Source organism: Arachis hypogaea, chromosome 15, assembly GCF_003086295.3.
Source record: "Arachis hypogaea cultivar Tifrunner chromosome 15, arahy.Tifrunner.gnm2.J5K5, whole genome shotgun sequence".
NCBI lineage: Eukaryota > Viridiplantae > Streptophyta > Magnoliopsida > Fabales > Fabaceae > Arachis > Arachis hypogaea.
In genome coordinates this window covers 48,144,743-48,216,831 of record NC_092050.1, presented here as the reverse complement: position 1 = coordinate 48,216,831, position 72,089 = coordinate 48,144,743, and the positions used below count along the sequence as shown (strand labels likewise).

Here is a 72,089-nt window from a genome sequence, read left to right as displayed (position 1 = left end):
GGCTATTCAGGTTACAACCAAATTGCAGTAGATCCTCAGGACCAAGAGAAAACAGTATTCACATGTCCTTCTGGAGTGTTTGCCTACAGAAGGATGCCTTTTGGTCTGTGTAATGCACCTGCAACCTTTCAGAGGTGCATGCTCTTTATTTTCTCTGATATGGTAGAGAAGTTTCTGGAAGTCTTCATGGATGACTTTTCAGTATTTGGAGACTCATTCAGTTCCTGCCTTAACCATTTAGCACTTGTTCTGAAAAGATACCAAGAGACCAACCTAGTTTTAAACTGGAAAAAATGTCACTTTATGGTGACTAAAGGGATTGTCCTTGGGCATAAAATTTCAAACAAGGGAATAGAGGTGGATCAAGCTAAAGTTGAAGTAATTGAAAAATTACCACCACCTGCCAATGTTAAGGCAATCAGAAGCTTTCTTGGGCATGCAGGATTCTATAGGAGGTTTATAAAGGATTTTTCAAAAATTGCAAAACCTCTGAGCAATCTGCTAGCTGCTGACACGCCATTTGTGTTTGACACAAAGTGTCTGTAGGCGTTTGAGACCCTGAAAGCTAAGCTGGTCACAGCACCAGTTATTTCTGCACCAGACTGGACATTACCATTCGAACTAATGTGTGATGCTAGTGACCATACCATTGGTGCAGTATTGGGACAGAGGCATAACAAGCTTCTGCATGTCACTTATTATGCTAGCAGTGTTTTAAATGATGCCCAGAAAAATTACACAACCACAGAAAAAGAATTACTTGCAGTGGTTTATGATATTGACAAGTTTAGATCCTACTTAGTAGGATCAAAAGTGATTGTGTACACTGACCATGCTGCTCTTAAATATCTACTCACAAAGCAGGATTCAAAGCCCAGGCTCATAAGATGGGTGTTGCTTCTGCAAGAGTTTGATATAGAAATAAGAGACAGAAAGGGGACAGAGAATCAAGTAGCTGATCACCTGTCCCGGATAGAACCAGTAGCAGGAGCATCCCTCCCTCCTACTGAGATCTCTGAAACCTTTCCGGATGAGCAATTGTTTGCTATTCAGGAAGCTCTGTGGTTTGCAGACACTGCAAACTATAAGACACAAGGTTCTCCTTCTATAACCATGGAGAGGAAGCATGAAAAGCTTCTCTCACTGCAGAGTCAACCAAAGCCCCCACAATCAAACTCTAAGTTTGGTGTTGAACCCCCACATTCAACTTCTAAGTTTGGTGTTGGGAGGTCCCAACCTTGCTTTGATTATCTGTGAGGCTCCATGAGAGCTCACTGTCAAGCTATTGACATTAAAGAAGCGCTTGTTGGGAGGCAACCCAATGTTATTTAATTATATCTATTTATTTTCCATGGCTATTTTATGTTTTCTTTAGGTTGATGATCATGTGAAGTCACAAAAACAAATGGAAAATCAAAAACAGAATGAAAAACAGCATGAAAAATAGCACACCCTGGAGAAAGATCATTCTGGCGTTTAAACGCTAGAAACAAGCATCTGTCTGGCGTTTAACGCCAGAAACAAGCACCAAGCTGGTGTTTAACGCCAGAAACAAGCTTCAGTCTGGCATTAAATACCAGAAACAGGCTACATTTGGGCGTTTAACGCCAGAAACAGGCAGCAGTCTGGCGTTAAACGCCAGGATTGCATAGTAAGGGCATTTTATACGCCTAATTGGAGCAGGGATGCTAAATCCTTGACCCCACTGGATCTGTGGACCCCACAGGATCCCCACCTACCTCACCATTCAAATTCAAACCATTCCCCTCCCAAACCCACCCATTCACACACTTCCATCTCCTCCATCTTCTCCACTTCTTTCTTCTTTTGCTCGAGGACGAGCAAACCTTTTAAGTTTGGTGTGGTAAAAGCATTGCTTTTGGTTTTCCATCATTCAGAGGTAGAGCAATTGACTGCAGATCAAAGAGCTATGAGGAAAGAGCAACAAAGGCAAGGAAGAAACATAGAGGAGCTCAAGAGCACCATTGGTCCTTCAAGAAGAGGAAGACGCCACCCTCATTAAGGTGGACCCATTCCTTAATCTCCTTGTTCTTATTTTCCTGTTTCTCATTTACTATGCTTCATGTTTAATTATGTTTGTGTCTTTACTATATGATCACTAGTATCTAAGTGTCTATGTCTTAAAGATATGAATGTCCTATGAATCCATCACCTTTCTTAAATGAAAATTGTTTTCTGAAAAAGAAAAAGAAGTACATGAATTTCGAATTTTAAAATAGTTTAATTATTTTGATGTGGTGGCAATACTTTTTGTTTTCTGAATGAATGCTTGAACAGTGCATATGTCTTTTGAATTTGTTGTTTATGAATGTTAAAATTGTTGGCTCTTGAAAGATTGATGAAAAAGGAGAAATGTTATTTGATAATCTGAAAAATCATAAAAATGATTCTTGAAGCAAGAAAAAGCAGTGAAGAACAAAGCTTGCAGAAAAAAATAGTGAAAAAAAAAGAGAGAAAAAGCAAGCAGAAAAAGCCAAAAGCTCTTAAAACCAAAAGGCAAGAGCAAAAAGCCAGTAGCCCTTAAAACCAAAAGGCAAGGGTAAATAAATAAGGATCCCAAGGCTTTGAGCATCAGTGGATAGGAGGGCCTAAAGGAATAAAATCCTGGCCTAAGCGGCTAAACCAAGCTGTCCCTAACCATGTGCTTGTGGCGTGAAGGTGTCAAGTGAAAACTTGAGACTGAGCGGTTAAAGTCAAGGTCCAAAGCAAAAGAAGAGTCTGCTTAAGAACCCTGGACACCTCTAATTGGGGACTCTAGCAAAGCTGAGTCACAATCTGAAAAGGTTCACCCAGTTATGTGTCTGTGGCATGTATGTATCCGGTGGTAATACTGGAAAACAGAGTGCTTAGGGCCACGGCCAAGACTCATAAAGTAGCTGTGTTCAAGAATCAACATACTGAACTAGGAGAATTAATAACACTATCTAAATTCTGAGTTCCTATAGATGCCAATCATTCTGAACTTCAAAGGATAAAGTGAGATGCCAAAACTGTTCAGAAGCAAAAAGCTAATAGCCCCGCTCATCTAATTAACACTGATCTTCATAGATGTCTTTGGAATTCATTGTATATTCTCTTATTTTTATACTACTTTGTTTTTAGTTGCTTGGGGACAAGCAACAATTTAAGCTTGGTGTTGTGATGAGCGGATAATATATACGCTTTTTGGCATTGTTTTTACTTAGTCTTTAGTATGATTTAGTTGGTTTTTAGTATATTTTTATTAGTTTTTAACTAAAAATCACATTTCTGGACTTTACTATGAGTTTGTGTATTTTTCTGTGATTTCAGGTATTTTCTGGCTGAAATTGAGGGAGCTGAGCAAAAATCTGATTCAGGCTGAAAAAGGACTGCTGATGCTGTTGGATTCTGACCTCCCTGCACTCAAAGTGGATTTTCTGGAGCTACAAAACTCCAAATGACGCGCTCTAAATTGCGTAGGAAATTAGACATCCAGGGATTTCCAGCAATATATAATAGTCCATACTTTACTCAAGGATAGATGACGTAAACTGGCGTTCAACGCCAGTTCCATGTTGCATTCTGGCGTCCAGCGCCGGAAACAAGTTACAAGTTGGAGTTCAACGCCAGAAATAGGTTACAATGTGGCGTTGAACGCCCAAAACAGCCCAAGCACGTGAGAAGCTTTAGTCTCAGCCCCAGCACACACCAAGTGGACCCCATAAGTGGATTTCTGCACTATCTATCATAGTTTACTCATTTTCTGTAAACCTAGGTTACTAGTTTAGTATTTAAACAACTTTTAGAGATTTATTTTATATCTCATGACATTTTTTAGATCTGAACTTTGCACTCTTTGACGGCATGAGTCTCTAAACTCCATTGTTGGGGGTGAGGAGCTCTGCAGCATCTTGATGAATTAATGCAATTATCTCTGTTTTCCATTCAAACATGCTTGTTCCTACCTAAGATGTTCATTCGCGCTTCACTATGAAGAAGGTGATGATCCGTGACACTCATCACCTTCCTCAATCCATGAACGTGTGCCTGACAACCACCTCCGTTCTACATCAGATTGAATAAGTATATCTTAGATTTCTTAATAAGAATCTTCGTGGTATAAGCTAGAATTGATGGCGGCATTCATGAGAATCCGGAAAGTCTAAACCTTGTCTGTGGTATTCCGAGTAGGATTCAAGGATTGAATGGCTGTGACGAGCTTCAAACTCGCGATTGTTGGGTGTAGTGACAGACGCAAAAGAATCAAGGGATTCTATTCCGACATGATCGAGAACCAACAGATGATTAGCCGTGCTGTGACAGAGCATTTGGACCATTTTCACTGAGAGGACGGGAAGAAGCCATTGACAACGGTGACACCTTACATACAGCTTGCCATGGAAGAAGCCTTGCGTGTGTGAAGAAGAAGACAGGGAGAAAGCAGAGATTCAGAAGACAAAGCATCTCCAAAACTCCAACATATTCTCCATTACTGCATACCAAGTATTTATTTTATGTTCCCTTGTTCATTTGCAAGTCAACTGATAATTATAATTGGCCTCCTAACTGAGATTTACAAGATAACCAGAGATTGCTTCAAACCAACAATCTCCGTGGGATTCGACCCTTACTCACGTAAGGTATTACTTGGACGACCCAGTGCACTTGCTGGTTAGTGGTACGAATTGTGAAAAGTGTGATTCACAATTCGTGCACCAAATCCCAACTGCCAAATCCTTTTATGATTCAAGCCATTTACATTTCTTACACTTTAAGTTTCAGCTCTTTACATTTCTTGCAATCTAAGTTTCTATAATTTATATTACTTGCACTTTAAGATTCAGCCCTTTTAATTCTTCTGCACTTTAAATTCTTGTCAATTATCCCTCTCTCTTTAAATTTCATGCAATTTAACTTCTGTTGGATACAAATCACTCAAATCAACTCTTGTTCGCTTGACTAAATTAATCACCTAACTAAAATTGCTCAATCCTTCAATCCTTGTGGGATCGACCTCACTCATGTGAGTTATTACTACTTGATGCGACCCGGTCCACTTACCGGTGAGTTTAGGTGTTGGAATTCCATTTCCAACCAATCAAGTTTTTGGCGCCGTTGCCGGGGATTGATTAGATTGACAATGATTAAGGAAGGTGGAAGTCTCGATCAAGCACTTTTTCTTTTTTGTTTCTTTACTTGTTGACTAACACACTAACTGTTTGAATTTTTGTTTAAGCTAACTAAAACCTCACTTTAGCAATAGAGTGCGGTTTTCCTGGTTTTTCTGGTTTTGTGTGATTTTTATGTTTGGTTTGTATGTCAGGGACAAGGGGAGCTATACCCACCTTTTGTGAACAAGACGAAAGAATCCTCAAGAGATTAAGAAGAGAAGCAAGAGGGAAAAGTGTTGTTGGAGAGGAAGAATCAGAGGAAGAGTTCTAGGAAATGGAGGAACACTCAACAAAGCCAACAAATCCACCAGCAGGAGCAGCCAACAACAACAACAATCCACCACAGAGAAGAGTTTTGGCTTCCTATACATTTGCAAATCCTAGACATTGTGGGAATAGCCTTCTTACCCCAAATGTTAATGCAAACAATTTTGAACTGAAGCCACAGCTCATCACCTTGGTTCAAATAACTGCTCCTATGGAGGAGGACCACTTGAAAATCCAAACCAACACTTATCCACTTTTCTGAGGATTTGTGACACTGTCAAAACCAATGGTGTGCATCCAGATATATACAAGCTGCTGTTATTTCAATTTTCCTTCAGAGACAAAGCCACTCAATGGTTAGAGTCATTCCCGAGAGATAGCATCAACAATTGGGAGGATATAGTGAGCAAGTTCCTTTCTAAATTTTACCCACCTCAGAGGATTATTAGATTGAAGATTGAAGTACAAACATTCAAACAGATGGATGTTGAACCTCTTTTTGAGGCATGGGAGAGATACAAGGCTCTACTTAGGAAGTGTCCTCCTGAAATGTTCAATGAATGGGACATATTGCAGAATTTTTATGAAGGCTTGACATTAAAAGCCCAAAAGGCACTAGATCACTCAGTAGGGGGCTCTTTACAATTGATGAAAACCGCAGAGGAGGCCCAAAATCTCATTGATATGGTGGCTAACAACCAATATTTCTTTGCTCACCAAAGGCAACGCCAACCATCACTAAGGAAAGGAGTGATGGAGTTGGAAGGAGTGGACTCAATCCTAGCTCAAAACAAAATGATGCAGTAGCAAATTCAGCAACAATTTGAGCAAATGGCCAAAAGGATTGATAGCCTCCAAGTTGTTGCAGTAAACACAAGCTAACCATCACTCACATGGGGGACAAATGAAGAGAATCAAGAGGATCAACAGCAGGTACAAGTCCAGTATATGCACAACCAAAGTTCTGGCGCAAGTGAAGTCTATGGTGACACCAACAATCCATCATGGAAGAACCACCCTAATCTCAGATGGGAAGACAATCACACTCAGAATCAGCAGCCATGGCAAAGAAATTCAAACCAAAATAGTTGGAAAAACACAAACCACAACAACTAGTAGAATAACAACCAAAACCCATATAGAAAACCCCAAACCACTTACCCCAACTCCAACCATTATCCATCCAATAACCAAACCACCAACCTAAACAACCATCATTCACCCTCACCAGCTCACAACCAACCACAAATTCCATAAGACTCTCAGAGAATCTCCCAATTGGAGATGATGATGGAGAAAATGATGAAGCAGCAAGAACTTATAACCAAGAACAATGAAGCTTCCACAAGAAACATAGAAAGGCAGATTGGACAGCTTTCTAAGCAAGTGGTAACTGAAAGACTATCAAGCTCACTCCCAAGTGATACAATTCCAAATCCAAAGGAAGAATGCAAAGCTATACAGCTAAGGAGTGGAAAGATCTTGGTGAAAGATGAAGGAGCAACCAAGAAGCCAAAGGAAAATGACAAGAAGCAAGCTGAAAAAGAGGAAGCTAGCAACAAAGAAGTAACAACAAGTAAGCAAACTTCAAAGAAGCTCAAAAAAAAGGAAGATCAACCACAATTCTCAAGAAAAGGGAAGGAAGCAATTTAAAGAACTAACCAAGGAACAAAGGCAAGGAGTGAACTTCACACCTCCATTACCATATCCACAAAGGTTCAACAAGGAGACTAAAGATCAACACTTCCCTAAATTCCTTGAAGTCTTCAAGAAATTGGAGATCAACATCCCCCTGGCTGAGGTATTAGAGCAAATGCCCCTATATGCCAAGTTTTTAAAGGAGCTTATTAACAAAAAGAGAAGCTGGCATGGGAATGAAACTATATTGCTCACTGAAGAATGCAGTGCATTAATCCAGAAGCGGCTTCCCCCAAAACTTGAGGACCCTGGAATCTTTTTCCTACCATGCACCATTGGCAGCCTAAATATCAATAAAGCAATGTGTGATTTAGGGGCGAGTATCAATTTAATGCGCTCTTCTTTGGTGAAAAAGATGTGCATAGAGGAAGTGAAGGCAATACAAATGTCTCTAGAATTGGTGGACAAGTCAGTGATATGTCCCAGTGGTGTGATTGAAAACCTTCTAGTTAAGGTGGAAAAATTCATATTCCCTGCAGATTTTGTGGTCTTAGACTCAGATGAAGAGGGAGGTGACTCCATTATACTAGGAAGGCCATTCTTGGCCACTGCAAGGGCCATTATAGATGTGGAGCAAGGAGAGCTGACCCTCAGAATGCACAATGAAAGCATCACCTTAAATGTCTTTTCAGAAACACAACACTTTGATGAAAAGAGGAATTGCATGGAGACTGATAAAGGAGACTTGCAATGGAAGAAGAAAACAAACAAGACAATCGTTGGTTACCTTCCAGAGCAAGAAACAAATGACACAACAGGGCAAAAAGAGAATGGAACTATGCAGAAAGATGAAGGAAAACAAGAAGAAATTGAAGTGTTAGCTACTGGGAAGGAAAGCCCAAAGATGCAGTCCATTACCAAAAAGGGGGAAGGATCCACACACAGAAAGAAGAAAAGCAAGAAAAGGGTTAAAAAGGGGTGAAGAACAAAAAGATCCCAACTGAGGGATTCCAAAAAAGGGATAAAGTGCTGTTAATCTACCAACAACTGGGGGCAAGCCAACAAGCTGATGACTGCTACACTGTCAGCAAAATACTCTCACTAGAGCATGCTGAAATTGAGCATCAAGGCACTAAAAGGATGATCACAGTAAGGGGAGACAAGCTGAGACACTACAGTCAGCAACCACCCTAATGAGGGCCAATGTCAAGCTAGTGACAATAAAAGAGTGCTCCATGGGAGGCAACCCATGATCTAAGATTTCTGCCTTGTCTTTGAATTCAATAATCTATGATCATTCTAGCATGAATTTGAGCTCTCATGAACTTACCTGATAGCTGCATGCACTGTTTTGGAGCATATGTTAGACTTCTAAGTTTGGTGTGCCTAAAGGCACTCCAGATTGGCTTTTCAAGCTTTCTTAGACTATATGCTCAATCATTGTGATAAAGAATATGGCCAAACATTAAGTTTGGTTTCTACACATGCATTAATTTTTAAAAGAATTAATTTCTGTTCATGAAATCAAAGTCATGCATGAATGGATCATACATGGTTTTCATTTTAGGAATTCATGGTAGGAAATAAAATGTGCTTTATGAATAATATACCAATTGTGATGGAATATGTGCATTTTATATTGACTCCTTAGCAATGGACAAGTTTGGTGTTTACCAAATCTTGATTCATTATCTAAGGAACACAATTGGTTGTTTATGAATAAAGAACATGATTAATTGTTTAAATACCCATCACCACATCACCGTGCTATTTTTTTTCTAAGACTCACCCTTTTGTTAATTTGGTTGAATAGGAAAAAGAAGATTGAGAAAAGGGCAAGAAAAGGGAGTCACGACTATGACAAGTCAAGTGAGAAGTGATCACATGTGCTTAGAGAAGCGTGCCCCTTGGAAAACAAAATCTGCATGCATGCACCCTTGGACACCGAAATGCATGCAACCAATGAGGAGAGAATCCTTGTCAATCTTCAACAAAGCATGCAGACCGTCCATCTCATAAGCCTTCCACCATACTTAGCTCAATCTTCACCCTTCATACTTTCAACCGAAATCCCTCTTCAAGTGTGTTTTTGTCCAAAGCTTTAATGCCTTGCCTATAAATAGATTGGGACATTTCTTGCATCACATATTCCTACAAGCCCTCCTCACAATTATAAGCCTTTGCCTACCTTGTGCATACCCAAAACACGTCCCGTCCCCCGCTCAACAGCAACATTCCTTTCTACATCCTCTTTGCACCAAAAAACCGTGCCTCAACCAACCACAAATTCACCCTTGCTTCTTTCCTCTATTTGACTTTATGGCCTCATCAAGTTCCAGGAGAAGACAGGGCAAGGAACCAATGGTAACTGAACCCCCATCCTATGATACAAGGAAATTTAAATCTCAGTTTTATGAAAGAAAATATCATAGGCTCATGAAAACAAAGCATATCATTTATGAGATGGGTTTTGAGCTGAGGGACAGGGAGTACCCCATCATGAGACAAATCACTAAGGAAAGAAGGTGGGAGCTTCTATGCCATCCTTTCACTAACATTAGTGCAGTCATGATCAGGGATTTTTTTGCAAATGCTGTGAAAGAGAGCGAAGACAACATCCCTTACAAGAGTTATGTTAGAGGAGTTGAAGTGGATTTCAGTCCAGCATCCATTACAAGGGCCCTGAAGTTAAGAACCATAACTTATGAAGAGCCTAGCTATGAGGCCAGAATGCACAGAGAGAACGACCCCGATGAGATCTTACAGTGGATATGTTTGGAAGGCACAGATTGGGAAAGAGATTCAAAAGGAGTTCCAAGCTACTTGAAAAGAATAAATCTCACCCTTGAGGCCAAGGGGTGGTCTGAGATAGTAAAAAGATCTATACTTCCTACAGGAAACACCTCAGCTGTCATAGTCAAGCGTGCACTCTTGGTATACTGTATCCTACATAGAGGAGAAATCAACCTAGCACAACTCATAGCCGACAGTATTCAAGAGATGGCTGAAAGCACAAACAAATCAAGTAGGCTTGGTCATTCAAGCACCATTCTAAGGCTATGTAACAAAGCTAGAGTGATCTTTGAAGATGAGGACACAGAGAAAGTAAAAAAGGGAAAGGGAATCACAAAGAGAAGCATGGATGGCATTGTTGAAGATGATGATCAAGAAGAAGAACCCCAAAGGAGAAGAAGATCACAAGTGGAGGAAGATCAAGCTCACGGTGCCATAGACATGAGTCAATTGCAAAGAGCTCTTGAGGAAATATCACAACAAAATGTGAGAGCACAAGAGCATTATTCAAGGCAACAAGAGCTATATTTGCAACAACAAGAGCAATATCTAGAGCACCGGGAGCAATATTTGAAGGATAGAGAGCAAAATGAAGCTTGGCAGAGCAGAATCAAGGAGAGGCAAGAGAGCTGGCAGCAACAAATGATGGCTCAACAACAAGAATTCCAAACAAAGGTTCTTGAGGGGTAGAGAGAACAAACAACAAATCTTAAAGAGTCATATGACAAAAATGTTCCTGACCCAAGCCAAATAAGGGAAATATACTCACAACCTCTATCAATAGAAGAATATACATCATACCATTGGAAAGTGTAGGCACGTGGATAGAATAGAATATGATGAAGACACCCAAGCAAAGCTGGATTATTTGACTCACAACATGCCAGCAATAAATCCACATATTAAACCATTTGGGATGTGCCATGAATTAGTGAACCAGCAGAGAGCAAGAACAGATAGATACTCAGTACGTATGCAACACAGATTGGAGGATGTTGGACTCTCGGGCCTGCTAGACTCTGTCTGGGACAGAAGATGCCCTGGTGAAGAAGCTCAGGATTACACAAAGACGAGGAAAAAGAAGAAGGGAGAATCAAGCAAAAAACCAGGAACATAACAACTAGAAGGTAGTGAAGTTCTTTCATAATTTCAAATTAAATAAGGAAGATGTATGTTTGAAATATGATATACCTCCAATTGCTCTTTGTTCTGCATTTTTGTTTTGAGTAACTAGCTTGAAAGTGATCTACATAATAATTGTCATCTTTCATTTTCTTAGATTTTGTTTGTCTCGTCGCTATTTGAATAAAAGAGAGATATTTGAATTAGAAAAGTGAATGTTCAATGTTGCAAAAGTTAGGATGAAAGTTAGTGGTGGTATTTGTTTGATCCAATTGTTAGCTCACAAAATAAATGCTGCATAATGACATGTTACTTGAAGCCTAAGCTAGTTTGCTGCTATAATCTTTCAATTAATGAAAGTCCCTTGAGAATGAATCAAAAGAAAAAAGAAAAAGAAAAAGAAAAAGAAAAAGCCAAGAATTGGCAAAGAAACAAACAATAAGGCTAGACACCAATAGCTTGGACCCTAGGACACATGCCTGTGGTGTTTTTGTACTAGGATATGCTTGGAAAAGTAGGTTCTAAGGAGTATTTCAAAACTTGGCCACTTAGATCAACTGATTTGGGATTGCCAACTGAAAGTTCACAATAAAGAGCAACCTAGCTACAAAACACTTAGTTATCCAAAGAGATGCTGGGCATCAATGATCCTAGGAAGAAAAAGGTGAGCCATGTGTCTGTGGTGAAGAAATGTTGAGCAAAATTAAGTCAAAAGGCTGCTACAACATTTGCCACCAAGCCTTCAATAAGTAATAAGCTCTCTAAGCAAAATAAAGAAGGAAAATCTAGCAAGGGATTAAGCAAAAAGTAAAGCATTGTAGCAGCAACCTTAGTGAACTTTTGAGGAAACATTGTTTATATAGCAGCAAGTAATAAATGAGCTACCATTGTCTGCATAAAACCCCATGAACCAAGTTCAACTATCTGCTAAATAAGGACATGCACACTTCTCTGTTTCATTTCATTTTCTCTTATGATTAGTGCTTGCTTGGGGACAAGTAAGTTTTAAGTTTGGTGTTGTGATGACAAGTCATCTTATGCTAGCTTTTCATGCATTTTTCACTTGTTTCATTAAATTTTATGGACTTTCTTGCATTGTAAGTAAGTAATTTGGAGTGGAATTGCATGGTTTTGTTGAATCAATCAACCATCCTTTAATTGATACAAAATCATGAGGTTTAAGCTATAATTAATTGATTTTTAAATGAATTTTAAACCTTGTGAATTTTGTGATACTTTGATTGGTTGTTATGATTATTTGTAGGTGAAGAAAAGAAAAAAATAAGAAAAGCGTGACCTAAGGAGCGTGCCCAATGGAAACAAAAAGTGTAGCCAAAGGAAGAGAAAAGCGTGGCATAACACAAGGAGCAAGAGCCCAAAGCTCTTGCCAAGAGCCTAAAGCTCTTGCCAAGAGCCTAGATCTCTTACAAGGAGCGCTACTCCAAGGCCAAAGGCAAAGCAAAGGAAAGCTCAGCTCTTGCCAAGAACCAAATGCTACAAGCAAAGGAGAGAACAAGGCAAACTTTCAAAACTTAGCTCTTGCCAAGAGCTTTATCGGGCATCCTCCAGGAAAAATTCAAAGAAAAGAGTTTGCTAATGCATGCCACAAGTTTCGAACCCATGACCCAAGGGAAGGGTGTAGCGCTACTTTGCAAGAAAAACAAGCCAAAATTGGCTTGTTTGAACTCGCCAGGTTTCGAACCAAGGAGCTCCCACTCAAGGCATGCGCTAGTCTTGTTTTCCTTCACAAAAGTTGGGCACTCAATTGCCTCACCATGGTTTCGAACTTGAGACCTCACCAAAGACAAGGAGCAAGCTCAGCTCTTGCCAAGAGCTGAGCGCTACTTCCCTTGCCACATGAAGCATGCCATGCGCGAGTGTGACACGGTCAGGGAGTGTAATGCGAGCAATTTGCCATGGCAAAGAAGGCTTGGTGCACAACACACAAGCAACACCAAAGCTCAGCTCTCCCCATGAACCGAGCTTGACCTTGGGAGCAACACATGGGCTGAAATGCAATTGAAGTGGAATAATCACATTGAAACTCAGCTCTCCCCATGAACCGAGCTTGATCATGGGAGCAACACATGGGCTGAAAATTTAATTAAAAAATCCAATTCAATCCAATTCTTCACCAAATTGAAAAGCCCACTCCAAATTCTAAAATCCAAAAATAGGAAGTGTATAAATAGAAACTAGTTTGATTTAGATGGAACTTTTACCTTCATATTTTAGAATTTTGATTTTTAAAATTTGTGTGAATTGTTACTTTGGATCTCTGAGAATTGGGAAGGAGAATCAATCTCTCTTCTTCCTTGTTCTTGCTTCTGCACTCTCTACTTCTTTTCTTGGATCTTGGGTGGAGAATTGAAGAAATTCTGTTTCAATCTCACCTTGAGATCTCTTTGTTTATTTTTCTGCATAATTCTAGAAACTGTGATTTGAATCCAAATTCTATTTACTACTTTCATCCTTTACTTCTTCTGTAATTTACTCTTCCACTTCTTTTGCAATTGTTCTTGATTGGATCAAGGAAGGATTTGAGATCTAGACTTGTTCTCTAGTCTCCTCCAACCCTGAGATCTTCAACTTCCCTTGAGCTATTGCAATTGAGCTACATTTTGCTTTCTGTTTGGTTTTTCAAGCAATTGTTCTTTTCTGTTAAGATCTATTGCATTGTAATTCATACTTTACTTCTCTGATCTATGCCATTTTACTTTCTCTTGTTTAAGTTCTGCAATCCCAACTCCCAAATCCTTTTATGATTTAAGCCATTTACATTTATTGTACTTTAAGTTTCAGCTCTTTACGTTTCTTACAATCTAAGTTTCTGCAATTTACATTACTTGCACTTTAAGATTCAGCCCTTTTAATTCTTTTGCACTTTAAATTCTTGTCAATTATCCCTCTCCCTTTAAATTTCATGCAATTTAGCTTCTGTTGGATACAAATCACTCAAAGCAACTCTTTTTTGCTTGACTAAATCAATTACCTAACTAAAATTGCTAAATCCTTCAATCCCTGTGGGATCGACCTCACTCATGTGAGTTATTACTACTTGATGCGATCCGGTCAACTTGCCGGTGAGTTTAGGTGTTGGAATTCCGTTTGCAACCCAATACCACATACCTCGGCTGAACTGATGTCTCGAGAAGTCCCCAACGAAGTCGTGGATTAGCCGTCTAAGAAATATATAATCAAGCTAGTGGTTCATTGATATCCGATAAAAGATGCTCGCTGAACCCATGTAGAATAGAAATAACTTGTGAAGGTTTAACTCATTCATAAGGTTGAAGAATGAAAATACATTTTAGGAGAGGATCAAACACGAATTGAAATAGAACAGTAGTACTTTTATTAATCTATAAAATCAACAGAGCTCCTATCCTTAACCTAGGAGGTTTAGTGGCTCAGAGTGTACATAATGGTGTTTGAAAATATGATATGCTGGAGAGATCTTGTAGAAGGTCCTAAACAAGGTTGATCTTCTCCTATATATACTAATCTAATAACTAAGGATTACAGAAATATGATAGGCTTAGGCTTGTAGTGCAAAAATTCACTTCCGGTGCCCACTTGGTGAGTGTTTGGGCTGAGCTAAGGGTGTCTCCACGTGTTATTAGGCTCCATGGGCGTTGAACGCTGGCTAGGGAGACCTTTTTGGGCGTTGGATGCTGGCCATCTCTCTGTGGGCGTTGGACGCTAGGATTGGGGTAGATGGCTAGCGTTGAATGCCAGTTTTAGCTCTTCATCTCCAAAGACAAGTATAAACTATTATATATTGCTTGAAATCCCTGAGTGTTAGCTCTCCATCACCGTTAAGAATGCTCAATTTAGATATCTGTAGCTCCAGCAATACTTGCTTGAATGAACAGAGATCAGATCCTGACAGAATCTGCTATGCTTTCCTTGCCTCTAAATTAGACTTTGTCAAAACTCTCAGATTTCAGCCAGAAAATACCTAAAATCACCGTAAAACACAACAACTCATATTAGAATCCGAAAATGTGATTTTTACACTAAAACCTATGAAAACATAATAAAACTTAAATAAAACATGCTAAAAACTATATGAAAATGATGCCAATAAGCGTATAAAATATCCGCTCATCAGTGAACCATGCTTGTTATTGACTTCAACTTCTATCTCTCTTTCACTAAGTTGCATAGCACACATGTTCCTCACCCTATGTCAATTAGGTATTGCGAACAAACTTCAAAGTATGTCATTGATTGATGTGTGAGTTTTTTATGTTTCTTGGTCCATTAAGTTTTCTTACACGTCAACCAATATCCATTCATTATTGGTGCTCGGAATTTAGCTTCGCACAACTGAACCAGCAAGTGTACTAGGTCGTCCAAGTAATACCTGAGGTGAGTCAGGATCAATCCCATGAGGATTTTTGCCTTGGATCAAATAGTGGTTATCTTGTAAATCTTAGTCAGGTGGATAGAAAAGTTGTATAGTTGTTTAAACGCATAAAGTAAAGTAAAATAAAAATAACGTTACTCAGTGGTTGTGAATTCAATGATAAGAATATGGTTAAGGCTTCGGAGATGCTTTGTTCTTCTAGATCAATACTTTCTTACTGTCTAATCCAACTGTGAATGATTTCTTCTATAGCAGGGTATATGTGATCAACGTCGGTTTGAGCGGCTGCCAATCTTCCTCTAGGATGAACACAAGGTTTAGTGCGCATCCGGTGTGAATGAGGGTGAAGCTCCTGCAGTTCATCCCCTTGGTGATCCTACTCAAAACGCCACAGACAAGGTCGAATCTTCTGGATCAGAGAATGCTGCGCCTTGATTTTAGCGTTTACCACAAGGACTCTAATCTCCCCATACCTCGGCTGAATGGATGTCTCAAGAAGTCCCCAACGAAGTCGTGGATTAACCGTGTAAGAGATGTATAATCAAGCTAGTGGTTCATTGATATCCGATAAAAGACACTCGCTGAACCCATGTAGAATAGAGATAACTTTTGATGGTTCAACTCATTCATAAGGAGAGAATCAAACACGAATTGAAATAGAACAGTAGTACTTTCATTAATCCATAAAACTTAGCAGAGCTCCTAACCTTAACCTAGGAGGTTTAGTGGCTCCTAACCTTAACCTAGGAGGTTTAGTGGCTCACACTGTACATAGAACAATGTAAAAATTAGTAAACTGGTGGAAAAAGATCCTAAACAACGGTGATACTCTCATATATATATTAACCTAATGACTAAGGATTACAGAAAAATATAAACTAGTCTATTAGTGCAAAAATCCACTTCTAGGGCCCACTTGGTGAGTGTTTGAGCTGAGCAAAAGAGTAAGCCACGTGCTAGGACTCCCTAGGGGCGTTGAAAGCTAGCTAGGGCCCCCCTTTTGGGCGTTGGACTCTGGTCACCTCCTTGTGGGCGTTGGACGCCAGAATAGGGTTGGTGGTTGGCGTTGAATGCCAGTTTTAGGCCTTCAATTATGAAGCAAAGCATAGACCATTATATATTTCTGGAAAGCCCTAGATGTTAGCTTTCGATAGCCATTAAGAGCACTCCATTTGGACTTGTGTAGCTCCAAAAAAGCTCCTTCTAGTGGACAAAGGTCAGATCATGACAGCTTTAGTAGTGCTTTCTCTGCCTCTGAATCAGACTTTTGCTCCAGCTCCTCAATTTCAGCCATGAAATACCTGAAATTGAATAAAAATACAAAAACTTAAAGTAGAATCCAAAAATGTGATTTTTTCACTAAAACCTATGAAAACTTGATAAAACCTAAATAAAACATAACAAAAACTACATGAAAATGATGTCAAAAATATCCGTTCATCACAACACCAAACTTAAACTGTTGCTTGTCCCTAAGTAACCAAAAATAAAGTAGGATAAAAAGAAGAGTAACATACAATAAATCTCAAAGTTTTCAATGAAGCTCAGTTTCAATTAGATGAGCGGGACTTAGCAGCTTTTTGCTTCTGAATAGTTTTAGCATCTCACTATCTATTGAAGCTCAGAAGTGTTGGCATCTTTATGAACTTAGAATCCAGATGATATTATTGACTCTCCTAGTTCAGTTCATCTTGATTCTTGAATACAACTTTTAGAGTCTTGCCCGTGGCCCTAAGCACTTTGTTTCCAGTATTACCACTGGATACATAAATGCCACAGACACTTAACTGGGTGAACCTTTTCAGATTGTGATTCAGTTTTGCTAGAATCCCCAGATAGAGGTGTCCAGAGTTCTTTAGCACACTCTTTTTTCTTTGGATCATGACTTTAACTGCTCAGTCTCAAGCTTTTTACTTGACACCTTCACACCACAAGCATATAGTTAGGGACATTGTTCCTTTGGAGTGCTTAGGCCAAGATTTTGTTTCTTTTAGGCCCTCCTAACCATTGACGCTCAAAGCCTTGGATCCTTTTACCCTTGCCTTTTGGTTTAAAGGGTTATTGGCTTTTTGCTCTTGCCTTTTGGTTTTAAGAGTTATTGGCTTTTTCTGCTTTTTATTTCTTTTCTATTTTTTTATTGCTTTTTGCTGCTTTTTTTTGTTTCAAGAATTAATTTTTTTTATTTTTCAGATTACCAATAATACTTCTCTTTTTTCATCATTCTTTCAAGAGCTAACATTCTTAATTCCAATTTCAAATATGCACTGTTCATTCATACATTCAGAAAACAAAAGCAATGCCACCACATCAAGATAATTGGACTATTTTCAGGATAAAACTCGAAAATTCATGCATCTCTAATTCATCTAAAATCACTATTTTATTCAAGTTTGATGATGATAAGAGGAATATTTTATAACTAATTGACATAAATAAAAACTAAATTATTATTAATGCTTATGCAATTCTTTAAATTAAAAGACAAAAAAATAAAATAGAAACTTAAACACTACTAGTAATCATGTAAACCTAAATATGAGAAACAAAAATTAGAATAACAGAAATATGGGAGGTAGAACTCAATCACCTTAATCATGGAAGGCGCTGGGTTCTTCAGGGGAGATTTTCTGGCACTTCAAAGCTTCTAATTCACGCCCCTGCTTTTCTTGCTCCTTGACCAGTCTGCAAATCATGCTAGTCTGATCTTTCTACTCTTCTCTTAGTTGATCCAAGGTGGTTTGTAGTTGAATTACAGATGCTTCTAACTTAGTCCAATATTCAATTGGAGGGATCTCTTGTTGAGGCTCAGATGCCTTCCTTTTGGGATGCTCCTCTGGTACCCTGGCACTTTTCATCACCTGTTTGGTGATTGGGATTTCCATAGGGATAAATGTATCTATGTGAATAAGGACTTTAGCCTCTTGACATAGGCGAAAGATAAGGTTTGGATAGGCCAGCCTGGCTTGAGTGGACATCCTGTTTGCAAACTTGTACATCTCACAGGGGATTATTTGATGAACTTTTACCTCATTTCTCATCATGATGCAGTGAATCATCACAGATCTTGCTACAGTGACTTCAGAGCGGTTACTAGTGGGAAGTATAGAATGCCCAATGAAGTCCATCCATCCTCTAGCAATTGGCTTGAGGTCTATTCTTTTCAGCTGGTTTGGCTTGCCTTTTGCATCCTCAATCCATTGAGTTCCAGGCAGACATATGTCCTCTAGGGCCTGATCCAGTTTTGGATTGGCTATCTGATAAGCCACTATTTTATGGTTTATTTTGTATTTAATTGAGTGGATTTTATCAATTATTCTCACACTTATCCATATAAATTGCATGTTTTGCATTTTTCTTCCTAATTTTGTGCTATAATTGAAAACTTGCTTCCTAGGCCTTAAAATTGTTAGTTTTTAATTCTCCTTTATTACCACTCGATGCCGTGATGTGTTTGTTAAGTGTTTTCAGGTTTTATAGGGCAGGAATGGATTAGAGGATGGAAAGGAAGCATGCAAAAGTGGAAGGAACACAAGAAAGTGTAGTTTTGAGAAGCTGGCAGCGACGCGAATGCATGGACGACGCGTATGCGTGACTGGTGCAGGAGACAAGCAACACGTATGCATGGATGACGCATACACGTGACCAGAATTTTGTCAAGAGACGCGTACGCGTGGTCGACGCGTACACGTGACAGAGCGTCACGTGCTGCAATTTGCAAAAAACGCTGGGGGCAATTTCTGGGCTCCTTTTTGACCCATTTCAGGCCTGAAAATCCAGATTAGAGGCTGTAGAGTGGAACTGAAGGGGGGAATCAATCATTCCCACCTTCATTCATAGAATTTTAGGTTTTAGATGTAGTTTTCTAGAGAGAGAGGCTCTCTCCTCTCTCTAGGTTTTAGGGTTTTTAGGTTTAGTTTCTTCTCAATTTTAGATCTCTACTTTGCTTTTATTTAGTTTCTCTTATAGTTTTGATTGTTCTAGTACTTTAGTTCTCTATTTCTCTTGTTGATTACTCTATGTTGCCAATTTAGTTTATGAACTCTTATGTTACTCTCAATTCCCTTTTTAATGCAATTTTATATTTTATGTTTATAGCTTCTTTATTTAATTATTGGTTGTTGATTTGTTGCAATTGTTAGTCTTAGGTTTTATTATTCCTTGTTAGTTTTCTATGTTTTTATGTTATGCTTTCCAAGTGTTTGATGAAATGCTTGGTTGGATTTTAAATTAGCTTTTTATGTTCTTAGCTTAGATTGAATAATTTGGAGACTCTTGAGTTGTCAAAGTCTCTTGTTGGTTGGTGATTGAAAGTTGCTAGTTGGCTCAAGGTTCACTAACTCTAGTCTTTGATTAGGACTTGTGAACTCATGAGCGGATAATTTATACGCTTTTTGGCATTGTTTTTAGGTAGTTTTTATTGTGTTTTAGTTACTTTTTATTATATTTTTATAAGTTTTATGCAAAAATCACATTTCTGAACTTTACTATCAGTTTGTGTGTTTTTCTATAATTTCAGGTATTTTCTGGCTGAAATTGAGGGACCTGAGCAAAAATCTGATTCAGAGGCTGAGAAAGGACTACAGATGCTGTTGGATTCTGACCCTCCTGCACTAGAAGTGAATTTTCTGGAGCTACAGAAGCCCAATTGGTGCGGTCTCAATTGCATTGGAAAGTAGACATCTTGGGCTTTCCAGAAATATATAATAGTCCATACTTTTCCCGAGATTTGATGGCCCAAACTGGCGTTTAAACACCGGCCAGAGACCCTTTTCTGGCGTAAAACGTCGGAACTGGCACCAAAACTGGAGTTAAACGCCCAAACTGGCATCGAAGCTGGCGTTTAACTCTAGAAAAGGCCTATGCAAATGTAAAGCTCAATGCTCAGTCCAAGCACACACCAAGTGGGCCCCGGAAGTGGATTTCTGCACTATTTGCACTTAGTTACCTATTTTCTGTAATCCTTAGTAACTAGTTTAGCATAAATAGCACTTTTTACTATTGTATTCAGAGAGCTTATGCCATTTTTCACATTTGGGAGGCTGGCCATTCGGCCATGCCTAGACATTTTTCTCTTATGTATTTTCTACGGTGGAGTTTCTACACCTCATAGATTAAGATGCGGAGCTCTACTATTCTTCATGAATTAATGCAAGTACTATTGTTTCTCTTTCAATTCACGCTTACTTCTTCTCCAAGATATACTCTCGTACTTAATTCAGTTAAGTCAGAATGAAGGGGTGACCTGTGACAATCACCCACTATCTTCGTTACTCGCTTAGCCAAGATCCGCGTGCCTGACAACCACAAGCGGTCTACATGATGTTCAATGTAGTCATTGGACGACAGCCAGAGTATAGTCTCCTGGGTCTCTGATCCACGGAATTGACTTACCTCTTCTGACAATAGAGCATTCGAATTTGTGAGATTAAAACCTTCGTGGTAGAGGCTAGAACCAATTGGCAGCATTCTTGAGATCCGAAAAGTCTAAACCTTGTCTGTGGTATTTCGAGTAGGATCTGGGACAGGATGATTGCGACGAGCTTCAAACTCACGAATGTTGGGCGTAGTAACAGTGTGCAAAAGGATAGAGAGATCCTATTCCGACACAAGTGAGAACCGACAGATGATTAGCCGTGCGGTAGCTGTGCCTGGTATCTTTCATCCGAGACGAGAGATCCGACAGTTGATTAGCCGTACAGAAACTGTACCTGGACCATTTTCACTGAGAGGACGGATGGTAGCCATTGACAACGGTGATCCACCAATGTACAGCTTGCCATGGAAGGGAGCACGCATGATTGGATGAAGACAATAGGAAAGCAGAGGTTCAGAAGCAACAAAGCATCTCCAAATGCTTATCTGAAATTCCCACCAATGAATTATATAAGTATCTTATTTTATTTTATGTTTTATTTATCTTTTTATCAAAACCTCATAACCATTTGAATCTGCCTGACTAAGATTTACAGGATGACCATAGCTTGCTACAAGCCGGCAATCTCCGTGGGATCGACTCTTACTCGCGTAAGGTTTTATTACTTGGACGATCCAGTGCACTTGCTGGTTAGTTGTACCGGAGTTGTGAAAAGTGTGATCACAATTCCGTGCACCATGAACTCAAGTTGAATTGCTCACTTGACTTACCTTCAATTGTTAGAGGTTAACTAAGTGAAAGCAAAAGGAAATTACCATCATATGTGACTATGATAATGGGGATAGGAATTTCGATTATCAATCCTTGCTAGGACTTTTCCTATTTGTTAGTTTATTTCCCTGTTATTTATATTACTTATCTCTTATTACAAAACCCAAAAAGATACTGTTCCATAACCAATCGTAAAAATACTTCCCTGCAATTCCTTGAGAGACGACCCGAGGTTTAATACTTCGGTTAATTTTATTGGTTTTACTTAAGTGACAAACATTTTAAATATTGATTGAGGTTTAATTGTCGGTTTAGACTATACTTGCAACGCGATATTTTTGTGAAAATCTTTACCGACATTTTTCCTCCGTCAAATTTTTGGCGCCGTTGCCGGGGAATTGCAAATGTGTGCCTTATTATTGGTTATTGTGAATGTGTTTACCTTTTTATTTCTTTGTTAGTTATTTCTAGTTTTAGGAGTTTATTTTCATTCTTTCTTATTAGTTTTTGTTTTAATTTTCTATTGCTACTATGAATTCTGACCCCTTTAGCTATGAGTGTGGTTACAATTATATTGTAGGAAGTGGAGATTACAATGAAGGCTTGCATCACGGATGGGAAAATCAAAGATGGGAGGAGCCAAAAGGATTTGATTAACCCTCTTGGCAACAACCTCCTCCAATGTACTATGAACAAGAACAACCATTCCATGATGCATACCAAGACAATGGTTATGGTGGACCCCCTTGTAGTTACCAACAAGCCGCACCATATGCCTTTGAGCCCCCTCCTCAACATAGCTTTGAACTACCATACTCATAAGCCTCATCCTACCAAACACTTCCTTATGACCCTAACCTATATCCACCATACCAACCACCCTACGAGCCATATGAACCATATATAGAACCACCCCAATTCCAACCCAATTACTCCCAAGAACCACCACCTCAATATACACCACCTATGATGTATGAAAATTTTCAACCACAAGATGAATTTTCTTTTCCACCACAACCCTCCATAGGGGAATGTCCATATCCATCAATCCAAGAGCCATATGATCCTAATTATGTTAGCCGAGTAGAACGAGAGTCAAAGGATCATCTCAAGGAAGCAATGGATCGTAGGGAATCTAATGGATCAACTCAAAGTATGCCCATGACCGCATGTGGAGAATCTAATGAGGAGCGTAGCATGAAGGAGAAGTTAGAAATCCCGATAGACAATGAGGAATGTGGCTTTGTATTGGAACAATTGGAGGAAGCCGTAATTGTTGAATAGGAAGAAGTGGTTGAAGACTTAGGAGATGCTGAACCTCCATGGGAATCTAGAGTTATAGAGTATTCCTCTAAGAAGCTTGAAATTGATGTTGAGGAGGCTAGTGCAAAACCTCCAAGGCATGTTCCCTATAAAGAATTGGATGAAATAGATCAAGAGGCAACTTCCCTTGTTGATGATGATCATGAACCAAGTTTTCTTAGTGATGAATCTACATCTGCAAATGAACTCCTTGAGTATGAAGAACCTTCTCTGATTGAGTTTGAGAATGATGTGGAAGTGGAAGTCCTTAGGCAAGGTTGGACGGGAGTCGAATATGCTTTGTCAAGATCGTTGGAAACTTCTCTGCCTAGGTTTCCATCTAATCCTTCATTTGAGTGGGTAAAACTTATCTCTATTCGCTTTACTTTCCCACTTGAGTATGGTATTCTTGAAACGGATGGTCAACTTAGGAGGCTTTGTGGAATGAAGCGTAAGAGAAAGACGTTTAGTAGTTGGAGTTGCAAATCAAGGCTCATCAAAGTTGGGATTTCAATAGCTAGATGCAAGGGCTGGACTGGTGATAATTTGGTCGGATCTAAGAGAAGAGTTTGGTACTTCATTGAGAATTCGGATTGCTTGTCACCCGATTGAAACAATGACGATCAACTTAGAGACGGGTGTAGAAACAAGATTTAGGATCTCGACATACAAGAGGATCAACTTTGGGAGCTCAAAGCTTGTGAAGAACTCCATCAAGGCTTGGTGAATTCACTTGAAAATGTTGGAGCTTATTGGAAGCCCAAGCGTGGTGGAAGTTTCAAGATGAGTTCAAGCACAAGCCACCATGACAAGGAGCTCACCAAATGTCCAACTTAAGGACTTTACTAAAAGTTCTAGGTAGGAGACACCCCACCATGGTAAATTCTTCCTGTTTTCTCTTTTATTTATGTTGGTAATAAGTTGAATTTTCAATTTTAGTTGGGTTGATTTGGTTTTCACTTATTTAATACAGTTTGGCATTGCTTTGGTAGCCTGTTATTTCTGAATAAACGTTAAAAAAAGGGGGAGGGGGGCTGTCACGTGTACACGTGACCGATGCGTATGCGTCGATGCTAATTTCGCTCTCTAGTACAATGAACAGAGAGTTCCGCTGGAATCGTGCGGGTGGGGTGCCAGGCGCACAACCCCATCAATGCATGCACGTCCCCGACGCGTACGCGTCGTGTTCATTTTTGGCCTCCCACGCGTGGGCATGACCGACGCACACACGTCATAAGAAAATGCTGCCCCAGTACAAATTGAACAGAGAGTTGTGCGCCAAGTGTGCTGAAACTGTGCGCTTCACACAATTTTCATCCAAGCGTGCGCATGCATCACACATACGCGTCATCCTCATTTCTCTCACTTCACGCATTCGTGTCACTGACGCGTACGCGTCGATTCCTATTTCTCTTTTCCACGCTCAGGCATGGGATTTAAATGCGATAACACCCCTGACGCGTGAACTCTAGCCAATTCGCATCCCCTCTTCCACCTTCTTCCCTCCAATGTTCCCTTCTTTTCCTCTTCAAACTCACAGAAACCCCTTCTCCTCCAATCCGCCATTGAACCTTCAACCACGGCCACCCATCATCGCTGACGACCCCGAACCGCCGCCGACCAACCCTCTCCTTTCTCTTTTCTCTTCTTTTCCTTCTTCTTCTCTCTCTCTTCCCCTCTGTCTGTCTGTTCTTCCCTCTTTCTCCGTCTCTTCCCTCCGCCATCACCGCAACTGCTACTGCCACCGCTGGGCCAGTAACTCCTTCTTCTACCACTCATTCCATTCAGTTTTTTCTATTTTCTTCCTGTTCATCTTCCCAGGTTCACGTTTTTCTTTAATTGAGTTCTGTTTCAGTCATTTATTGCTAGTTAATTTTGTTTAGCTTAATTTAGTTATAAATGCATGTTAGTAGACTATAGGTGGTTAGGTAGTTAATTGATTTTGTAGTGGATTTAAGTTTGAATTCTTGTTGTTTAAGTTATCTGGATTGGTTAGTGGATCTCTCTAGGCTGTTTGGAGTGCATGCATTGGGTCTTGTTAATGATTGCTTGTACAGTGATGATTTTTGCTCAATGTATGAATTTAAGCTGTTACGGCTGCTGCAGTTTTGTTTCAAAGTAAATATAATCATTGGATTCATTTCTACTACCATTTGCCTATTGCCTCCTCATTACTATTTTGCGGATTGAATGATGCTGTTTTTCTTGATTGTAAATTCAATTGTCAACTGCTCAGGTTCATTTATCCACTTTGTTCTTGCTTCAAGTTTGGCTACTGCTAATTGCTCAATCAATGTTGGCTTATTGGCTTATTTCTTATGAAGTTATATATGATCTTTGTATGTTTAATGGCTATCGCTTTCATTTCGAATTTGAGCTGATTTGGTTGAGCAAAACTTGAGAAAAGTGTTATGTACAACTGAAATACTACCGGAATTTATCTTAATCTGTTTTCAATATTCATCTTTGCTGTAATTAATTGATTGAGTCGGCATTTCATTGCTTTTGGGTTTCAACTGTTGCTAAGCTCAATTGATTGATTATCCGGCTAAGTACTTCACTGTTTGGGTTGATGGAGGCTGAGGTGTTTACATTCAGTATTCGGCTGCATTCTTGTAACAGTTGCTCATTGTTGTTGTATGTTGACTTATTTGTTTAGTTCATATGAATTCACATCTGATTTTTGTGTGTTTAGTTGTTAATACATTCATTTGAAACTTGGTTTGATGGATTGAAATTGGCTGCTCTGTTTGAATATGCACCTTAGTTCATATGATATATTTGTTGCTGATTTTGTCTAAATTGTTTTGAATTCATATGAGCTGAATATTATTGCTTGGTTATATCCGAGAACGCTCATTTTACTACCGAAATGCTGCCCAAATTTTTTCTAAAAATTGTTTTACTCTTAACTTCTACTCTTGAATTGACTTTAGTACTTTTGAATTGTGATTTATTTGGTTTAAACCAAAGCCAATTCATGAGGTGATGGGTTAGCATTTCCGTTCCTTTTGGTTCCCTTTCTATTTGAAATGTGTTGTTGATGATTTCAATTCTTTTTGTGCCTCTTGCGTTACATGTTTTATCATCAATGATTTGCATTGTATGCATGGATATGAGCTTGCTTGTTCTTAAACTTTTTGAACTTCTTTTAGTTAGGAACTACATTACCATGCCATTAATTTTAACCCATTTCTCTAACTTTTAACTAAATTGACTTTCTCACTTTTCTTTTTAGTTTTCTCACTTTTCTTTTAACTTGTTGTTTCTTAATAAACAAGCGTTTTAAATTTCATTGTATAGATTCTTGGATTGTGATTTCTGATTGATTTTTTTGAATCCTACCTTTCTTTCATTCCAAAGATTTATCTCTTTTTGACTCACTTCATGTTTTAGCTTAACTCCTCTGTTGCCCATCTTATGTTTGTTTTGCTTACATATTGTTTGCCTTTCTATTTCTCTGCTTTGATTGGATAATTTGTGCCCTGGGAATTCGGGTTTTCAGGATGTTTGAAAGGAAAGGGAAAGGGAAAGCTAAGGCCAGCTCCAGTAAAAAGAAGAGAGGCCAGTCATCCGTTGTTTTATCGGATGAATTTTGGTGTGAAAAGAAATTTTCTGATCAAGAAAAAGCTTATCAACTTGTGCCTGCTAATGACTTAGTCAAATTTGCCAACCTTTACTGTGAACTCTGGTTTCTGGTATTTATAGAAAAAAGGAACCTCTACTTGGAAAGGAAGCTAAAAATACCAACCAATTTAAGGAAGTACACTGAACATCAGATTGAACAGAGAGGTTGGGTATTTCTGGATAGAGATCTGGCGGATGTGAATGCACCATGGGTCCGTGAGTTCTATTCCAACTATTATAGGATCACCCTTGATACAGTGCAGCTTAGGGTCATGTAGATCTTAGTCACAGAAGAGGCAATACAGGATATCTTCCACTTCCGGCCTAAAACAGATGGTACAGATGATTTTCAAAAGGCCGAGGAAGCTATTCGATTTATGAGCTTTGATTCGGATGCCGTCCGGCGTACTATAGCCATTCATCCTGAAGTTTCGTGGGCTATGGGAAAGTGGAAGGAAACTCCACGAGGTATCAAGATTGATTATCTCAATGATGAGGCGAGGTTGTGGCAACAGATACTGAGCAATTATGTGATGCCTAGTACTCAAGAGTCAGAGGTGCCTGCAGCTATGATCCTTCTTATCTGGTATGTCTTAGAAGGAAAAGACCTATACCTTCCAAGACTCATCCGGAAGTATATGTCTAGAGTCTATTTCAGAGGCACTTTGGCATTCCCTTATTTGATCACTCAGATGGCTACTCGAGCTGAGATACCTTGGGAGCCCTAGGATGAGAGACCACCGATTGCCGACTGCAAGAAGGTTATTCCGCACGGCAAGTGGTTTGGACCTCTAGGCCATAGACCACATACTACTACTCCCACTGAGGCAGCCACATCCTCAGCAGCACCTTTAGCACCGCCTACTTTAGCAGCACCATCATCCACTTCTCAGCCGGTTTACCACCTTGTGCAGCACCTTTTTGAGCGCATTAATCAGATGGAGCACCGTAATCAACGACGCCATGAGCAGTCAGAGCGTCACAACAAGCGACGCTATGCCCACCTGAAGCTGGTTATGACTACTGGGCGTACTGACATCCCCTCTGAGCCTGACACACCCTCGGAGCACTCTACTTTGCACTTTTGCTTGTATATACCTTAGATTTCTAGTTTGATCTACATTTTTTAGTTTGATAATATATATATATATATATATATATATATATATATATATATGTATAATATTTTAGTTTTAGTTGTGATTGGAAAAAATACGCATAATTGAGCTTAGTTTATCCCGTTGTGTTCATACCCTGGACCGAGCTATAAAGTCCGGGTTGGACGAAGACAAAGCGACTGACCTCTTTAAAAGGTTGGTCCGCCGCTGACCTCTTCATAAAGAGCTCGGACGAATCACCATAGAGGCCCAGGGAGGCCCACAGTAAAAGGACGCCGCCCTCTAGAAAGGCGGTTAGCCAAAGATAATGATCTCACCCACAAAAGAAAAGATAAGATAACAAACTTATCTTAACGGAAGGTCATCAAACACTACTATAAATACACTGGAGCACCTAGGTATAACATATACTCAAATCCTAAAAGTCGGACACACCAGCCCAGACCCGGCCAGAAGATCTCATTCGAGATCGACCTTCTAGTTTTAGGTAACCCTCGGAACATTGGCGCCATTGATGAGAGGATAATTTATACGCTTTTTGGCATTGTTTTTAGTATGTTTTTAGTAGGATCTAGTTACTTTTAGGGATGTTTTTATTAGTTTTTATGTTAAATTCATATTTCTGGACTTTACTATGAGTTTGTGTGTTTTTTTGTGATTTCAAGTATTTTCTGGCTGAAATTGAGGGACTTGAGCAAAAATCAGATTCAGAGGTTGAAGAAGGACTGTTGATGCTGTTGGATTCTGACCTCCCTGCACTCAAAGTAAATTTTCTGGAGCTACAGAACTTCAAATGGCGCGCTCTCAACGGCGTTGGAAAGTAGACATCCAGGGCTTTCTATCAATATATAATAGTCCATACTTTGCCCAAGTTTAGATGAAGCAAAAAGGCATTGAACGCCAGTTCTACGCTGCAGTCTGGAGTTAAACGCCAGAAACACGTTACAAACCAGAGTTGAACGCCAAAAACACGTTACAACTTGGCGTTCAACTCCAAAAGAAGCCTCTGCACGTGTAAACTTCAAGATCAGCCCAAGCACACACCAAGTGGGCCCCGGAAGTGGATTTATGCATCAATTACTTACTTCTGTAAAACCTAGTAACTAGTTTAGTATAAATAAGACTTTTTACTATTGTATTTACATCTTTTGAAACATCTTTGGATTATCTTTTGATCTATTGATCACGTTTGGGGGATGGCCATTCGGCCATGCCTGGACCTTCATTACTTATGTATTTTCAACGGTAGAGTTTCTGCACTCCATAGATTAAGGTGTGGAGCTCTGCTGTTCCTCATGATTTAATGCAAAGTACTACTGTTTTTCTATTCAATTCAACTTATTCCGCTTCTAAGATATCCATTCGCACCTAAGAACATGATGAATGTGATGATTATATGACGCTCATCATCATTCTCACTTATGAACGCGTGCCTGACAAACACTTCCGTTCTACATGCAAACAAGCTAGAATGAGTATCTCTTAGATATCTAATACAGAGGACCGAGTCCGAGATATTAGAATCTTCGTGGTATAAGTTAGAACCCATGGATGGCTATTCCTGAGATCCGGAAAGTCTAAACCTTGTCTGTGGTATTCTGAGTAGGATCTGGGAAGGGATGGCTGTGACGAACTTCAAACTCGTGAGTGCTGGATGTAGTGACAGACGCAAAAGGAGGGTGAACCCTATTCCACTATGATCGAGAACCTCCAGATGATTAGCCGTGCCATGACAGAGCATTTGGACCTTTTTCACAGAGAGGATGGGATGTAGCCATTGACAACGGTGATGCCCTATATAAAGCTTGCCAAGGAAAGGAGTAGGAACGGTTGGATGAAGACAGCAGGAAAGCAGAGGTTCAGAAGAACGAAAGCATCTCTATACGCTTATCTGAAATTCTCATCAATGAATTACATAAGTATTTCTATCTTTATTTTTTGTTTATTTATTATTATTATTTGAAAACTCCATAACCATTTGATATCCGCCTGACTAAGATTTATAAGGTGACCATAGCTTGCTTCATACCAACAATCTCCGTGGGATCGACCCTTACTCACGTAAGGTTTTATTACTTGGACGACCAAGTGCACTTGCTGGTTAGTTGTATCGAAGTTGTGACAAATTACGAATTAAGACTAGAGCACCAAGTTTTTGGAGCCATTACCAGGGATCACAATTTCGTGCACTGATGAGCAGATAATTTATAGGCTTTTTGGCATTATTTTTAGTATGTTTTTAGTAGGATCTAGTTACTTTTAGGGATGTTTTTATTAGTTTTTATGTTGAATTCTCATTTCTAGACTTTACTATGAGTTTTTGTGTTTTTTTGTGATTTCAGGTATTTTCTGGTTGAAATTGAGGTACTTGAGCAAAAATCAGATTCAGAGGTTGAAGAAGGACTGCTGATGCTGTTAGATTCTGACCTCCCTGCACTCAAAGTGGATTTTCTGGAGCTACAGAACTCAAAATGGCGCGCTTCTAATTGTGTTGGAAAGTAGACATCTAGGGCTTTTTCAGCAATATATAATAGTCCATACTTTGGCCGAGTTTAGATGATGCAAAAGGGCGTTGAACGCCAGTTCTACGCTGCAGTCTGGAGTTAAATGCCAGAAACACGTCACGAACCAGAGTTGAACGCCAGAAACACATTACAACCTGGCGTTCAACTCCAGAAAGAGCCTCTGCACGTGTAACATTCAAGCTCAGCCCAAGCACACACCAAGTAGGCCCCGGAAGTGGATTTATGCATCAATTACTTACTTCTGTAAACCCTAGTAACTAGTTTAGTATAAATAGAACTTTTTACAGATCTTCAGATCATCTTATGATTTTTAGTTCATCTTTAGATCATATTGATCACGTTTGGGGGCTGGCCATTCGGCCATACCTGGACCTTTCACTTATGTATTTTCAACAGTAGAGTTTCTACACTCCATAGATTAAGGTGTGGAGCTCTGCTGTTCCTCAGGAATTAATGCAAAGTACTACTGTTTCTCTATTCAACTCAACTTATTCCGCTTCTAAGATATTCATTCGCAATTCAATAAGAATTTGATGAATGTGACAATCATCATCATTCCCATACGAACGCGTGCCTGACAACCACTTCCGTTCCACCTTAGATTAGATGATTATCTCTTGGATCTCTTAATCAGAATCTTCATGGTATAAGCTAGATTGATGGCGGCATTCATGAGAATCCGGAAAGTCTAAACCTTGTCTGTGGTATTCCGAGTAGGATTCAGGGATTGAATGACTGTGACGAACTTCAAACTCGCGAGTGCTGGGCGTAGTGACAGACGCAAAAGGATAGTAAATCCTATTCCAGTATGATCGAGAACCTCTAGATGATTAGCCATGCAGTGACAGTGCATCGGACCATTTTCACAGAGAGGATGGGATGTAGCCATTGACAACGGTGATGCCTCCAGATGATTAGCCATGCAGTGACAGCGCATCGGACCATTTTCACAGAGAGGATGGGATGTAGCCATTGACAACGGTGATGCCCTTACATAAAATTTGCCATGGAAAGGAGTAGGACTGATTGGATGAAGACAGCAGGAAAGCAGATGTTCAGAAGAATGAAAGTATCTCTATACGCTTATCTGAAATTCCCACCAATGAATTACACAAGTGTTTCTATCTTTATTTTCTATTTATTTATTATTTATTTTCGAAAACTCCATAACCATTTGATATCCACCTGACTGAGATTTACAAAATGACCATAGCTTGCTTCATACCGACAATCTCTGTGGGATCGACCCTTACTCACGTAAGGTTTTATTACTTGGACGACCCAGTGCTCTTGCTGGTTAGTTGTGCAAAGTTGTGAAGTTATGTTTGGACCATGGTATTGTGCACCAGTTATTGGCGCCATTCCAGGGAGAGAACGAACAACAAATTTTACAACCTCAGAGTAACAATTTTGCATGTATCAAGTTTTTGGTGCCGTTGCCGGGGATTGTTCGAGTTTGGACAACTGACGGTTCATCGTGTTGCTCAGATTGGGTAATTTTCTTCTTATTTTATTTTCAAAAAGTTTTCAAAAAATTTTTCAAAAATCTTTCAAAAATTTTCCCTTTGTTTTCGAAAATTATTTCAGAATTTTTAAGAATGAATTCTAGTGTTTCATGAAGCATGTTGAAGCCTGGCTGGCTGTAAAGCCATGTCTAAATTCTGTTGGACTGAGGCTTCCAAACCATCATCACAAGAGCAAGCTAGCTGTTCCTAATCCACCTGCTGTTGTATGACTGATTTGTATCTTCTAAAACTTGGCTGGCTATTAAGCCATGTCTAACCCTCAGATTGGAGCTTTAGACTAAGAGTGCAAGATTCCTGGAATTCATATTAAAAATTTTGGAATCCTTATTTTTCTTTTTCAAATAATTTTCGAAAAATCCAAAAAAATCATAAAATCATAAAAATAAAAAAAATATTTTGTGTTTCTTGTTTGAGTCTTGAGTCAATTTCAAGTTTGGTATCAATTGCATTTTTTCTAAAAAAATTTTATGCATTTTTCAAAAATTCATGCATTCATAGTGTTCTTCATGATCTTCAAGTTGTTCTTGGCCAGTCTTCTTGTTTGATCTTTATATTTCCTTGTTTTGCGTCTTTTCTTGTTTTTCATATGCATTCTTGCATTCATAGTGTCTATACATGAAAAATTTCTAAGTTTAGTGTCTTGCATGTTTTCTTTTCTTGAAAATTTTTCAAAAACATGTTCTTGATGTTCATCATGATCTTCAAAGTGTTCTTGGTGTTCATCTTGAGATTCATAGCATTCTTGCATGCATTCATTATTTTGATCCAAAAATTTCATGCATTGAGTCTTTTTCATGTTTTTCTCTCTCATCATTAGAAATTCAAAAATAAAAAAAAATATATCTTATCTTAAAAAAAAAATCTTATCTTTTTAAAATCTTTTTCAAAAATCATATCTTTTCCTTTTTTTTATTATTTTTGAAAATTTCAAAAATCTTTTTCAAAATATTTTCAAAATCTTTTTCTTATTTTATCTCATAATTTTCGAAAATCACATCATCAATTAATGTTTTGATTCAAAAATTTCGAGTTTGTTACTTGTTAAGAAAGATTCAAACTTTAAATTCTAGAATCATATCTTGTGATTTCTTGGGAGTCAAAACTAATTCTAATCATATCTTCCTATCATATCTTTTTTAAAAATCTTATCTTTTTCAAAAATTTGATTTTTAAATATCTTTTCTAACTTCTTATCTTCTTATCTTTTCAAAATTGATTTTCAAATCTTTTTCAACTAACTAATTGATTTTTTTTTTGTTTCTTACCTTTTTCAAAACCACCTAACTAACTATCCCTCTCTAATTTTCGAAAATCTCTTCCCTCTTTTTCAAAAATTCTTTTTAATTAACTAATTGTTTCAATTTTTAATGTTAATTTGATTTCATTCCTAATTTTCGAAAATCACTAACCCCTTTTCAAAATTTTACTTTCGAAAATTCTCCTTCCCTCTCATCTCCTTCTATTTATTTATTCATCTACTAACACTTCATCTCACCCAAATTCGAACCCCCTCTCCCATCTGTGTTCGAATTTTCTCTTCTTCCCTTCTTTACATTACATTCTTTTCTTCTTCTACTCACACAGGGGAACCTCTATACCTGGGTAAAAAGGATCCCTATTATTATTATTTTTCTGTTCCCACTCTTTCATATGAGCAGGAGCAAGGACAAGAATATTCTTGTTGAAGCAGACCCTGAACCTGAAAGGACTCTGAAGAGGAAACTAAGAAAAGCTAAAATACAACAATCCAGAGATAACCTTACAGAAATTTTCGAACAGGAAGAGGAGATGGCAGCCGAAAATAATAATAATGCAAGGAGGATGCTTGGTGACTTTACTGCACCTAATTCCAATTTACATGGAAGAAGCATCTCCATCCCTACCATTGGAGCAAACAATTTTGAGCTGAAACCTCAATTAGTTTCTCTGATGCAACAAAACTGCAAATTTTATGGACTTCCATCTGAAGATCCTTTTCAGTTCTTAACTGAATTCTTGCAGATCTGTGATACTGTTAATACTAATGGAGTAGATCCTAAAGTCTACAGGCTCATGCTTTTCCCATTTGCTATAAGAGACAGAGCTAGAGTGTGGTTGGACTCTCAACCCAAAGATAGCCTAAACTCTTGGGATAAGCTGGTCACGGCTTTCTTAGCCAAGTTCTTTCCTCCTCAAAAGCTGAGTAAGCTTAGAGTGGATGTTCAAACCTTCAGACAAAAGGAAGGTGAATCCCTCTATGAAGCATGGGAGAGATACAAGCAACTGACCAAAAAGTGTCCTTCTGACATGCTTTCAGAATGGACCATCTTGGATATATTCTATGATGGTCTGTCTGAATTAGCTAAGATGTCATTGGATACTTCTGCAGGTGGATCCATTCACCTAAAGAAAACACCTGCAGAAGCTCAAGAACTCATTGACATGGTTGCTAATAACCAGTTCATGTACACTTCTGAGAGGAATCCTGTGATGAGCGGATAATTTATACGCTTTTTGGCATTATTTTTAGTATGTTTTTAATAGGATCTAGTTACTTTTAGGGATGTTTTTATTAGTTTTTATGTTGAATTCACATTTCTGGACTTTACTATGAGTTTGTGTGTTTTTCTGTGATTTCAGGTATTTTCTGGCTGAAATTGAGGGACTTGAGCAAAAATCAGATTCAGAGGTTGAAGAAGGACTGCTGATGCTGTTGGATTCTGACCTCCTTGCACTCAAAGTGGATTTTCTGGAGCTGTAGAACTAAAAATGGCGCGCTTCCAATTGCGTCGAAAATTAGACATCCAGGGCTTTCCAGCAATATATAATAGTCCATATTTTGGCCGAGTTTAGAAGATGCAAAAGGGCGTTGAATGCCAGTCCTACGCTACAGTCTGGAGTTAAACGCCAGAAACACGTCACGAACCAGAGTTGAACGCCAAAAACACGTTACAACCTGGCATTCAACTCCAGAAAGAGCTTCTGCACGTGTAACATTCAAGCTCAGCCCAAGCACACACCATGTGGGCCCCGGAAGTGGATTTATGCATCAATTACTTACTTCTGTAAACCCTAGTAACTAGTTTAGTATAAATAGAACTTTTTACAGATCTTCGGATCATCTTATGATTTTTAGTTCATCTTTAGATCATATTGATCACGTTTGGGGGCTGGCCATTCGGCCATGCCTGGACCTTTCACTTATGTATTTTCAACAGTAGAGCTTCTACACTCCATAGATTAAGGTGTGGAGCTCTGCTGTTCCTCACGAATTAATGCAAAGTACTACTGTTTCTCTATTCAACTCAACTTATTCCGCTTCTAAGATATACATTCGCAATTCAATATGAATGTGATGAACGTGACAATCATCATCATTCCCATACGAACGCGTGCCTGACAACCACTTTCATTCCACCTTAGATTGGATGATTATCTCTTGGATCTCTTAATCAGAATTCTCGTGGTATAAGCTAAATTGATGGCGGCATTCATTAGAATCCGGAAAGTCTAAACCTTGTCTGTGGTATTCCGAGTAGGATTCAGGGATTGAATGACTGTGACGAACTTCAAACTCGCGAGTGCTAGGCGTAGTGACAGACGCAAAAGGATAGTAAATCCTATTCCAGTATGATCGATAACCTCCAGATGATTAGCCATGCAGTGACAGCGCATCAGACCATTTTCACAGAGAGGATGGGATGTAGCCATTGACAACGGTGATACCTCCAGATGATTAGCCATGCAGTGACAGCGCATCGGACCATTTTCACACAGAGGATGGGATGTAGCCATTGACAACGGTGATGCCCTTACATAAAGTTTACCATGGAAAGGAGTAGGACTGATTGGATGAAGACAGCAGGAAAGCAGAAGTTCAGAAGAACGAAAGTATCTCTATACGCTTATCTGAAATTCCCACCAATGAATTACATAAGTGTTTCTATCTTTATTTTCTATTTATTTATTATTTATTTTCGAAAACTCCATAACCATTTGATATTCGCCTGACTGAGATTTACAAGATGACCATAGCTTGCTTTATACCGACAATCTCCGTGGGATCGACCCTTACTCACGTAAGGTTTTATTACTTGCACGACCCAGTGCACTTGCTGGTTAGTTATGCGAAGTTGTGAAGTTATGTTTGGACTATGGTATTGTGCACCAGTTATTGGCGCCATGCCAGGGAGAGAACGAACAACAAATTTTACAACCTCAGAGTAACAATTTCGCATGTATCATGCACCAAGTTTTTGGCGCCGTTGTCGGGGATTGTTCGAGTTTGGACAACTGACGGTTCATCTTGTTGCTCAGATTAGGTAACTTTATTTTAATTTTAACCTTTTTGTTTTTATTATTCCTATTTTCAAAAAAATAAAAAAAAATTATTTTCAAAAATATATTTTTCTTCAGAATTTTTAAGAATGAATTCTAGTGTTTCATGATGATTTGTTGAATCCTGGCTGGCTGTAAAGCCATGTCTAAATTCATTTGGACTGAGGCTTCCAAACCATCATCACAAGAGCAAGCTAGTTGTTGCTAATCAAATTTGCTGTTGTATGACTGATTTGTATGCTAAAGCTTGGCTGGCCATTGGCCATGTCTAGCGTTTTGGACCGGAGCTTTCACTGAAAGCTTGGCTGGCAAGTGAGCCATGTTTAATTCCTGGACTGAAGCTTTAGACTAAGAGAGCAAGATTCCTGGAATTCATATTAAAAATTTTGGAATCCTTATTTTTCCTTTTCAAATAATTTTCGAAAATTACCAAAAAAAAAAATTTATAAAATCATAAGAATAAAAAATATTTTGTGTTTCTTGTTTGAGTCTTGAGTCAAATTTTAAGTTTGGTGTCAATTGCATATTCATCTTGCATTTTTTCGAAAATTGCATTCATGCATTGCATTCATCATGATCTTCAAGTTGTTCTTGATAAACTTTCTTGTTTGATCTTCATATTATATTGTTTTGTGTTGTATCGTGTTTTTCATATGCATTCTTGAATTCTTAGTGTCTAAATATTAAAAATTTCTAAGTTTGGTGTCTTGCATGTTTTTCTTTCCTTAAAAATTTTTCAAAAATAAGTTCTTGGTGTTCATCTTGACATTCATAGTGTTCTTGCATGCATCACATGTTTTGATCCAAAATTTTCATGCATTGAGTCTTTTTGATGTTTTTCTCTTTCATGATTAAAAATTCAAAAAAAAAAATATCTTTCCCTTTTTCACACATAAATTTTCGAAAATTTGAGTTGACTTTTTCAAAACTTTTTAAAATTTAGTTGTTTCTTATGAGTCAAATTAAATTTTCAATTTAAAAATGTTATCTTTTCAAAATATTTTTCAAAACTAAAATCTTTTTCATTTTTCTTATTTATTTTCGAAAATTTTAAAAAAATATTTTTCTAAAATCTTTTTCTTAATTTTATCTCATAATTTTCGAAAATATTATCCACAATTAATGTTTTGATTCAAAAATTTCAAGTTTGTTACTTGCTTGTTAAGAAAGATTCAAACTTTAAGTTCTAGAATCATATCTTGTGATTACTTGTGAGTCAAGTCATTAATTTTGATTTTAAAATTCAAATCTTTTTCAAAACTAATTTTAAAGATATCTTTCTATCATATCTTTTTAAATCATATCTTTTTCAAAAAAATTTGATTTTAAAATATCTTTTCTAACTTCTTATCTTCTTATCTTTTCAAAATTGATTTTCAAATCTTTTTCAACTAACTAATTGACTTTTTGTTTGTTTCTTATCTTTTTCAAAATCACCTAACTACTCTTCCCTCTCTAATTTTCGAAAATACCTCCCTCTTTTTTAAAAAATTCTTTTTAATTAATTAATTTTTTTAAATTTTAATTTTAATTTTATTTCCCCTTTAATTTTCGAAAATCATCAACTCCTTTTCAAAAATTATTTTCGAAAACTTCTCTCTCTCATCTTCTTCTATTTAGTTAATTCATTCACTAACACATCACCTCATCTCAAATTACCACTTCTATCCTCACCCTTATGTTTGGATTATCCATCCTTCTCCACTCCTGTTCCCTTTCTCCTTCTACTAACAACAAGGAACCTCTATACTGTGGTAAAAAGGATCCCTATTATTATTTTCTGTTCTCTTCTTTTTCATATGAACAGGAGCAAGGACAAGAACATTCTTGTTGAAGCAGATCCTGAACCTGAAAGGACTCTGAAGAGGAAACTAAGAGAAGCTAAAATACAACAATCCAGAGACAACCTTACAGAAATTTTTGAAAAGGAAGAGATGGCAGCCGAAAATAATAATAATGCAAGGAGAATGCTTGGTGACTTCACTGCACCAAATTCTAATTTACATGGAAGAAGCATCTCCATCCCTACCATTGGAGCAAACAATTTTGAGCTGAAACCTCAATTAGTTTCTCTAATGCAACAGAACTACAAATTTCATGGACTTCCATCTGAAGATCCCTTTCAATTCTTGACCGAATTCTTGCAGATCTGTGATACTGTTAAGACTAATGGAGTAGATCCTGAAGTCTACAGGCTTATGCTTTTCCTGTTTGCTGTAAGAGACAAAACTAGAGTATGGTTGGACTCTCAACCTAAAGATAGCCTGAACTCTTGGGATAAGCTGGTCACGGCTTTTTTAGCCAAGTTCTTTCCTCCTCAAAAGCTGAGTAAGCTTAGAGTGGATGTTCAAACCTTCAGACAGAAAGAAAGTGAATTCCTCTATGAAGCTTGGGAGAGATATAAGCAACTGACCAAAAAGTTTCCTTCTGACATGCTTTCAGAATGGACCATCCTGGATATATTCTATGATGGTCTGTCTGAATTAGCTAAGATGTCATTGGATACTTCTGCAGGTGGATTCATTCACCTAAAGAAAACGCCTGGAGAAGCTCAAGAACTCATTGACATGGTTGCTGATAACCAATTCATGTACACTTCTGAGAGGAATCCTGGGAGTACTCAAGAGGCATCTTATGAAGAAGAAGCTTATGATCCTGAGAATCGTGCAATTGCAGAGGTGAATTACTTGGGTGAACCCTATAGAAACACCTATAATCCCTCATGGAGAAATCACCCAAATCTCTCATGGAAGGATCAACAAAAGCCTCAACAAGGCTTTAATAATGGTGGAAGAAACAGGTTTAGCAATAGCAAGCCTTTTCCATCATCCACTCAGCAACAGACAGAGAACTCTGAACAAAATACCTTTAATTTAGCAAACTTAGTCTCTGATCTATCTAAGGCCACTCTGAGTTTCATGAATGAAACAAGGTCCTCCATTAGAAATTTGGAGGCACAAGTGGGCCAGCTGAGTAAGAAGATCACTGATACCCCTCCTAGTGCTCTCCCAAGCAATACAGAAGAAAATCCAAAAGGAGAGTGCAAGGCCATTGATATAACCATCATGGCCGAATCCAAGGAGGATGGGGAGGACGTGAATTCCAAGGAGGAAGACCTCCTGGGACGTCCAGTGATCAATAAGGAGTTTCCCTCTGAGGAACCAAAGGAATCTGAAGCTCATCTAGAGACCATAGAGATTCCATTAAACCTCCTTACGCCCTTCATGAACTCTGATGAGTATTCCTCTTCAGAAGAGAATGAGAATGTTACTGAAGAGCAAGTTGCCAAGTTCCTTGGTGCAATCATGAAGCTGAATGCCAATTTATTTGGTAATGAAACTTGGGGAGATGAACCTTCCCTGTTCTCCAATGAACTAAATGCATTGGATCAACTGAGATTGCCTCAGAAGAAACAGGATCCTGGAAAGTTCCTAATACCTTGTACCATAGGCACCATAACCTTTGAGAAGGCTCTATGTGACCTTGGGTCAGGAATAAACCTCATGCCACTCTCTGTAATGGAGAAATTGGAAATCTTTGAGGTGCAAGCTGCTAAAATCTCATTAGAGATGGCAGACAATTCAAGAAAAGAGGCTTATGGTCAGGTAGAGGACGTGTTAGTAAAGGTTGAAGGCCTTTACATCCCTACTGATTTCTCAATCCTAGACATTAGAAAGGATGAGGATGAATCCATCATCCTTGGAAGACCCTTCCTAGCCACAGCAAAAGCTGTGATTGATGTTAACAGAGGTGAATTAGTCCTTCAATTGAATGGGGACTCCCTTGTGTTTAAAGCACAAGGTTATCATCCTTCTGTAAACATGGAAAAGAGGCACAGTAAGCTTCTCTCAGTATAGAGTCCACTAAAGCCCCCAGAGTCAAACTCTAAGTTTGGTGTTGGGTGGCCTCAGCTAAACTCTAAGTTTGGTGTTGAACTCCCATTTCCAAACTCTAAGTTTGGTGTTGGGAGTCTATAAAATTGACCTGATCACCTGTGTGGCTCCATGAGAGCCCACTGTCAAGCTATTGACATTAAAAAAGCGCTTGTTGGGAGGCAACCCAATTTTGTCTTATCTAATTTTATTTTTATTTTATTGTTCTTTCATGTTTTATTAGGTTCATGATCATGTGGAGTCACAAAATAAATAGAAAAATCAAAAACAGAATCAAAAATAGCAGAAAAAAAATCACACCCTGGAGGAAGGACTTACTGGCATTTAAACGCCAGTAAGAAGCATCTGGCTGGCGTTCAACGCCAGAACAGAGCATGGATTTGGCGTTGAATGCCCAAAACAAGCAGCATCCTGGCGTTCAGACGCCAGGAATGCATACTGAGGAAAGCTGGCGCTGAACGCCAGAAACAAGCATAGAACTGGCGTTCAATGCCAGAAACATGCTACATCTGGGCGTTGAACGCCCAGAACAAGCATCAATTCGGCGTTTAAACGCCAGAATTGCATGCAAAGGCATTTTACATGCCTAATTGGTGCAGGGATGCAATTCCTTGACACCTCAGGATCTGTGGACACCACAGAATCCCCACATACTTCCACTCACCTTACCTCCTCATAATCCTATATCACCCTTTCTCAAGAACCCTTCACCAATCACCTCCATCTCCTCCATATCTTCTTCTTCTTCTACTATTCTTTCTTCTTTTGCTTGAGGGCGAGCAACATTCTAAGTTTGGTGTGGTAAAATCATAGCTTTTTTGTTTTTCCATAACCATTGATGGCACCTAAGGCCAGATAAACCTCTAGAAAGAGGAAAGGGAAGACAAAAGCTTCCACCTCCAAGTCATAGGAGATGGAGAGATTCATCTCAAGGGTCTATAGCTCAGTGGTAGAACATTTGACTGCAAATCAAGAGATTCCTGAGATACCTCAGGGGATACATTTTCCTCCACACAACATGGGACAACTAAGGGTGAAACATCAAGAGCACTCCATCATCCTCCATGAAATTAGAGAAGATCAAAGAGCTATGAGGGAGGAGAAACAAAGACAAGGAAGAGACATAGAAGAGCTCAAGGACATCATTGGTACCTCAAGAAGAAAACGCCACCATCACTAAAGTGGACTCATTCCTTGTTCTCAAATTTTCTGTTTTTCATTTTCTTTATGTTAAGTGTTTATCTATGTTTGTGTCTTTGTTACATGATCATTAGTATCTAAGTGTCTATGCCTTAAAGTAGTGAATATGAATCCATCACCTCTCTTAAATGAAAAATGTTTTAATTCAAAAGAACAAGAAGTACATGAGTTTTGAATTTTTCCTTGAACTTAGTTTAATTATATTGATGTGGTGACAATACTTTTTGTTCTCTGAATGAATGCTTGAACGGTGCATATGTCTTTTGAAGTTGTTGTTTAAGAATGTTAAATATGTTGGCTCTTAAAAGAATGATGAACAGGAGACATGTTATTTGATAATCTGAAAAATCATAAAAATGATTCTTGAAGCAAGAAAAAGCAGTGAATACACAAAGCTTGCAGATATATATATATATAGAAAAAGAAAAAGCAAGCAGAAAAAGCCAAAAGCTCTTAAAACCAAAAGGCAAGAGCAAAAAGCCAATAACCCTTAAAACCAAAAGGCAAGGGTAAATAAAAAGGATCCCAAGGCTTTGAGCATCAGTGGATAGGAGGGCCTAAAGGAATAAAATCCTGGCCTAAGCGGCTAAACCAAGCTGTCCCTAACCATGTGCTTGTGGCGTGAAGGTATCAAGTGAAAACTTGAGACTGAACGGTTAAAGTCAAGGTCCAAAGCAAAAACAGAGTGTGCTTAAGAACCTGGACACCTCTAATTGAGGACTTTAGCAAAGCTGAGTCACAATCTGAAAAGGTTCACCCAATTATGTGTCTGTGGCATTTATGTATCCGGTGGTAATACTGGAAAACAAAGTGCTTAGGGCAACGGCCAAGACTCATAAAGTAGCTGTGTTCAAGAATCAACATACTAAACTAGGAGAATCAATAACACTATCTGAACTCTGAGTTCCTATAGATGACAATCATTCTGAACCTCAATGGATAAAGTGAGATGCCAAAACTATTCAAGAGGCAAAAAGCTACTGATGCACGGAAAACTTATCTCGCAACAAATTTCCTTCGGCAAGTGTACCGAATTTGTTGTCAAGTAAAAACTCACAATAGAGTGAGGTCGAATGCCACAGGGATTGAATGATCAAGCAACTTTAATTAGAAGAATGATCTAGTTGAGAGAATCCAGAATTTGGGTTGAGAGTTGCAGAAAATAAAATGGCGGGAATGTAAATAACAGAAAAGTAAATGCTAAAATTAAAGGACTGAAAGTAAATGACTGAAAGTAAATTGCAGAATTGTAAATGGGAATGGGGGATTTGCTCAAAAAAGTAAATGGCAGAAATTAAAGAGAATGGGTAAGATCAGAGATGGGGAGTTCATTGGGCTTAGGAGATATTGCAATCCTCCGGATCAAGTTCATTTTCATCTCTTCCTCAATCAATGCACTCATTGATCTCCTTGGCAATCTTAATTGATTGAATTACAAATTCAATCTCTCAAATCTTGATCAATAGCCAATTCCTTGGTCAATTGCTCATGAGAAGAGATGAAGTATGGTCACTGATTATACCACATGCATTTCCCAAATCAAGTATTGAGAGGGTTATAGTCACATACCCATCCAAACCCAATTTGGTCCAGCATGAGAAAGCATTTCTAGCTTGATCTCTTCATTCCTCTTTAAAGGTTCAAAAGAGATCCAAGTTTGAATAGCTTCTTTTCCAAGATAACTACCCAATTGGATGAAGATTGAAAGCTTTCAAGTAAAATCAAGAGAAAAGATAGAAGAAGAATAATGAAAATTAGTATTGATCCATCAAATTACAACAGAGCTCCCTAACCCAATGAAAGGGGTTTAGTTGTTCATAGCTCTAGAAAATGAAAACAAAGATGGAGAATATATTATAAAACTAGAAAATGCAGAGAAGGTAAAATACAGAGAGTAGTTCTCTTTTCCAACTTTTTGAACCCCTCAACAATTCAAAGCTACTCCTATATATACTACTTTTCTCAGCTTCTAGTTGGCTCTTCAAGTCTTGGGCCTTTGGATCTTGAGTTTGAAGCAGTTCTCTTCTTTATTTGGGCTTGGCTTTACTTGCAGAGAGAAAGTGTGAAGTGGGCAGAGACTTTAGCTCAGGACGTTAGGGGTGTTAACGTTTAGTGAAAATATGAGTTCGAGAACGTTAGTGACAATCAACTTTCTCACTAACTTTCCTAAGTAAAAGCCACGTTAACTTCAACGTTAGTGGCACAAACGTTGCCACTAACGTTGCCACTAAGTCCTTCGCACACGTTATTGAGACTTAACATTCCTAATAACTTTGAAAAGCCCCCTTTGTTCCCACGTTAGAGCCCACGTTAACTTAGTTAACGTGGTTCTTTAACGTGGGCTTGCCATCCTTCGAGAACGTTAGTGCCACTCAACATTGTCACTAACGTTCCAAGGTGCCCCTATGTCTCACGTTAGAGTCCACGTTAACTAGGTTAACGTGGCTTCTAACGTGGCCATGCTTAGCCATCCCCAACGTTAGTGACAATGTTGAATGTCACTAACGTTGGCGTTTCTTTCACTCATCAACGTTAGCTTCCACATTAACTGAGTTAACGTGGAAGTTAACGTGGCTCCTTGGGGGGTTGTGTGGTTGCTTCCAACGTTAGTGACAATGTTGGGTGTCACTACCGTTGTCGAACACTCTTGCTTCTTATGTTAGCTCCCACGTTAACCAAGTTAACGTGGGAGTTAACGTGGTATGTTTCTCCTTAGGCCAACGTTAGTGACAATGTTAAATGTCACTAACGTTGGCGTTTCTTCCCCCTTTTAACGTTAGAGGCCACGTTAACTAAGTTAACGTGGACTCTAACGTGGCCACTTGTGAGCATTTGCCAATGTTAGTGACAATGTTAAGTGTCACTAATGTTGGCTCAACTTCCCCTCTCCACGTTAGAGTTCACGTTAACTTAGTTAACGTGATTCTTAACGTGGTCAATGATGGCTTCGAGAGCGTTATTGGCAATCACTTTTCTCATTAACTTTGCAGGTTACCTCCCATTCCTTGCTTCCTTTGGTCCTGAAATCAAGCAATAGAGTGCATCAAAGTTCTAGTACAAGTCATGGGTAATGCAGCATACAATTTTTCACTAAACTCATGCAAAATCCTCATGAAATAATGTAAAATGCACAATGTATGCTTGAATCAAGGTGTAAGTGAATAGCTACCCAAAACTAGCTTATTTCCTAAGAGAATGCATGAAACTAACCTAAAAACAGTAAAGAAAAGGTCAGTGAAACTGGCCAAGATGCCCTGGCATCACAACACCAAACTTAAAGCTTGCTTGTCCCTAAGCAAGTACTGGAACAAGAGAATGATGAATAGAATGCCAAGAGCAATGAGTCATTCTTGTGGAAGTCATATCACTGATTTTATGGTGGTTTCATGCATAGCAACTTAGGTTCATTCCTTTACTGGCTTTCAGACCTTTATCATGTCCTAAAACACTCACTTTGCTTACATCCCATGAGACTTTTATTCATTGATCCCTTTATTGTCATTTCAGAGCTTATTGGTGTTCTTAGGCTAAGTGCTCTGTAAGGGGGCAACTTTTTAAGATAAGCTTTCAGCCAACACTCCCGAACCAGTTGGTTCAAGGTGCTAGGTGTTGAAGCACCCCTAAGGACTTACTCCCTCAAGTCTCTCTCCCATACATACACACCACAGGCATATAGTTCATTTATTTTCCTTCTTGAGACCTTGGTGTCCAGCACCTCTTTAGGTTACTAAGTGCTCTGTAGTGAGGGTTACTCTTGATAATGGACTTTTAGCTGATAATCCCGGGTTAGTTAACCCAAGTTACCAAGTGATAAAGCACCCCTAAGAGCTTATTCATCCAAGTAGATCCCTCACACAGGAACACCACAGACACATATCTTAAGATCAAAACCATTGGTGCCTAGCCTTATTGCTTACTCTTTTTCTTTTGTTTTTCCACTTTCATTATTCTTTTCTCTTTCTCTTATTAGGATCTTGTCATATACTTAGTCTCATGAGTATATTCAAAGCTAAGTATTCAGGCCAGATAGTTGTCATCCCACCTTATGGTTGAACCAACTTAGCTAACTTATGATCATACCACAAACTCATGAATGTACTCCATAGTATGAACTCCACTCTGGTCTTTTGAAACATAAACATTCTCTCTTCATTTGATTCAAAAGGAACAAGCATACAAGTAAGTAAAGTAAGGATGCAGTGACATAAAGAATAGCACACAGAGACCTATTCAGAAAGAAAACTTAAAAGACATAATTTAAAAAGATTCAAACTAACATGGAAGCATGTTCTATTTCATACAAGATCTTCCTTATTTAAAGCATAGAAAACGATGGACCAAAAAGAACTCCACCACCTGTCATTCATGTGGATGCCCATGCTCCCATCCTTGCTTGTCCTCATTGTATCTCTCTTGAGTGCTTGTACTTCCACTTCCCTTGCCTTTTCCAAGCAGCTTCTTCCAGAAGCCAGTATCTTCCATCTTCTTCTTTAGTGCTTCTTTCTGCTGTTTCACCTTCCCTTCTTCTTGCTCTACCAATTCTTTTTGGACCTCATCATATGTGGGAATGGCATAGTGGAGATGATGCAAATGATTAGACATGTAATTCAACTTGGCTTGAGTGTTTACATAGAACTCCTCCCTATGTAGTTGCCTTCCTTCATTGAGTACACTGAACTCATTGAAAGTTTTCATTTGGGCTATTTGCTGCTGGTTGAGTTCTTGCAAGTGCTTCTCTTGAAGCTCTTGCCTCTCATTCACTTGGTTGATGGCTTGAGTGAGCTGGGAGTAGTGTTCCTGCTGCTGCTCCATTTGTTGTTTTTGCCATGCTTCCTGTTGGCTCAGCCAGTTGGATTGAAGGTTCAGTATTTGCTCTTGTCCTTCCATATGTCTCATCCCCAGATCCTCAATGGCTTTTAGAAGGTGACTCATGTTCAAGTTAGCTGGATCATAATACTCTCCTTGTTGATATTCTTCCTGATGAGGTCCCTCTTGGTGAACTCTTTATTTCGCTTTTGGTTTCCCTATTTGTGGCCTTCTTTGTTGCTGAGCAGGTGTAGTATAAACCAATCGCTCAAGTGTAACTGGCCTCCCTGGGTTCACCCAGTCTGGATTGCTGTCCTCAAATAATACCTTGGCCTTGTTGCATAAGCGGAGAATGGTGCTGGGGTACCAAAGCCTGGCACCTGAATCAACCTTCTCAGCTGAATCTTGAATCCCCTCGGCGATGAGCTCATTCACATTGATTTTCCCACCCTGTATTAAGCAATGCACCATAGTAGCTCGATTGATGTTTACCCCTGAATTATTTGCAGCTGGTAGAATGGACCTCCTTACGAGTTCAAACCACCCCTTGGCTTCAGGGCTCAGGTCTCCCCTCTTGATGAACTTGGGTCTCCCATCTGTGTACCTCTCCCAGTCAGCTGCTATAACACAGATGTCTGACACTATCTCTAAGAGCTCATCATTATCAGGGCTTCTACTTATCCTTGCCTGATAACTGTCTTCATCAAAATGAGGTGATTTCAGGTGAAGAGCTCTCGTTATGGCATTTGGGCTGAAGTCCACCTCCTTTCCTCTCACGTAACTTTTGAAGGTTGGGGCCTTGGTTTTATCTTCTCTTACTACATTTGCATAAAATTCTTTGATGAGGTTTCCATTGATCTTCCCCTCTGGACTTGTGAGCAATTGCCACCCCCTCTGTTCGATTTTCTCCAGAATTTGTGGTGACTCCTTTGCATTGATTTGGAAGATTAACTCTGGCAATATCTTTCTGGCTTTTATCCGTTCAAATTCACATTCATGAAAGGCAGTTTTGAATCTCTTCTCGTCGAAAGGAACACTCTCCATGGGTTCCTTCCTCTTTTGCCTCTTTGAGCTTGATGATGCCATGAATTGAGTTGCTGTTTTGAGGGGGGTTGGAGGATACAGATAGATGAGGAATAGATTGGCTAGGACAGAGTGTGATGAGGAGGGTTGAGCAAGCCGAAAGTATGAAGTGTGGAGAGTGGGAATTTGAGTGTGAGGAATGAGCATACACTAAGGTTCACTTATATAGGGAGATCACGAGTGGATGGAAGGTGTGGATTGCAATGATTGTTGCTTGATGGACGGTTGGGGTTGTGTATGAAGGAAGGACAAGGATCATCACTTAATGAGAGTGATTGGTTCGTTCTTCAAGGGTCTTCCTTCTCCAATGTTGCATGGCAACGTTTCCCCATGCGTTCCCTCTTGAGACATGTGTGTAGTGTTCTTCATTAAGTGGCGGAATCTCCCCCCATTTAGTTGTCCAATCAATCCCCTTCAATGCTCTTTTCCTTTTTCCTATAAGAATTAAAATAAGGAAAAAAAATCAAACTCTACGGCTAGAATAATAAAGAGAAGAAAAAAATAGTTTGTATATTTATGAATTTCAACTAGCCAACTACTTGTGTATCCTTATAGGCAGATTGATGGCACCTTGGGGTGACACCAAACTTAGTTTGGAGCACTGTGATGAAAAGTTTTGTTCAAAGCTCCAAGAGTTCTGCTTTGAACACCAAACTTGTTCTTCACTATATACTGCATGATAAAGATTTCACCAAGTGTTTGTCAAGTTTGGGTTGAAATTCATAAACATTGCTTTTTTCACTATTTTCTAAAAACATATAAAACATGGGTTGCCTCCCATGAAGCGCTTCTTTAACATCATTAGCTTGATGTTTTTCCCTCATCAGGGTGGTTGGTAGTGCTTAAAGTCCTCCCCTCTTGCTGTGGACTTATATCCATTGGTTGGATCAATGATTTCTACATGTTCCAGGGAAAGAACTCTGTTGATAGTGAAGACCTTAGGTAACTGAGATGGTACAGTTGGGAGATTAGGGGGAATATCTAGGAAGTACGCTGAGATAACTCTATCCCCTGGAGAGAAGTCTTCCGTAGGGATCTTCTTGTTCCTCCACCTCCTTGGTACCTTCTTCTTTGTTTCTTTTGAGGTTGCCTTGCCCTCGGTGACCTCTTTTTCTAAAGGAGTTGTGATTCTGTCTTTACCTACCTCTAGAGGTTTAGGTTCCTCTAACTTTTCTTTGAGCTGTGGCAATTGCTGTTTTCCTTGTTTGTCAATTAAGGGGATCTCAGAATGAACTGGCTGTGCTTCAGTGCTTGTTTCCTCTTTCAGTGTTTCATTATCATCTGTGCTTAGTTCCTTGTCCTCTTGATCTGTTTCTTGTGAGAGTTTGAAAACATTGAAGCTGAGTCGTTCATCATGGATTCTCAATATTAGCTCCCATTTCTCTACATCGATAAGTGCTCTGGCCGTAGCTAGGAATGGTCTTCCCAATATGATTGGGTGAGTGTGACTCTCTTCCATGTCCAGGATGACAAAGTCTGTTGGGAGAAAGTATTTCCCAACCTTTAGCAACACATTTTCCACCACTCCTATTGCTTGCTTTTGAGTTTTATCAGCCAGTCTGATGATTACATCTGTGGGCATTATCTCATTGATCTGCAGCTTCTTCACCAGGGATAAGGGCAGTAAGTTGATGCTAGCCCCCAAATCACACAGTGCTCTATCGAACATAGTTTCACCTATGGCACAAGGGATGTGAAAACTCCCTGGGTCTCTTCTTTTTGTAGGCAACTCAGGTTGAATAAGGGCACTACATTCCTTGTTCATCACTATAGTCTGGCCTTCTTTGAGTGAGCTTTTCCTGGGAAGAAGTTCCTTCATATACTTGATGAATGCAGGCATTTATTGAATTGCCTTGATGAATGGTATGTTTACATGCAGAGATACAAACAAGTTTAGGAACTTTGAGTATATTCTCTTTCCCACAGCACCATTGAGCAGTTGAGGGAAGGGTGCATAGAGCTTCAGCAGCTCTTGTTGTGAGATTTCTAGTTCTTGGTGATCTCTGTCCTCCTCCTTTATTGAGTTGTCTTCAGGTTGTTCGAAAAGTTTCCCTTGCTTGTCTTCAGTCTCTTGATCACTTGTAGTAACCATTTTGCAATCTTCCCATCTTACTTTCTTTGCTTCTCCTTTGGGGTTTTTCTCCGTGTCACTTCGGAAGCTATCAGTAGGTTTGGGAATCTTCTCAGCTAAACATCCCACTTGGAATTCCAGCTTCCTAATGGTCTCTCCCTGGTTCTTAATATTGGCTCGCACCTCCTTTTTGAACACCTTATTTTCTTGAATCTCTTGGCATATTCCTTCAAGTAAGGTTTCAATCTTAGAGAGCTTATCATCAATTGATGGGTGATTCGGAGCAGATGTGCTATTTTGGTTTTGATAGGCGTGTGGAGAAGTGTTGTTGTGGGAGTGTTGAGATGTCCTCTGTGTGAATTGTTGGTGAGCTGCATTGTTGTTGGAGTTGTAACGTCTCTGGTCTTGGTTTTGATCTTGCTAACTTCCCCACCCAATGTTTGGGTGGTTTCTCCATCCAGGGTTGTAGGTCTTGGAGTATGGATCATAGTTTTGCCTTGGTGAATTCCCAATGTAGTTGGCTTGCTCCTGACTACCCTCTGCTTCTTCATTCACTCCTTCTTGGGTTGTTGATGAAGTCGAGATTGCTGCTACTTGGTTCCTCTCCATCTTCTTGGTGAGGTCAGCCAGTTGCTGGGTAATGAGCTTATTTTGGGCCAACAGAGCATCTACAATGTTTAGCTCCATTACTCCTCTTGTGTTCCCTCTTTCGGAAGCATAGAAGTAGTCGTTCTCTGCTACTGTTTCAATAACATCTATGACTTCCTCAATAGTCTTCTTCTTGTTCAAAGATCCTCCGGATGAATGGTCTACGGCCTTCTTTGACTCATAAGAGAGCCCTTCATAGAAAATGTGCAGCTGCACCCATTCGTTGAACATGTCAGGTGGACACCTCCTTGTTAAGTCCTTGAACCTCTCCCATGCTTCATATAGAGTCTCACCATCTTGTTGCCTGAAATTTTGAACCTCAGCTCTCAGCCTATTGATTCGTTGAGGGGGGTAAAATCTTGCTAAGAATTTGTTCACCACATCCTCCCAAGTTGTCAAGCTCTCCTTTGGGAAAGACTCCAGCCATTTGGCTGCTTTATCCTTAAGTGAGAATGGAAACAAGAGTAGTCTATAGGTGTCAGGATGAACACCATTAGACTTCACTGTGTCACATATCCTCAGGAAGGTGGTTAGATGTTGATTGGGGTCTTCTTGAACACCTCCTCTAAACTAACAGTTGTTCTGAACAAGGGTGATGAGCTGTGGTTTAAGTTCAAAGTTGTTGGCATGGATTGTTGGCTTTTGGATGCTACTTCCACAATTGCCTGGGTTTGGATTGATGTAAGAGCCCAAAACTCTTCTATCCTCACCAGCATGATTTGCTCTACCTCATCCCCCATGGTTGTGATCCTCTTCTTCATGATGGTTTTCCATGTTGTCTTCCATGTTTGGTTCAAATAATTCCTCCTCTTCCTCAGCACCGACCACTTTCTTTCCTCTTGCCTCCCTCCTTAATCTAAGGAAGGTCCTCTCAGGTTCAGAATCGAAGGAAGTTGAAGCCCCGCTTCTTCTCCCTGTCATACAACCATCAAGTGCAAGAAAGAAAAGATAGGTGCAGAAAGTATTTTTTTGTCAGAATTACTGTTAGTTGTGGGTGATGTAATATATCAAACAGTTAGTGGGTTAGCAAACAGAATCGAAAATAACAAAGAAAAACAAAAGAGTAGAGGGGGAAGGGAAGAAGTTTAACTAAAACAGAAAGTAAATCACTCAAACAGAAAATGAAATTCACAAAATAAAAATGCTCAATCCAGTGATCTTCCAATTTAATCATTGTTGATGCACAATCAATCCCCGGCAACGGCGCCATAAACTTGATGCGGGTGGAAACTATCTCTCAACAAATTTCCTTCGGCAAGTGTACCGAATTTTTCGTCAAGTAAAAACTCACAATAGAGTGAGGTCGAATCCCACAGGGATTGATGGATCAAGCAACTTTAATTAGAAGAATGTTCTAGTTGAGCGAATCCATAACTTGTGTTGAGAGTTGCAGAAAATAAAATGGCGGGAATGTAAATAACAGAAAAGTAAATGCTAAAAATAAAGGACTGGAAGTAAATGACTGAAAGTAAATTGCAGAATTGTAAATGGGAATGGGGGATTTGCTCGTAAAAGTAAATGGCAGAAATTAAAGAGAATGGGTAAGATCAGAGATGGGGAGTTCATTGGGCTTAGGAGATATTGCAATCCTCCGGATCAAGTTCATTTTCATCTCTTCTCAATCAATGCACTCATTGATCTCCTTGGCAATCTTAATTGATTGAATTACAAATTCAATCTCTCAAATCTTGATCAATAGCCAATTCCTTGGTCAATTGCTCATGAGAAGAGATGAAGTATGGTCACTGATTATACCACATGCATTTCCCAAATCAAGTATTGAGAGGGTTATAGTCACATACCCATTCAAACCCAATTTGGTCCAACATGAGAAAGCATTTCTAGCTTGATCTCTTCATTCCTCTTTCAAGGTTCAAAAGAGATCCAAGTTTGAATAGCTTCTTTTCCAAGATAACTACCCAATTGGATGAAGATCGAAAGCTTTCAAGTAAAATCAAGAGAAAAGATAGAAGAAGAATAATGAAAATTAGTATTGATCCATCAAATTACAACAAAGCTCCCTAACCCAATGAAAGGGGTTTAGTTGTTCATAGCTCTAGAAAATGAAAACAAAGATGGAGAATACATTATAAAACTAGAAAATGCAGAGAAGGTAAAATACAGAGAGTAGTTCTCTTTTCCAACTTTTTGAACCCCTCAACAATTCAAAGCTACTCCTATATATACTACTTTTCTCAGCTTCTAGTTGGCTCTTCAAGTCTTGGGCCTTTGGATCTTGAGTTTGAAGCAGTTCTCTTCTTTATTTAGGCTTGGCTTTACTTGCAAAGAGAAAGTGTGAAGTGGGCAGAGACTTTAGCTCAGGATATTAGGGGTGTTAACGTTTAGTGAAAATATGAGTTCGAGAACGTTAGTGACAATCATCTTTCTCACTAACGTTCCTAAGTAAAAGCCACGTTAACTTCAACGTTAGTGGCACAAACGTTGCCACTAATGTTGCCTCTAAGTCCTTCGCACACGTTATTGAGACTTAACATTCCCAATAACTTTGAAAAGCCCCCTTTGTTCCCACGTTAGATCCCACGTTAACTTAGTTAACATGGCTCTTTAACGTGGGCTTGCCATCCTTCGAGAACGTTAGTGCCACTCAACATTGTCACTAACGTTCCAAGGTGCCCCTATGTCTCACGTTAGAGTCCACGTTAACTAGGTTAACGTGGCTTCTAACATGGCCATGCTTAGCCATCCCTAACGTTAGTGACAATGTTGAATGTCACTAACGTTGACGTTTCTTTCACTCATCAACGTTAGCTTCCACGTTAACTGAGTTAATGTGGAAGTTAACGTGGCTCCTTGGGGGGTTGTGTGGTCGCTTCCAACATTAGTGACAATGTTGGGTGTCACTAACGTTGTCGACTACTCTTGCTTCTTACGTTAGCTCCCACGTTAACCAAGTTAACGTGGGAGTTAACGTGGTATGTTTCTCCTTAGGCCAACGTTAGTGACAATGTTAAATGTCACTAACGTTGGCGTTTCTTCCCCCTTTTAATGTTAGAGGCCACGTTAACTAAGTTAACGTGGACTCTAACGTGGCCACTTATGAGCATTTGCCAACGTTAGTGACAATGTTAAGTGTCACTAACGTTGGCTCAACTTCCCCTCTCCATGTTAGAGTTCAAGTTAACTTAGTTAACGTGACTCTTAACGTGGCCAATGATGGCTTCGAGAGCGTTATTGGCAATCATTTTTCTCATTAACTTTACAAGTTATCTCCCATTCCTTGCTTCCTTTGGTCCTGAAATCAAGCAATAGAGTGTATCAAAGTTCTAGTACAAGTCATGGGTAATGCAGCATACAATTTGTCACTAAACTCATGCAAAATCCTCATGAAATAATGTAAAATGCACAATGTATGCTTGAATCAAGGTGTAAGTGAATATCTACCCAAAACTAGCTTATTTCCTAAGAGAATGTATCAAACTAACCTAAAAACAGTAAAGAAAAGGTCAGTGAAACTGGCCAAGATGCCCTGGCATCAGCTACAAGTCCCGCTCATCTGATTGGAGCTATGTTTCATTGATAGTTTGGAATTTATAGTACATTTCTGGACTTTACTATGAGTTTGTGTGTTTTTTCTGTGATTTCAGGTATTTTCTAGCTGAAATTGAGGGACTTGAGCAAAAATCAGATTCAGAGGTTGAAGAAGGACTGCTGATGCTGTTGGATTCTGACCTCCCTGCACTCAAAGTAGATTTTCTAGAGCTACAGAACTCTAAATGGCAAGCTCTCAACGGCGTTGGAAAGTAGACATCCAGGGCTTTCCATCAATATATAATAGTCCATACTTTGCCCAAGTTTAGATGACGCAAAAGGGCGTTGAACGCCAGTTCTATGCTGCAATCTGGAGTTAAACGCCAGAAACACGTTACAAACCAGAGTTGAACGCCAAAAACACGTTACAACTTGGCGTTCAACTCCAAAAGAAGCCTCTGCACGTGTAAACTTCAAGCTCAGCCCAAGCACACACCAAGTGGGCCCCAGAAGTGGATTTATGCATCAATTACTTACTTCTGTAAACCCTAGTAACTAGTTTAGTATAAATAGGACTTTTTACTATTGTATTTACATCTTTTGAAACATCTTTGGATTATCTTTTGATCTATTGATTGATGACAAGTCATCCTAGCCTATTTTAGCTAGTCTTTTTCTTTAGTTTTCATTAGAATTATGCACTTTCTTGAGCTACAAGCAAGCCAATTGAGTAGATTTTCATGTTTCCCTTGATTGAACCAACCATATATGAATTCATGCCATTTCATGAGGTTTTGTGCTATATTTGTTGCATATTATGAAAGATTGAATACCTCATGATTTTGAGCAAAGCTTTGATAAGTTTGGTTGATCAATGATAGGTGAAGAAAGCTTGGAGAAAGGTTGAAGCAATGAGGAATGGCTAAGAGTGAAGAGAGGACAATGGAATAAGTGAAATTGAACCGGGAGGCATGAAGTTAGCCCCAACGTTAGCCCCCTAACTTGGAGGCTAACGTTGGGCATGAAAATCACTCCCTGGGCTCCCCACGTTTGAGCCAACGTTAGCCCCCTAACTTGGAGGCTAACGTTGGCACATGACATTGCAAGGAAGTGGCCAACGTTAGCTCCAACGTTAGCCCCCTAACTTGGAGGCTAACGTTGGAACTTGAGAGTTTCTCCCCTGGGCACCAACGTTTGCGCCAACGTTAGCCCCCTAACTTGGAGGCTAACGTTGGCACTTAAATTACAAAGGGGGAAGGCCAACGTTAGCCCCCTAACTTGGAGGCTAACGTTGGCACTTGAATTACAAAGGAGGAAGGCCAACGTTTGCGCCAACGTTAGCCCCCTAACTTGGAGGCTAACGTTGGCACCACTAGCACTAAGCATTGCCAACGTTCGGGTCAAAGTTAGACCCCTAACGTTGGCACCAACGTCCAAACCAGAAGGATGTGGGTTGCTGCTATGAAAAGTTGGGGTCAAAGTTAGACCCCTAACTTTGGCCCTAACGTTGAAACCAACTTTGGCTAACCTCAAAACCGGTTCAATTGGTTCACTTCGGTTCTTCTTCAAACTTCAAGAGCAATCAACCAAGGCCTCTTTCAACCCAATTCCACCAAGAACAAAGGCCCAACTCAAGGCTTGAAGATCATTTTGGAAAGTGTATAAATAGGATAGAATTCAAGTTAGTGGGAGAGCTTTTCTTTTAGAATTTTCATAATAGTTTTTGGGAAGCTTTTGTTACTGAGTGAACTTGAATTTCTTTGTTTCCTTTTACTTGCAATTTCATTTTACTTTTTTCTTGGATCTTGGATTGGAGAATTGAAGAAATTCTGTTTCAATCTCAATCTTGGATCTCTCTGTTTCTTTACTTTACTGTTAATTGAATTTCATTTCCGGTTCATTATTCTTCATCTCTTTTCTTTGCAATTTACAATTTCCTTGCTATTGTTCTTGTTGGATCTAGGAAGGCATTGAGATCTAGACTTGGTTCTCTAGTCTCTGGGTCCTGAGATCTGAATTTCTCATTTCAATTTCTTGTTTATTGCCTTTTCTGTTCATTTACTTTACTACTTCAAGATCCGGTTCAATCTCAATTCCCTTTCCCTCTTCTGTTTGATGCAATTTAGTTTTTCCTTGTTTAATTTCTGCAAATCCACATCCCAATCCCCTTTACATTTCAAGCAATTTACATTTCTTGTCATTTAAGATTCCGCAATTTACATTTCTTGCACTTTAAGTTTCTGCCATTTAGTTTCTTGTTCTTTAAGTTTCAGCCATTTATTTCTTGTTCTCTTTACTTCAATGCAATTTACATTCTGCAAGTCACAAATCACTCAACCAACACTTGATTCGCTTGACTAAATCAACCACTAAACTAAAATTGCTCAATCCTTCAATCCCTGTGGGATCGACCTCACTCCCGTGAGTTTTTATTACTTGATACGACCCGGTACACTTGCCGGTTAGTTTGTGGTGTTTTGGGAGAGATTCGTTTCTCACCAAAATATCTCATCAATGATCACGTTTGGGGGCTGGCCATTTGGCCATGCCTGGACCTTCATTACTTATGTATTTTCAATGGTAGAGTTTCTGCACTCCATAGATTAAGGTGTGGAGCTCTGTTGTTCCTCATGATTTAATGCAAAGTACTACTGTTTTTCTATTCAATTCAACTTATTCCGCTTCTAAGATATCCATTCGCACCCAAGAACATAATGAATGTGATGATTATGTGACGCTCATCATCATTCTCACTTATGAACGCGTGCCTGACAAACACTTCCGTTCTACATGCAAACAAGCTAGAATGAGTATCTCTTAGATATCTAATACAGAGGACCGAGTCCGAGATATTAGAATCTTCGTAGTATAAGTTAGAACCCATGGATGGCTATTCCTGAGATCCGGAAAGTCTAAACCTTGTCCGTGGTATTCCGAGTAGGATCTGGGAAGGGATGGCTGTGACGAACTTCAAACTCGTGAGTGCTGGGCGTAGTGACAGACGCAAAAGGAGGGTGAACCCTATTCCAGTATGATCGAGAACCTCCCAAGGCAGGAATGGCTTAGAAGACAGAAAGGAAACATACAAAATTGGAACGAAATCACAAAAATGGAGTTTTGAAGAAAAGGGCAGCGACGCGAACGCATGGACGACGCGATTGCGTGCCAAGCGCAAAAAGGCAGCGACGCGAATGCATGACTGACGCGGATGCTTACCTTGAGCAGAACGCAAATGACGCGTACGCGTGACCGAAGCGAACGCGTGACAAGGAAAACTCCCAGATGACGCGACCGCGTGACCCACGCGGACGCATGACAGACGCCACGTGCAGAAACTGCAGAAAATGCCCCAGCAATTTCTGAAACCCTTTTGGCCCAGATCCATGTCCAGAAAACACAGATTAGAGGTTATAAAGTGGGGGAATGCATCCATTCATGAAGATGTCTTCCATTATTCACTTTTCATAATTTAGATGTAGTTTTTAGAGAGAGAGGTTCTCTCCTCTCTCTTAGGATTTAGGATTTTAGGATTTCTATTAGTTTAGTTCAATTCATCTTTAGTCACAGGTTCAATATTCCTTTTACTTTATATTTCTCTTCTGCTTTCTTTATTTAATATAAGCTGAGGTATTTCAGATTTATGATTCATATTTAGCTTTTTATATTCTTAGCTTTAATTGATTTATTGGAGACTCTTGAGTTATCAAACTCATCGTGATTGATAATTGTTATTTTTGCTAATTGAATTGAATTCTGATAACTCTAGTCCCTTCTTAGGAGTTGGCTAGGACTTGAGGATCAAACTAATTAGTCCATTTGACTTTCATTTGCTTTAGTAAAGGTTAACTAAGTAGGATTAAAACTCAATTCTCATCACCATCGATAAGGATAACTAGGATAGGACTTCCAAATTTTCATACCTTGCCAAGAGTTTTATTAGTTATTAATTTATTAATTCCTGCAATTTATTTCCCTTGTTCAAACCTTTTAAAACCCATAAACACTATTTTCCATAACTAATAATAAAAACACCTCCCTGCAGTTTCTTGAGCAGACGACCCGAGGTTTGAATACTTTGGTTTATAAATTTTATTGGGTTTGTTACTTGTGACAACTAAAACTTTTGTATGAAAGGAATTATTGTCGTTCTAGAAGCTATACTTGCAACGCGATTATATTTTTGTGAAAATTCTAGATCGCACGAGAGTTTCGCTCTTCACTTATCAATGGTCTGCGGGAAGGACCCTTTAGCCATTCCATATCCAAGAAGCATCTGACATCCTTGAATGAGGTACAAGAGCGGGCTGAAAAATATATCAACATGGAGGAGAACTCTCGATTAGGAGAAACCTCTAAAACTGGATTCTCCTATCCACCTTGGGATAAGGATAAAGATTCCAGGAAAAAAGAAGACCAATCTGCAAAGAAACCCAGGAAATACCATAATTACACCCATCTTTGGGTATCCCTTGTGGACGTCTACCGGGAGATATGTAATACAGAAAAAATCTCACCTCCTCGCCCGATCAAACACAAGAGGGGAGGAAGTCGAACCGAATACTGCGAATTCCACAGGATCTACGGATACCCCACAAATGAGTACTACGATTTGAAGAACGTCATAGAGAAACTGGCTTGGGAAGGAAGGCTAAACCGATTCCTAGCTGACAAGACCAACGAGCCAAAAAAGCGGAGAAGGGATGAAGAGGAGGGACGAGTGGAACGACCTCCTCACATCCCAGAAAGACACATTCATATGATAAATGGAGGATTCATAGGAGGAGGAATCTCCAAATCATCCCGGAAAAGACACCTTAAAGAAGTATACGATCTTGGGGAAGGGGATAAGGCATCCGACCTCCACACCATAGCCTTTACTAAAGAAGATGCCACGGGCATCATTCCCGGGCATGATGACCTCGTAGTCATCACCATCATACTTGCCAATGCCAATCTCCACCGGACACTGGTCGACCAAGGAAACTCTGCGGATATCCTATTCAAATCCGCCTTCGACAAACTCGGGCTACAAGAAAGGGAGCTCAGGGCATATCCCAATAGCCTGTTCGGACTAGGTGATACCCCAATCCAACCACTAGGGTACATCTCACTACATAGGACCTTCAGAAAGGGAACGAGGTCCAAAACGCTGAGTATAGACTACATCGTAGTCAACATGAGCTCTGCATACAACGCACTCATAGGTCGGACGACACTAAACCAACTCGCTGCAGTAGTCTCCACCCCACATCTATGCATGAAATTCCCAACTCCAAAAGGCATAGCCACTATAAAAGGAGACCAAAAACTTGCGCGACGTTGTTACAATGAAAGCCTGAACCTAAAAGAAGACCCTAGAGGGAAAGAATCCAATACCATTTAACTCGGGGGAGCCTGGGCTCGAGAGAAGATTCGCCCACAACCAGAGGGCGAGACAGAGGAGGTCCAAATTGGAGACACCAGAAATAAAACAACAAACATAGGTGCAAACCTAAAAGAAAACCTAAAGGAGCTGCTAATAAAGTTCCTAAAGGACAATTCCGACCTCTTCGCTTGAAAAACCGCAGACATGCCTGGCATAGATCCCGGATTAATGTGCCACAAACTTGCAGTATACCCTGGATCTCAACCTATACAACAGAAGTGCAGAAAGCTCGGTCCAGAAAGATCACAAGTTGTATAAGAGCAAGTACAAGCCTTACTAGAGGCAGGGTTCATAAGGGAAGTCAAATACCCACTATAGCTAGCCAACGTCGTACTAGTCAAAAAGCCAAATGAAAAGTGGCAGATGTGTGTCGACTACACCGACTTCAACAAAGTCTGCCCAAAAGACCCATACCCGCTCCCGAATATCGATAGACTAGTCGATGCTTCATCGGGATACAAGTACCTTTCCTTCATGGACGCCTACTCGGGATACAATCAGATCCCGATGCATCAACCCGACCAAGAGAAAACCTCATTCCTAACCCCGAAGGCAAACTACTATTACGTAGTTATGTCATTCGGACTCAAGAACGCGGGGGCTACATATCAGAGGTTGATGAAAAAAGTCTTCACCGACCACACTGTAAAGCTGATGGAAGTCTATGTAGATGACATGCTGGTAAAAACCCAAAAGCAGGAAAAGCTACTACCCGACCTCGCCGAAGTGTTCGGCACCATAAGAAAGCACGGGATGAGACTAAATCCCACAAAATACACTTTTGCGGTGGAAGCTGGAAAATTCCTAGGGTTCATGCTCACCTAAAGAGGGATTGAGGCAAACCCAGAGGCTATACTCAACATGAAAACCTCGACCTACGTCAAGGAAGTACAACAACTAAATGGAAGGCTAGCAGCCCTGTCTAGGTTCCTATCAGGATCGGCCATAAGATCTCTCCCTTTCTATGCCACCCTAAGGAAAGGAAAGAGGTTCGAATGCACCCCAGAATGTGAACAAGCCTTCTAAGACTTCAAAACATTCTTAGGGCAACCACCTATCATGACCCGACCTTGACAGGGAGAAGAACTGATCCTATACCTCGCCGTGGAAAGTCGGGTGATAGCCTCAGCCCTAGCCAGAGAGGATGAAAATGGACAACAACCCATCTACTTTATCAGTAAAGCCTTACAAGGGGCCGAACTAAACTATCAAAAAATATAAAAGTTCATCTATGCCCTCATACTTACTTCCCGATGACTTCGACCATACTTTCAAGCCCATACTATCAGAATACGGACCAACCAACCCATAAAAGGTATCCTGCAGAAACCCGACTTAGCTGGGAGAATCCTACAATGGGCAGTTGAGTTGTCTGAATTCGACCTTAAGTACGAAGCTCAGACAGCCATCAAGTCTCAGTATCTGGCCGACTTTGACGCAGAGTACACAGACACCCCAGGAACCCCCATCAACTGGAACCTCTACATCGATGACTTATCAAACAAAGCCAAAAGTGGAGCGGGCGTCATCCTAGAAAGTGATCAGAGAACCTAGCTCGAACTCTCCTTAAGGTTCAAGTTTCCTGCGTCAAATAACCAAGCCGAGTACGAAGCCCTACTGGCTAGGAAAGTCGAAGCCCAAAAGCTTACCATCTTTAGTGACTCACAAATAGTCACCTCGCAAATAGAAGGAAGCTACCAGGCAAAAGACCCCACCATGAAAAAATATATAGACAAGACCAAAGAAAAGCTCGGCAAGTTCATGGGATATGAGATCCGACATATACCTCGGGAACAAAATGCCCGAGCTAATGCACTTTTAAAACTAGCCAGCACCAAACCATGGGGTAACAATAGAAGCCTAATCCAAGAAACACTATAAAACCCGTCAATCTCAAAAGAAGAGAAGGTCCTAAACATCTCAGACCAGGACCAGGGGTGGATGACTCCCATAATCAACTACCTCAAGTCCGAAACACTCCCCACAGATAAAAAGGAGGTGAAAAGGCTCGTACAAGAAGCGCAGTATTATACCATAGTGCACGACATCCTATATAGAAGAGGATTTCAACACCCCTCCTAAAACGCATCCCGACCTCAGCCACAAAGGAAGTCCTAAAAGAAGTCCACAGTGGCATGTGTGAAAACCACCTCGTGGCGCGAGCTCTTTCCAAAAAGGTACTCCGAGCTGGTTTTTTCTGGCTGACCTTGCAAAAGGAAGCAATAGAGTTCGTCAAGACATGCCCCCCATGCCAGAAGCACACCAACTTTCATATTGCCCCATCCAAAGAACTCATCTGCGTCACTTTACACTAGTCGTTTGCCAAGTGGCGCCTCGACCTCCTCGGACCATTCCCCCAGGGATCAGGGCAAATCAAGTTCCTCATTGTAGGAATAGACTACTTTACAAAGTAGATTGAGGCAGAGCCATTGGCCGCTGCCACCACCCAAAGAAGTCAGAAATTCCTATATAAAAACATTGTCATAAGGTATGGGATTCCTTGCTCCATTACCACGGACAATGGTACGCAGTTCACCGACACGGGTTTCAGAAACCTGGTATCCTATTTAAAAATCAAGCACCAGTTCACTTCAGTGGAACACCCACAAGCCAACGGACAGGCGGAAGCCACCAACAAAGTCATATTGGCTAGGTTAAAACGTAGGCTCTAGGATGCAAAAGAAGCCTGGGCTGAAGAACTCCCGCAAGTTCTATGGGCATACCAGATGACGCCACACTCCACCATTGGAGAATAACCTTTCCGACTTGCTTACAAAATGGAGGCAATGATTCCCGTAGAAGTAGAGGAAAGATCCCCTAGAGTGATCTTCTATAATGAGGATACCAACTCCCAAGCACAAAGGGAAGAGCTCAACCTACTTTCGGAAGTCCGAGAAAGAGTTCAGATTAGAGAGGAAGCACGAAAGCGTTGATGAGCGGATATTTTATACGCTTTTTGGGGATAATTTCATATAGTTTTGAGTATGTTTTAGTTAGTTGTTAGTCTATTTCTATTAGTTTTTAGGAAAAATTCATATTTCTGGACTTTACTATGAGTTGTGTATTTTTCTGTAATTTCAGGTATTTTTCTGGCTGAAATTGAAGGAGCTGAGCAAAAATCTGATTCAGGCTGAAAAAGGACTGCTGATGCTGTTGGATTCTGACCTCCCTGCACTCAAAGTGGATTTTCTGGAGCTACAGAACTCGACATGGCATTCTTCCAATTGCGTTGAAAAGTAGACATCCAGGGCTTTCCAGCAATATATAATAGTCCATACTTTGCACAAGAATAGACGACGTAAACTGGCGTCCAGCGCCAGAAAAGGATCAAAAGCTGGAGTTGAACGCCCAAACTGGCATAAAAACTGGCGTTCAACTCCACAAATGGCCTCTGCACGTGAATTGCTTAAGTCTCAGCCCCAGCACACACCAAGTGGGCCCCAGCACACACCAAGTGGGCCCCAGAAGTGGATCTCTGCATCATCCATCATAGTTTATCCAATTTTTGTAAACCTAGGCTACTAGTTTAGTATTTAAACAACTTTTAGAGACTTATTTTGTATCTCATGAAATTTTCAGATCAAAACTTTGTATTCTCTGACGGCATGAGTCTCTAAACCCCATTGTTGGGGGTGAGGAGCTCTGCTGTGTCTCGATGAATTAATGCAAGTATTTCTGTTTTCCATTCAAACACGCTTGTTCCTATCTAAGATGTTCATTCGCGCTTAACTGTGATGGAGGTGATGATCTGTGACATTCATCACCTTCCTCAAACCACGAACGTGTGCCTGACAACCACCTCCATTCTATATCCGATTGAATGAGTATCTCTTAGATTCCTTAATCAGAATCTCCGTGGTATAAGCTAGAACTGATGGCGGCATTGATGAGTATTTTGGTGAAACATAAATTTCCCCCAAAACACCCAAATCTAACCGGCAAGTGCACCGGGTCGCATCAAGTAATAATAACTCACGGGAGTGAGGTCGATCCCACAGGGACTGATGGATCAAGCAATTTTAGTGGGTGATTAGTTTAGTCAAGCTAACATTGAGTGATTTGAGTGACCATTGAAGCCAACAGAATGTAAATGACAAGGAAAATTAAAGTGCAGAAAGTAAATTGCATTGAAACTTAAAGAGCAAGAAATGTAAATTGCATGAAAGTAAAGGGGATTGGGTGCAGGGAAATTAAATGAAAGCAGTAAATCAAAGCTTAGAACAATTGCAAGGAAATTAAAATTTCATGAAAAGTAAATTCAGATTACAGTGGCTCAAATGTAAAATGCAGAGGAACACACGTGCAGGAAAGTAAATGAGATTTGCAGCAGGCTTAATGTAAATTGAATTGAGGAACCGAACAGAAAATGAAATGCAGATCAATTGCAAAATCTAAATGAGAGGTTGAAGATCTCAAGGGTTGGAAGAGACAAGAAAACAAGTCTAGATCTCAAATCCTTCCTTGATCCAACAAGAACAATTGCAAGAGAAATTAAAGAAAAGTAAATTGCAGAAGCCAAGAGAAGGTGAAGTAGTAAACAGGAATGGAAATTCAATTGTGCAGAGAAAGTAAACAAGAAAATTCTCAAGGTGAGATTGAAACAGAATTTCTTCAATTCTCAACCCAAGATTCAAAACGAAATTGAAAACTAAGAGAGAGCTCTCAAATCCTAATGCTCCCTAGTGGAGCCAGCCTCCCCACAAATATGAAAATGATGCCTTATATAGGCTTTACAAAATGGAAATGAAAATGAAATTAAAAACAAATTACAATTAAATGAAATTCCTATTTTATCTATTTCTTGTGCCTTTGAGTGATGATCATTTGGGCCCTTGCTCTTGATGGAATTGGGTTGATAAAGGCCTTGGTTGATTGCTCTTGGAGTTTGAAGAGGAACTGAATTGAACCGGGTTGAGTTTGCAAAAGTTGGACCAAAATTTGGAGCTAAAGTTAGGGGTCTAACTTTGGCTCCAACTTTTCATAGCAGCCCACAAAAATTGCTGGTATGAACGTTGGTGCCAACGTTAGGGGTCTAACTTTGACCCTAACGTTGGCCTCCCTTATGCACATTTATGGCGCCAACTTTGTCCTCTTGTCATGTTGCCAATTTTATGCCCAATATAGACTGTCATATATGGTTGGAAAGCTCTGAATGTCAGCTTTCTAACCCACTTGAAATCACTTCAATTGGACATCTACAACTCAAGTTATGATCATTTGAAGAGGGCATGGTCGCTGGCTTTGGTGTGCAGCGTTTGAGGTAACGTTTGCCTCAAACGTTGGCGATCCACTGGAAAGATGGAAGGTAGCCATTGACAACGGTGATCCACCAACACACAGCTTGCCATAGGAGGACGTGTGTGCGTGAATCAGAAGACAGAGGAAAGCAGAGATTCAGAAGACAAAGCATCTCCAAAACTCCAACATATTCTCCATTACTGCACAACAAGTAAACTTTAATTTATGCTCTCTTGGTTATTCACAATTCAACTGATAAACATAATTGACTTCCTGACTAAGATTTACAAGATAACCATAGATTGCTTCAAACCAACAATCTCCGTGGGATTCGACCCTTACTCACGTAAGGTATTACTTGGACGACCCAGTGCACTTGCTGCTCAGTGGTACGGGTTGTGAAAAGTGTGATTCACAATTCGTGCACCAAGTTTTTGGCGCCGTTACCGGGGATTGTTCGTGTTTGGACAACTAACGGTTTATTTTGTTGCTTAGATTAGGAAAAATTTTCTCTTTTTGGTTTAGAGTCTTTTATTATTTATCCCTTGTTAAAACACTTTAAATTTATAGCTCAGTTAATTAGAACGTGGTGTTTATGTTCATGGTAATTGGCTATCATATTTTTTTTAAAAACCTTTTTCAAAAATAATTTTTCTATTAAATCTTGTGCCAAACTTTAAGTTTGGTGTTTTCTTGTTGATTTCCCTTTGATTTTCGAAAATTTTGGTTTGGTTTTCTAAAAATTTTAAGTTTGGTGTTCTTTCTTCACGTTCTTGTGTTCTTGTGAGTCTTCAAAGTGTTCTTGAGTTTTCCTTGTGTCTTGATCTTAAAATTTTTAAGTTTGGTGTTCCTTGGTGTTTTCCCTCCAAAATTTTCAAAAACAAGGAGCATTAGATCTAAAAATTTTAAATCTTGTACTATCTTATTGTTTTTCTCTCTCCTCACTAAATTCAAAAATATCTTTTCAAAATATCTCTTCTAACTTCCTAACTTCTTATCTTTTCAAAATTTGTTTTAACTAACCAACTAACTTTTTGTTTGTTTCTTAACCTTTTCAAAACTACCTAACTAACTCTCTCTCTCTAATTTTCGAAAATATCTTCCCTCTTTTTCAAAAATTTCTTTTTTTTTTAACTAATTAATTTTTATTTTCTTTTACGAAAAAAAAATTTTAATTTCAAAATTCAAATTCTTTTTAGTTATTTTATTTTATTTAAGTATTTACTTCTTATAAAATAAAATAAATAAAAAGATAAATCAGTCCAAGTTATATCCATATGTCCATCATGGACATAAGTGGAAATGAACAGTCCAGGAGGACTCTGGGGTCATATTCTAACCCCTCTACTGCTTCATATGGGAGTAGCATATGCATACCCTCCATTGGAGTTAGTAGCTTTGAGTTGAATCCTCAGCTCATTATCATGGTGCAGCAAAGTTGCCAGTATTCCGGTCTTCCACAGGAAGAACCTACAGAGTTTTTGGCACAATTTTTACAAATTGCTGACACAGTACATGATAAGGAAATAGATCAGGATGTCTACAAACTATTACTGTTTCCATTTGCTGTAAAAGATCAAGCTAAGAGGTGGTTAAATAACCAACCTAAGGCCAGCATAAGAACATGGAAACAGCTGACAGAAAAATTCCTGAATCAGTATTTTCCTCCAAAAAGGATGACACAGCTAAGGCTGGACATCCAAGGCTTTAAACAGGGAGATAATGAATCTCTTTATGATGCCTGGGAGAGATACAGAGAGATGCTACGAAAATGCCCCTCTGAAATGTTTTCAGAGTGGGTTCAGTTAGACATCTTCTACTATGGGCTTGCAGAAGGAGCTCAGATGTCTCTAGATTACTCAGCTGGTGGATCTATCCATATGAGAAAGACAATTGAAGAGGCTCAAGAGCTCATTGATACAGTTGCCAAGAATCAGCATCTGTATCTAAGCAGCAACCCTTCCATGAATGAAGAGGTTAAAACAGTAACTGCTGAATTCAGTACTGTAAAACAAGCTGCTGAATTCAATCAGCAATTGGATTTTCTAACAAAGCAGCTAGCTGAATTCAAGGACAGGCTACAGGAGACAAGGATAGCTAATATACATATGGACGAACAGTTTAAGCAAACAAAGCAGCAGCTATCAAGGCAAATAGCAGAAGAATGCCAAGCAGTTCAATTAAGAAGTGGGAAAACATTAAATACCCCACCTCAAGGCATAAAAAATTCAAGAAATGAGCAACCCACCAAAGATTCACCTGAGGACAGTAAGAGCCCAGGGAAAAATAATTCTAGCACTAAAACGCCAGAAAATGGGTGGAAGGCTGGCGCTGAACGCCCAGACCATGCCCAAAACTGGCGTTCAGCGCCAGAAACAAGGCAGGATTGGCGTTCAACGCCAGAAATGGGCAAGAATCTGGCGTTGAACACCCAAATGGGGCAGAATCCAGCGTTGAACGCCCAAAATGGGTACATTTCTGGTGTTCAGGCACCAGGAACAGACAGTGAGCTGGCGTCTAACGTCATTCCAGCTTCTGACTCTGGCACTCAATTGCCAGTGAGGGATCAGACAAACACAAGTGCTGATAACAACCCCTCTAAAAAGGCTTCTTTAACCACTAAGGTTGAGGAATATAAAGCCAAGATACCTTATCCTCAAAAACTCCGGAAAGAGGAGCAGGATAAGCAATTTGCTCGCTTTGCAGATTATCTAAGGACTCTTGAAATAAAGATTCCATTTGCAGAGGCACTTGAGCAAATACCTTCTTATGCCAAGTTCATGAAAGAGATCTTGAGTCATAAAAAGGAGTGGAGAGAAACAGAAAGAGTTCTCCTCACTGAAGAATGCAGTGTAGTCATTCTGAAAAGCTTTCCTGAAAAGCTTAAAGACCCTGGGAGTTTTCTGATACCATGCATATTAGAAGGTGATTGCACCAAGACAGCTTTATGCGATCTTGGGGCAAGCATCAACCTGATACCTGCATCCACTATCAGGAAGCTTGGCTTAACTGAAGAAGTTAAACCAACCCAGATATGTCTCCAACTTGCTGATGGTTCCACTAAATACCCATCAGGCGTGATTGAGGACATGATTGTCAGAGTTGGGCCATTCGCCTTTCCCACTGACTTTGTTGTGCTGGAAATGGAGGAGCACAAGAGTGCTACTCTCATTCTAGGAAGACCCTTCCTAGCAACTGGATGATCCCTCATTGATGTCCAACAGGGGGAAATAACCCTGAGAGTCAATGATGATGAGTTTAAGTTGAACGCTGTCAAAGCCATGCAGCATCCAGACACATCAACAGACTGCATGAAAGTTGATCTCATTGACTCTTTGGTAGAAGAGATCAACATGGCTGAGAGTCTCGAATCAGAGTTGGAAGACATCTTTAAAGATGTTCAGCCTGATTTGGAGGATTCAGAGGACATGAAAGAGCCTCTGAACTTTCTTCTGAAAGAGGAAAAACCTCCTAAACCCGAGCTCAAGCCACTACCACCATCCTTGAAATACGCATTTCTGGGAGAAGATGACACTTTTCCAGTGATCATAAGCTCTGCTTTAAATTCACAGGAAGAGGAAGCACTTATTCAAGTGCTAAGGACACACAAGACAGCTCTTGGGTGGTCCATAGGTGACCTTAAGGGCATAAGCCCAGCTAGATGCATGCACAAAATCCTATTGGAGGATAATGCCAAACCAGTGGTTCAACCACAGAGGCGGCTAAATCCAGCCATGAAGGAAGTGGTGCAGAAAGAGGTCACCAAATTACTAGAGGCTGGGATTATTTATCCCATTTCTGATAGCCCCTGGGTGAGCCCTGTTCAAGTCGTCCCAAAGAAGGGAGGCATGACAGTGATTCATAATGAAAAAAATGAACTGGTTCCTACAAGAACAGTTACAGGGTGGCGCATGTGTATTGACTACAGAAGGCTCAATACAGCCACCAGAAAGGATCATTTTCCTTTACCATTCATAGACCAGATGCTAGAGAGACTAGCAGGTCATGATTATTACTGCTTTTTGGATGGCTATTCAGGCTATAACCAGATTGCAGTGGATCCCCAGGATCAAGAGAAAACAGCATTCACATGTCCATCTGGAGTGTTTGCTTATAGAAGGATGCCATTTGGGCTATGTAATGCGCCTGCAACCTTCCAGAGATGCATGCTCTCTATTTTCTCTGACATGGTGGAAAAATTTCTGGAAGTCTTCATGGATGACTTCTCAGTATATGGAGACTCATTCAGCTCCTGTCTTGATCACTTGAAACTTGTTCTGAAAAGATGCCAAGAAACCAACCTAGTTTTAAACTGGGAAAAGTGTCACTTCATGGTGACTGAAGGAATTGTTCTTGGGCATAAAATCTCAAACAAGGGAATAGAGGTGGATCAAGCAAAAATAGAGGTAATTGAAAAATTACCACCACCTGCCAATGTTAAGGCAATCAGAAGCTTTCTGGGGCATGCAGGATTCTATAGGAGGTTTATAAAGGATTTTTCAAAAATCGCAAAACCTCTAAGCAATCTGCTAGCTGCTGACACGCCATTTGTGTTTGACACAGCATGCCTGCAGGCGTTTGAAATGCTGAAAGCTAAGCTGGTCACAGCACCAGTCATTTCTGCACCAGACTGGACATTGCCATTTGAGTTAATGTGTGATGCAGTGATCATGCCATTGGTGCAGTATTGGGACAGAGGCATGACAAGCTTCTGCATGTCATTTATTATGCCAGTCGCGTTCTAAATGATGCCCAGAAAAATTACACAACCACAGAAAAAGAACTACTTGCAGTGGTTTACGCCATTGACAAGTTCAGATCATACTTAGTAGGATCAAAAGTGATTGTGTATACTGACCATGCTGCTCTTAAATATCTACTCACAAAGCAGGATTCAAAACCCAGGCTCATCAGATGGGTATTGCTTCTGCAAGAGTTTGATATAGAAATAAGAGACAGAAAAGGGACAGAGAACCAAGTGGCTGATCATCTGTTCCGGATAGAGCCAGTGGAAGGGACGTCCCTCCCCTTTCTTGAGATCTCTGAGACGTTCCTTGATGAGCATCTATTTGCCATTCAGGAAGCACCATGGTTTGCCGATATTACAAACTATAAAGCTGCACGGTTCATACCCAAGGAGTACAATAGAATACAAAAGAAGAAATTAGTCAATGATGCAAAGTACTACTTGTGGGATGAACCCTATCTCTTTAAGAGATGTGCAGACGGAATTATCCGTAGGTGTGTCCCCAGAGAGGAAGCACAGAGAATCCTATGGCATTGCCACAGATCTCAATATGGAGGCCATTTCGGAGGTGAGCGAACAGCCACCAAGGTCCTCCAATGTGGCTTCTATTGGCCCACACTCTATAAAGATTCCCGAGAGTTTGTACGTAATTGTGACAGTTGCCAAAGAGCTGGTAATCTGCCTCATGGTTACGCCATGCCTCAACAAAGAATCTTGGAAATTGAGTTGTTTGACGTATGGGGAATTGACTTCATGGGACCTTTTCCACCATCATATTCAAACACTTATATTCTGGTGGCAGTTGACTATGTATCAAAATGGGTTGAGGCTATTGCCACACCCACCAATGATACTAAAACAGTGCTGAAGTTCCTCCAGAAACATATCTTTAGCAGGTTTGGTGTCCCTAGAGTGTTAATCAGTGATGGGGGCACTCACTTCTGCAATAAACAGCTTTACTCTGCCATGGTTCGGTATGGAATTCGCCATAAAGTGGCCACACCATATCATCCACAAACCAATGGGCAAGCTGAAGTCTCTAACAGAGAATTAAAGAGAATCCTGGAACGGACAGTAAATACCCGTAGAAAGGATTGGGCAAGGAGCTTGGATGATGCTCTGTGGGCTTACAGAACAGCATTCAAGACCCCTATAGGGACCTCTCCATACCAACTCGTGTATGGTAAGGCATGCCACTTGCCCGTGGAACTGGAACATAAGGCCTACTGGGCAACCAGATTCCTAAACTTTGATGCCAAATTAGCAGGAGAAAAACGATTGCTCCAGCTAAATGAGCTAGAGGAATTCAGATTCACAGCTTTCGAAAATGCCAAGCTTTATAAAGAAAAATAAAAAAAATGGCATGACAGAAAGCTGACTTCTAGAATCTTTGAACCAGGACAGATGGTCCTATTGTTTAACTCTAGACTCAGGCTATTCCCCGGGAAACTGAAATCCCGGTGGAGGGGACCATACGTGATTACAAGTGTGTCACCATATGGTTATGTGGAGCTTCAAGATATTGATTCTGATAAGAAGTTTGTTGTCAATGGACAGAGAATCAAGCATTATCTTGAAGGCAACATTGAGCAAGACTGCTCAAGACTGAAGCTAGATTAAAAGCTCAGCAAGGTCCAGCTAAAGACAATAAAGAAGCGCTTGCTGGGAGGCAACCCAGCCATGGGGCATCAATCCTCTAAGCATTTTTGCCCTATTTTTATTTTTATTTTTATTTGTTTATATAAAGTTCACTGACACTAAGGTACAGAATCATTTGTATAAGTTTACAGGGTTACAGAAGGAATCGGCACACAAAACAGAGTAAAAGAGCTCAATGGCAAGAAAATGCCAGTAAAGGGGCATTTTGGGCGTTCAGCGCCCAAAATGGGCATCCACTGGGTGCTGAACGCCAGTAATGGTAGCAATCTGGGCGTTCAACGCCAGAAATGGCCACCCACTGGGCGTTGAACGCCAGTAATGGCAGCAACTGGGCGCTGAACGCCCAGGAGATCAGCATTTGGGCGTTGAACGCCCAAAACAAGCAGTGTTTGGGCGTTCAAACGCCAGGAAGACAGGGAGGAGCCAAATCCATTTATCCCACACGTATTTCCATTCTAATTTAAAATTTTATGATTCAATACATGATTTTATTTACATAAACATGTCAAGAACCCTGATTTCTAAAAATCCTACTTTCAAAATATCAAATGTATCTTAATTCATAAGCACACACCCTCTTTGCAAATTCAATCCAACTCTTTTCAAATCTTTTAACAAATCTATCTTTTTCACTCTAAAATATTTTCAATATCTTTTTTTTATATTATCTTTTTCAAAATCCAGATTTATCTTTTTCAAAAATCTATCCTATCTTTTCAAAATTAAACTCTATCTTCTATCTTATCTTTTTCAACTCAACCTTTTTATCTTATCTCTTCCATTTTTTCGAAAAGCCACCCCCCACCCCTTTAAAATTGGGTCCGGCCTCCCCCCTCCTCCATCAACAAGTGCACCTTGATCTCCTTCTATCCCTCTCCTTTCTTTTCTTTTGCTTGAGGACAAGCAAACCTCTAAGTTTGGTGTGTTTATCCGAGATCACTAAGATCATGGCTCCCAAACGAAAACAATCCACTCCAAGAGGCAAGAAAGAGAGCGTTCCAAAACCACTTTGGAATCAAGGGAAGTTCTTATCTAAAGAACATTCAGACCATTATCTTAAAGTAATGGCTCTGAGATCGGTGATCCCGGAAGTTAGATTCGATCTGAAAGAAGACAAATATCCGGAGATCCAGGAGCAAATTCGAATCAGGAACTGGGAAGTCCTAGCTAATCCTGAAACGAAAGTAGGAAGGAACATGGTCCAGGAATTCTACGCTAATATGTGGCAGACTGACAAGCAAAGACTATCTGGAACAGCCTGCTACGAATTTCGGACCATGGTCAGGGGAAAGATTGTTCATACCACCCCTGACAAGATCAGAGAGATATTAAAGCTACCTCAGCTAAAGGATGATCCAGACTCCTTCAACAGGAGGATGATGAGAGTAGACATTGGCCTGGATAAGATCCTAGAGGACATATGTATCCCTGGAGCCAGGTGGACCACCAACACAAAGGGCGTCCCAAATCAACTCAAGAGGGAGGATCTCAAACCAGTTGCCAGAGGATGGCTGGACTTCATTGGGCGTTCTCTGTTGCCCACTAGCAACCGTTCTGAAGTCACAGTTAAAAGAGCAGTGATGATTCATTGCATCATGATGGGAAAGGAAGTGGAGGTTCATCAGCTGATTTCAACTGAGCTCTATAAGATTGCTAACAAAAATTCAAAAGAGGCCAGGTTGGCTTATCCAAGCGTGATTTCTCTGCTCTGCAAGGACGCTGGAGTCAAGATGGGAATAACTGAATATATCCTAATTGAAAAGTCAATCACCAAAGCATCAATGGAGAGACAACAAGCACAGGAGGATCTTATCAAGAAGAGAGCACAGGAATTCCTCCCAGAGATTCCTCAAGCGGAATATTGGGAATATCTTGAGGCGTCTGTCACCAAGATACAGGAAGCTATGGAGCAAATAATAAAACAA

The 72,089-nt window shown here is 39.8% G+C and overlaps 2 non-coding genes across 2 annotated transcripts; one reads left to right on the top strand and one right to left on the bottom strand.

Annotated features, from left to right (window-relative positions):
* Positions 1 to 33,772: 33,772 nt before the first annotated feature.
* Positions 33,773 to 33,880, bottom strand: LOC112752114 (small nucleolar RNA R71). The gene has a single exon (XR_003176555.1). It is a non-coding gene; the product is annotated as a small nucleolar RNA R71 (small nucleolar RNA).
* Positions 33,881 to 49,835: 15,955 nt separating this feature from the next.
* LOC112752640 (small nucleolar RNA R71) lies at positions 49,836 to 49,939 on the top strand. Its single transcript, XR_003177066.1, has one exon. It is a non-coding gene; the product is annotated as a small nucleolar RNA R71 (small nucleolar RNA).
* Positions 49,940 to 72,089: the final 22,150 nt, after the last annotated feature.